Raw genomic sequence first — 72,089 nt, 5'->3', positions numbered from 1 at the left:
GTTCCTATTCACCTATCTTCAATTTCACTGATTCTTTTTTCTTCAGCTGTCCAGTACACTAATAATTCCATCAAATACATTATTTCTGTTACAGTGCTTTTTATTTTAGCATTTCCTTTTGATTATTTCTTAGAATTTTTATCTCATTGCTTATATTACTCTTTTGTTCTTGTATGCTGCCAACTTATTTCATTACAGCTATTATATTTATAGTAATTTTTAGCTTTCTATCTGAAAACTTCAAAATCTGTGTCATATATGAGTCTGTTCTTTTTCTCTTCAAACTTATTTTCTTACATTTTTTCATGCCTTGTAATTTTTTGTTGAAACCTGGTCATGTTGTAACGGGTTACAGGACCTGAAGTAAATGGGCGTTAAGATGAATATTTATGTTAATCGCTCTAGGAGTCAGACTATGTTTAATATTTACCATAGCTGTTTTTGCCAGAGGCTTTGATTTCCTTAGTTTTCTTTTTCTTTTTGTTTCCCCTATTGACTGAGATTTTCTAATTACTCCTTCTCAGAGAGAGTCTGTGTTTTACAGCTCTTTCTGCTATAATCTACTTTTACCGTACTAGAGTCCTATTGATGTGCTGGTAACAATGTAGCAGATGGAAATGTTCTGTCTTTGCTTAAGAAGTCTCAATTTTTTCTTAAGCTGGGGCCACAGGGATATGAACTCCATGAATGTTTCTCCAGTAGTATTGTTTCTTTTCCCCACTTGTTCCCCTACTCTGTTCCCAGATTGTGACATTGCCAGTCAATTTACCTGAAGCCCTGACCTATACACCACACCATATTTTTACCCTTAGGTGAGACAGGAATACTTGAGGCAGTTGCTCTGGGAAGGAATTCCCTTTCCCTACCTGTTACATGGTTTCCAATTTTTTTTTTTAGGAGATAGTAGGCATATTTCACAATGGTTATTCTTTCCCACCCCATGCCAGAGCCTAAGATGATCTTTCTAGGATCTTTATTGTGAGAACCTAATACAGATTCTGGAAGTAAAAGTCATACATTTCTAGGTTACCTTCCAAGGCTGTGACTTTCTGTGGAATTTTTGCTCTCCTGTTAGTCAACAGTCAGACTCCAGCAATTCATTAAGTAATACTATTTAAGCGTTCATACTAGATAATGGCTCCAATATTCTAATCCAGTTGTACAGATCTCAGTTGTTCTATTTCTTCAAATACACCTGTCTCTCCGTATTTTGGAATGGTGTTACTCATACTGTTCTGAACAATAACTTGGGAACAAAATTACTTTATATTTTAAAAATTATTGTCAAGTTAATAGGCAATTTACAAATTAAAGAAACAGTATCATCTCTCAATAAAAACAGATTATGAATTTGAGAAACACAAGCTGCACAGAGACTAAATGAAGAGTTAGCTTACACAAAAAAGGAACTACTTGGAAGAATTGCATATTCTATACTAATAGAGATTCTATTGCCTTCCAAAAGCCAATAATTTACCTAATATGTGAAACTGAATATGTTATTGTTTATGTTCATCTCATGTGAAATAAACAATTTGCTTTTGTCATGCTTTGCTCTCTATCTTTCCCCCTCTGATCTTTTTACAAGAAGAAAATAATTGGATGAGATAAATTTGGTTCTAGGTAAATAAATGCACTAAGATAATTTTTCATATATTTATCTGTACCCACGTATATCAGTGCATGTATATATGGTATGCTATCATCTTAAAATTGTAAACACTTATGGTTTTCAATAAGCCATTATTTCATTGCCTCTTGTTTAAACCCAATAAGTCTCCCAGGGCAGACTTTTTTATATTACAGTTTTGCAGATAAGAATATTGAAGTGCTGATATTAAACAATCTGCTCAGAGTCATCCTGCTAGCATTAAACTTAGGCATATAGACTTTGAGGAAAAATAATACAATGTGAACTGTGATCCTCTATTCTGTTTCCTCTGGATGTCTGTGAATGTATACATGCTTAAAGAACATCTCTAGACTGTTTATCATGATGACTTTCAAATAATAGTCATGTTCTTCTGCATTTTACTAGCTTACTACTCCAATAACAACATTACTTTAAAAATCCATATTTACTTTTCAGGTTACTCTCACATATATTATATTATTTAATTCACAAAACTTATATTATACAATAATACAGGAAAGTTGGTGGCAAAAGTAAGTTCCAATACAGAGAAGAGTAAACTGAGGCATTGATAATTGAGCAAAAATGCCTATGTTCACACAGGTAATTAGTAGCAAGTTTATTTTGACAGCCCAGATTATCATATTGCCTTACATTGATACACCATTGCAACTTACAAATCACTTACATACAATCTACCTTGACAAACTCAATGATTTTTTGAGTTTAATGAGAGGTGTTTTGTCATTCTTGCATTACAGATGAAGAAATCTAGAGCCAAATAATTGCTAAATACCACAAAGCTCTTAAATTGTGGAATTATGTGTACAATCCAGAATTTACCAACTCCCAACAATTGCTCTGTCCCGTAGACCACATTAACATTTATGGAAGATTTTCAGATATTTAGATTTATATTTCAGACACTCTTCTGTTTGGCATATCAATTAAAGCAAAGGTCATTTCTGAGTTTTGGACAAAAACATCGCAATATAGTTAAATCTTTTTTGATAAGTTTGATGAAAATGTGTAATTAAAACAGTTCTATAGCAGTTGTGATATTCTGTGTTAGTCTTGATTATAAATTTAAATAAAAATAAGTTACCAACTCTATTTTTTTATTCTCTTTTTCCTGACTATCCAAATGTATTGAAATGAGATTATATATTCTTAGGAGCTTCATTCACACAATACCAAAACTAATAGCTAATTCACTGGAGTTGAGGTGAGAGCCAATATGTCACTGGGAAATAAAAATTATCTGATTGAATTAACCAAATTTTTGACTACATTTTCAGAGACACAATGTGTCATTTTTATTATAAGTAAACTAGGGTTCAGAATAATTATTTTGTATACTTTTTTCAAATACTCAAACATTCATTGTAGGGAAGCTGGGACAGTAATTACAAAGCTGAAATTTCCCTTGATCACAGACTCAGTTTTCTTTGTAGGAAATTATGGACTTGCAAGCTTTAATACATTGACTGTCAAAGCTGTAGTAATTAAGAAAGCAACTGTATCCTTTAAATTTTTTGAGAAGTCAAAATTTGCAGCAGAAACCATGATATATTATTATCATTTTGTTTAATAAGACACCACATTATCTGATGCTCTGAAAAATGAAATTCATTTTCTGTTCTCAAATTCCTGAATATCTAACAAAGTAATTTCAAGTAGAGATGGTTTAACTAGAACTAGATTTTGAAAACTTCGTCTTACTTCTTTTGAACTGCATTTTACCATGAAGCAAAGGGTATGGAATTAGAAAGAAAGAGAATGAGTATTAAAGATACTACAAGAATGAAGTTAAAGTCCAAATGATCAGTAATCAATTTAGCTTACTTGCTTAGTCAATTGTGTGGGAAAAGCACTATTATAAAGAAGTTTAAAAACATGAACAGAGGCATGGATTGTACATGTGTGTTTATATATATATATATATATATATATATATATATGTATGTGTGCGTGTGTGTGTGTATATATATATATATATATATATATATATATAACCAAAAAGGTCAAATACACCATATTAACAAATTGAAGAATAAAAACCATATGATCGGGGAGGGGCAAGATGGCGGAAGAGTAAGACGCGGAGATCACCTTCCTCCCCACAGATACATGAGAAATACATCTACACGTGGAACTGCTCCTACAGAACACCCACTGAACGCTGGCAGAAGACGTCAGACCTCCCAAAAGGCAAGAAAATCCCCACGTACTTGGGTAGGGCAAAAGAAAAAAGAAATAACAGAGACAAAAGAATAGGGACGGGACCTGCACCAGTGGGAGGGAGCTGTGAAGGAGGAAAGGTTTCCACACACTAGGAAGCCCCTTCGTGGGCAGAGACTGCGGGTAGCAGAGGGGGGAAGCTTCGGAGCCACGGAGGAGAACGCAGCCACATTGGTGCGGAGGGCAAAGCGGAGATTCCCGCACAGAGGAGCGGTGCCGACCAGCACTCACCAGCCTGAGAGGCTTGTCTGCTCAGCCGCCGGGGCGGGCGGGGCCTGGGAGCTGGGGCTCGGGCTTCGGTGCTAGCCGGGAGGGAGTCCGGGAAAAAGACTGCAGCTGCCAAAGAGGCAAGAGAATTTTTCTTGCCTCTTTGTTTCGCGGCGCGCAAGGAGAGGGGATTCAGAGCGCCGCCTAAACGAGCTCCAGAGACGGGCGCGAGCCGCGGCTATCAGCGCGGATCCCACAGCAACAGGGACGCAGAGGGAAAAACGGAGAGATTCCCGCACAGAGGCTCGGCGCCGAGCAGCACTCACCAGCCCGAGAGGCTTGTCTGCTCACCCGCCGGGGCGGGCGGGGGCTGGGAGCTGAGGCGCGGGCTTCGGGCGGATCCCAGGGAGAGGACTGGGGTTGGCTGCGTGAACACAGCCTGAAGGGTCTAGCGCACCACAACTAGCCGGGAGGGTGCACGAGAAAAAGTCTGCAGCTGCCGAAGAAGCAGGAGACTTTTTCTTGCCTCTTTGTTTCGCGGCGTGCAAGGAGAGGGGATTCAGAGCGCCACTTAAACGAACTCCAGAGACGGGCGCGAGCCGCGGCTATCAGCTCGGACCCCAGAGACGGGCATGAGACGCTGAGGCTGCTGCTGCCGCCACCAAAAAGCCTGTGGGCGAGCACAGGTCATTCTCCACACCGCCCCTCCCGGGAGCCTGTGCAGCCCGCCACGGCCAGGCTCCTGTAATCTGGGGACAACTTCCGCGGGAGAGCGCACGGCGCGCCTCGGGCTGCTGCAACGTCACGCCGGCTTCTGCCGCCGCAGGCTCGCCCCGCCTCCTCCGTACCGCTCCCTCCCCCCGCCTGAGTGAGCCAGAGCCCCCGAATCAGCTGCTCCTTTAACCCCGTCCTGTCTGAGCAAAGAACAGACGCCCTCAGGTGACCTACACGCAGAGGCGGGTCCAAATCCAAAGCTGAACCCCGGGAGCTGTACGAACAAAGAAGAGAAAGGGAAATCTCTCCCAGCAGCCTCAGAAGCAGCGGATTAAAGCTCCACAAACAACTTGATGTGCCTGCATCTGTTGAATACCTGAATAGACAACGAATCATCCCAAATTTAGGAGATGGACTTTGGGAGCAGGATATATTAACTTTTCCCCTTTTCCTTTTTTTTGTGAGTGTAGATGTGTATGCTTCTGGGTGAGATTTTGTCTGTATAGCTTTGCTCTCACCGTTAGTCCTAGGGTTAGGTCCGTCCGTTTTTTTTTTTTTTTTTTGGCTTAAAAATTTTTTTTTCCCTAATAAATGTTTTCTTAATAATTTTTTCCTTATTTTCTATTTTTAAAAAAAATTTTAATAAGTTTTTTCACATTTTTTATTTAAAAAAATTTTTTTTTCTTAATAAATTTTTTCTAAATAATTTTTTTCTTATTTTTAGTATAAAAAATTAATAAATCTATTTTTAAAAATTAAAAAAAAATTTTTTTTCTTAATAAATTTACTCTTAATAATTTTTTTTCTTATTTTTTATTATAATTGCTTTATTTTATTTTATTTTATCCTCTTTTTTTCTTTCTTTCCATTTTTTCTCCCTTTTATTCTGAGCCGTGTGGATGAAAGGCTCTTGGTGCTCCAGCCAGGCATCAGGGCTGTGCCTCTGAGGTGGGAGAGCCAACTTCAGGACACTGGTCCACAAGAGACCTCCCAGCTCCACGTAATACTAAACGGCGAAAATCTCTCACAGATCTCCATCTCAACAGCAAGACCCAGCTTCACTCAACGACCAGCAAGCTACAGTGCTGGACACCCTATGCCAAACAACTAGCAAGAGAGGAACACAGCCCCATCCATTAACAGAGAGGCTGCCTAAAATCATAATAAGGCCACAGACACCCCAAAACACACCACCAGACGTGGACGAACCCACCAGAAAGACAACATCCAGCCTCATCCACCAGAACACAGGCACTAGTTCCCTCCACCAGGAAACCTACACAACCCACTGAACCAACCTTAGCCACTGGGGACAGATACCAAAAACAACGGGAACTACGAACCTGCAGCCTGTGAAAAGGAGACCCCAAACACAGTAAGATAAGCAAAATGAGAAGACAGAAAAACACACAGCAGATGAAGGAGCAGGGTCAAAACACACCAGACCTAACAAATGAAGAGGAAATAGGTAGTCTACCTGAAAAAGAATTCAGAATAATGATAGTAAGGATGATCCAAAGTCTTGGAAATAGAATAGACAAAATGCAAGAAACATTTAACAAGGACGTAGAAGAACTAAAGAGGAACCAAGAAACGATGACAAGCACAATAAATGAAATTAAAAATACTCTAGATGGGATCAATAGCAGAATAACTGAGGCAGAAGAACGGATAAGTGACCTGGAAGATAAAATGGTGGAAATAACTACTGCAGACCAGAATAAAGAAAAAAGAATGAAAAGAACTGAGGACAGTCTCAGAGACCTCTGGGACAACATTAAACGCACCAACATTCGAATTATAGGGGTCCCAGAAGAAGAAGAGAAAAAGAAAGGGACTGAGAAAATATTTGAAGAGATTATAGTTGAAAACTTCCCTAATATGGGAAAGGAAATAGTTAATCAAGTCCTGGAAGCACAGAGAGTCCCATACAGGATAAATCCAAGGAGAAACACACCAAGACACATATTAATCAAACTATCAAAAATTAAATATAAAGAAAACATATTAAAAGCAGCAAGGGAAAAACAACAGATAACACACAAGGGCATCCCCATAAGGTTAACAGCTGATCTTTCAGCAGAAACGCTGCAAGCCAGAAGGGAGTGGCAGGATATACTTAAAGTGATGAAGGAGAAAAACCTACAACCAAGATTACTCTACTCAGCAAGGATCTCATTCAGATTTGATGGAGAAATTAAAACCTTTACAGACAAGCAAAAGCTGAGAGAGTTCAGCACCACCAAACCAGCTTTACAACAAATGCTAAAGGAACTCCTCTAGGCAAGAAACACAAGAGAAGGAAAACACCTACAATAACAAACACAAAACATTTAAGAAAATGGGAATAGGAACATACATATCGATAATTACCTTAAATGTAAATGGATTAAATGCTCCCACCAAAAGACACAGACTGGCTGAATGGATACAAAAACAAGACCCATATATATGCTGTCTACAAGAGACCCACTTCAGACCTAGAGACACATACAGACTGAAAGTGAGGGGATGGAAAAAGATATTCCATGCAAATGGAAATCAAAAGAAAGCTGGAGTAGCAATTCTCATATCAGACAAAATAGACTTTAAAATAAAGACAATTACAAGAGACAAAGACGGACACTATATAATGATCAAGGGATCGATCCAAGAGGAAGGTATAACAATTGTAAATATTTATGCACCCAACATAGGAGCACCTCAATACATAAGGCAAATACTAACAGCCATAAAAGGGGAAATCGACAGTAACACAATCATAGTAGGGGACTTTAACACCCCACTTTCACCAATGGACAGATCATCCAAAATGAAAATAAATAAGGAAACACAAGCTTTAAATGATACATTAAACAAGATGGACTTAATTGATATTTATAGGACATTCCACCCAAAAACAACAGAATACACATTTTTCTCAAGTGCTCATGGAACATTCTCCAGGATAGATCATATCTTGGGTCACAAATCAAGCCTTGGTAAATTTAAAAAAATTGAAATCGTATCAAGTATCTTTTCCGACCACAACGCTATGAGACTAGATATCAATTACAGGAAAAGATCTGTAAAAAATACAAACACATGGGGGCTACACAATACACTACTTAATAACGAAGTGATCACTGAAGAAATCAAAGGGGAAATCAAAAAATACCTAGAAACAAATGACAATGGAGACACGACGATCCAAAACCTATGGGATGCAGCAAAAGCAGTGCTAAGAGGGAAGTTTATAGCAATACAAGCCTACATCAAGAAACAGGAAACATCTCGAATAAACAACCTAACCTTGCACCTAAAGCAATTAGAGAAAGAAGAACAAAAAAACCCCAAAGCTAGCAGAAGGAAAGAAATCATAAAGATCAGATCAGAAATAAATGAAAAAGAAATGAAGGAAACAATAGCAAAAATCAATGAAACTAAAAGCTGGTTCTTTGAGAAGATAAACAAAATTGATAAACCATTAGCCAGACTCATCAAGAGAAAAAAGGAGAAGACTCAAATCAATAGAATTAGAAATGAAAAAAGAGAAGTAACCACTGACACTGCAGAAATACAAACGATCATAAGAGATTACTACAAGCAACTCTATGCTAATAAAATGGACAACCTGGAAGAAATGGACAGATTCTTAGAAATGCACAACCTGCCGAGACTGAACCAGGAAGAAATAGAAAATATGAACAGACCAATCACAAGCACTGAAATTGAAACTGTGATTAAAAATCTTCCAACACACAAAAGCCCAGGACCAGATGGCTTCACAGGCGAATTCTATCAAACATTTAGAGAAGAGCTAACACCTATCCTTCTCAAACTCTTCCAAAATATTGCAGAGGGAGGAACACTCCCCAACTCATTCTACGAGGCCACCATCACCCTGATACCAAAACCAGGCAAAGATGTCACAAAGAAAGAAAACTACAGGCCAATATCACTGATGAACATAGATGCAAAAATCCTCAACAAAATACTAGCAAACAGAATCCAACAGCACATTAAAAGGATCATACACCATGATCAAGTGGGGTTTATTCCAGGAATGCAAGGATTCTTCAATATACGCAAATCAATCAACGTGATACATCATATTAACAAATTGAAGGAGAAAAACCATATGATCATCTCAATAGATGCAGAGAAAGCTTTCGACAAAATTCAACACCCATTTATGATAAAAGTCCTGCAGAAAGTAGGCATATAGGGAACTTTCCTCAACATAATAAAGGCCGTATATGACAAACCCACAGCCAACATTGTCCTCAATGCTGAAAAACTGAAACCATTTCCACTAAGATCAGGAACAAGACAAGGTTGCCCACTCTCACCACTATTATTCAACATAGTTTTGGAAGTGTTAGCCACAGCAATCAGAGACGAAAAAGAAATAAAAGGAATCCAAATCGGAAAAGAAGAAGTAAAGCTGTCACTGTTTGCAGATGACATGATACTATACATAGAGAATCCTAAAGATGCTACCAGAAAACTACTAGAGCTAATCAATGAATTTGGTAAAGTAGCAGGATACAAAATTAATGCACAGTAATCTCTTGCATTCCTGTATACTAATGATGAAAAATCTGAAAGTGAAATTAAGAAAACACTCCCGTTTACCATTGCAACAAAAAGAATAAAATACCTAGGAATAAACCTACCTAAGGAGACAAAAGACCTGTATGCAGAAAATTATAGGACACTGATGAAAGAAATTAAAGATGATACAAATAGATGGAGAGACATACCATGTTCTTGGATTGGAAGAATAAACATTGTGAAAATGACTCTGCTACCCAAAGCAATCTACAGATTCAATGCAATCCCTATCAAACTACCACTGGCATTTTTCACAGAACTAGAACAAAAAATTTCACAATTTGTATGGAAACACAAAAGACCCCGAATAGCCAAAGCAATCTTGAGAACGAAAAATGGAGCTGGAGGAATCAGGCTCCCTGACTTCAGACTATATTACAAAGCTACAGTAATCAAGACAGTTTGGTACTGGCACAAAAACAGAAATATAGATCAATGGAACAGGATAGAAAGCCCAGAGATAAGCCCACGCACATATGGTCACCTTATCTTTGATAAAGGAGGCAAGCATATACAGTGGAGAAAAGACAGCCTCTTCAATAAGTGGTGCTGGGAAAATTGGACAGGTACATGTAAAAGTATGAAATTAGAACACTCCCTAACACCATACACAAAAATAAACTCAAAATGGATTAAAGACCTAAGTGTAAGGCCAGACACTATCAAACTCTTAGAGGAAAACATAGGCAGAACACTGTATGACATAAGTCACAGCAAGATCCTTTTTGACCCAGGTCCTAGAGAAATGGAAATAAAAACACAAATAAACAAATGGGACCTAATGAAACTTAAAAGCTTTTGCACAGCAAAGGAAACCATAAACAAGACCAAAAGACAACCCTCAGAATGGGAGAAAATATTTGCAAATGAAGCAACGGACAAAGGATTAATCTCCAAGATTTACAAGCAGCTCATGCAGCTCAATAACAAAAAAACAAACAACCCAATCCAAAAATGGGCAGAAGACCTAAATAGACATTTCTCCAAAGAAGAGATACAGATTGCCAACAGACACATGAAAGAATGCTCAACATCTTTAATCATTAGAGAAATGCAAATCAAAACTACAATGAGGTATCATCTCACACCGGTCAGAATGGCCATCATCAAAAAATCTAGAAACAATAAATGCTGGAGAGGGTGTGGAGAAAAGGGAACACTCTTGCACTGTTGGTGGGAATGTAAATTGATACAGCCACTATGGAGAACAGTATGGAGGTTCCTTAAAAAACTAAAAATAGAACTACCATATGACCCAGCAATCCCACTACTGGGCATATACCCTGAGAAAACCATAATTCAGAAAGAGTCATGTACCAAAATATTCATTGCAGCTCTGTTTACAATAGCCAGGACATGGAAGCAACCTAGGTGTCCATCATCGGATGAATGGATAAAGAAGATATGGCACATATATACAATGGAATATTACTCAGCCATAAAAAGAAATGAAATGGAGGTGTTTGTAATGAGGTGGATGGAGTTAGAGTCTGTCATACAGAGTGAAGTAAGTCAGAAAGAGAAAAACAAATACAGTATGCTAACACATATATATGGAATCTAAGGGAAAAAAAAAAAAAGAGGTCATGAAGAACGTAGTGGCAAGATGGGAATAAAGACACAGACCTACTAGAGAATGGACTTGAGGATATGGGGAGGGGGAGGGGTGAGATGTGACAGGGTGAGAGAGTGTCATGGACATATATACACTACCAAATGTAAAATAGATAACTAGTGGGAAGCAGCCGCATAGCACAGGGAGATCAGCTCGGTGCTTTGTGACCACCTAGAGGGGTGGGATAGGGAGGGTGGGAGGGAGGGAGATGCAAGAGGGAAGAGATATGGCAACATATGTATATGTGTAACTGATTCACTTTGTTGTAAAGCAGAAGCTAGCACACCATTGTAAAGCAATTATACTTCAATAAAGATGTTTAAAAAAATAAAAAAAAAAACCATATGATCATCTCAATAGATGCAAAAAAGCTTTCAACAAAATTCAACACCCATTTATAATAAAAACTCTCTAGACAGTGGGAATAGAGGAAAACTACCTCGACATAATAAAGGCCATATATGACAAACCCACAGCAAACATTATTCACAATGGTGAAAAATTGAAAGCATTTCCTCTAAAATCAGGAACAAGTCAAGTGTGCCCACTCTCGCCACTATTATTCAACATTATTTTGGAAGTCCTAGCCACAGCAATCAGAGAAGAAAAAGAAATTAAAGGAATCTAAATTGGCAAAGAAGAAGTAAAACAGTCACTGTTTGCAGATGACATGATTCTATACATAGAAAATCCTAATGATACCACCAGAAAACTACTAGACTAACCAACGAATTTAGGAAAGTCACAGGATACAAAATTAAGAGAAAACCCTTGCCTTCCTATATACTAACAATGAAAGATCAGAAAAAGAAATTAAGGAAACAATCCCATTTACCATTCCAACAAAAAGAATAAAAAACCTAGGAATAAACCTACCTAAGAAGGCATAAGACCTGTATGCAGAAAACTATAAGATACTGATGAAAGAAACCAAAGAAGACACAAACAGTTGGGGAGATATACAATGTTCTTGGATAAAAGGATCAATATTGTCAAAATGACTATACTACAAAAGGCAACCTACAGATTCAATGTAATTCTTATCAAATTACCAATGGCATTTTTCACAGAACTAGAACAAAAAATTTACAATTTGTATGGAAACACAAAAAAACTCAAATAGGAAAAGGAATCTTGTAGAAAAAAAAAAAAATTTGGAGCTGGAGGAATAAGGCTTCCTGAATTCAGACTATACTACACAGCTCCAGTAATAAAGACAGTATAGTATAGGCACAAAAACAAAAATATAGATCAATGGAACAGGATAGAAAACCCAGAGATAAGCCCATACACCTATGGTCATTTAATCTATGACAAAGGAAGCCGGAATATACACTGGAGCAAAGACAGCGTCTTCAATAAGTGGTGCTGGGAAAAATGGACAGATACATGTAAAATAATGAAATTAGAACACTTCTTAACACCATACACAAAAATAAACTCAAAATGGATTAAAGACATAAATGTAAGGCCAGACACTATAAAACATTTAGAGGACAACATAGGAAGAACACTCTGACATAAATTGCAGCAAGATCTTTTTTGACCCACCTCCTAGAGTAATGAGAATAAAAAAAAAACCAAAAAAACAAATTGGACCTAATTAAACTTAAAAGCTTTTGCACAGAAAAGGAAATGATAAACAAGACAAAACGGTAACCCTCAGAATGGGGAAAATATTTATAAACGAAGCAACTTACAAAGGATTAAACTCCAAAATATACAAGCAGCTCATGCAGCTCAATACCACAAAAACAAACAACCGAATTAAAAAATGGGCAGAAGACCTAAATAGACATTTCTCCAAAGAAGACATACAGATGGCAAAGAGGCACATGAAAAGATGCTCAACATCACTAATTAGTAGAGAAATGCAAATCAAAACTACGAGATATCCCTTCACACTGGTCAGAATGGCCATCATCAAAAAATCTACAAACAATAAATACTGGAGAGGGTGTGGAGAAAAGGGAACACTCTTGCACTGTTGGTGAAAATGCAAATTGATACAGCCACTATGGATAGCAGTATGGAGGTTACTTTAAAAAGTAAAAATAGAACTACCATGTGACCCAGCAATCCCACTATAAGGCATATACCCTGAGAAAACCGTAATTCAAAAAGACACATGTAGCCCAATGTTCATAGCAACACTATTTAAAATAGCCAGGACATGGAAACAACCAAAATGTCCATCAACTCAGGAATGGATATAGAAGATGTGGTATATATATATACAATGGAATATTATTCAGTCATAAAAAGGAACAAAATTGGTTCATTTGTAGAGATGTGGATGGACCTAGCACCTGTCATACAGAGTGAAGTAAGCCAGAAAGAGAAAAAACAATATGGTATATTATCACATATATATGGAATCTAGAAAAATGATACAAATGAACCTATTTGCAGGGCAGAAATAGAGGACAGACATTTGATCACGGGGTGAAGGGGAGGGTAGGACGAATTGGGAGATTAGGATTGACATATTTAAGCTACCATGCATAAAATAGATAGCTAGTGGGAATATGCTATAAAGCACAGGAAGCTCAGCTCAGTGCTCTGTGATGACCTAGATGAGTGGGATGAGGGTGGGTGGGAATGAGGTCCAAGAGGGAGGGGATATAGGTATACATATAGCTGATTCGCTACATTGTACAGCAGAAACTAACACAACATTGTAAAGCAATTATAGTCTGATTAAAAAAAAAAAAAAAGAAGAGAGAGATTTGGAGCTGCACCCTGTCTCTTGGAACTCCAGGGTACTTCTCTAGGGAAAAGAAGCAAGCATCTCTCAGCAGCTTGAATGGTTCTGTGGCACTGAGAATATGTGCAAAATTCTGAGACTTTTCTTTCAAGAGGAAGGGAGAGAACTGGAGCTGCACCCAGCATCCTGGCATTCCAGTACACTCCACTAGAGAAAAGTGACAAGAAGCCTTAGGCAGCCAGCTCATTTATGTGGGACTGAGAAAAAGTGCACAGTATTAAAACTTTTCCTTCAGGTGTAAGTTAGAGATCCATTTTCAACCAGTCTCCTATAATTTGAGTGCACTCTCTTGGGTGAAAATGTAGGCAGCTCTCAGTATCCTGCATATCTCTTCAAGACTGAGAGAAGGTTAACAATACTGTGACATCTCTTTCAGAATTTATGAAGAGAAGTGGAGCTTGCAACAAGCCTCCTGGCATTCCAGTGTATTTCCATAAGGAAAAGAAGAGGGAGCTTATGAATGAGCTGGCATGGCTTGGAGAAACTGGGAGAAAGCACAGAAATTTAAACTTCTTTGCCAGGAGGAAAAGTGGGGGTGGAGCATGCACAGTCCCATAAAACATTTGAGAGACTCCCAGAATCTCTAGCCAGGCTGATTGGTGAAGGATTTTTATTGCCAAAACCAGTGTATAAAGGATAGAAGAGGTGGCTGCTTCTTCAGATGTGCAGAAAACCAACAAAGCTACTAGAAAAAAAGAGAACCAGAGAAATACGAGACTACCAAAGGAACAAAGTAAATCTCCAGTGACTGACCCTACAAAAAATGAAGATCAATAAATTGCTTGACCAAGATTTCAAAATTATTGACTTAAAGACACTAAGTGAGATACAAGAAAACAAAAGTAGATGACAAAATTAAATCAGGAAAATAATACATGAATATGATGGGAATATTAACAAAGAAAATGAAACCATAGAAAAGAAATTAATAATATTGGAGTTGAAGAATACAATAACTGAACTAAAAGTTTCAATAGAGTATCAACAGCATACTTGAACAAGCAGAAGAAAGAATAAGCTGACTTAGACAGGTGATTTAAAATTGCCCAATCAGAGGAGCAAAAAGAAAGAAAAGAAGAAAAAAAATGAAGAAAGCCTAGAGGTCTTATGAAACATAATTAAACCATTATATGCATCTAAGGGGATCCCAACAGGAAAAGGGAGAAAGAAAGTGCCAAGAAACTTATTTTAAAAAATAGTTGAAACTTCCCAAATTGAGGGAGATAAATGGACATACTGATTCATGAATTCCAAAACCTCAAATAAGGGGAACACAAAGAAGTCTACACTGAGAAACATTAAAATCAAACAGCATCTTGAAAGGAGTAAGAAAACAAATGATTTGTCATGTACAAGGGAGCACCCAAAAGGCTATTAGTGGATTTCTCATCAGAAACATTGCAGGCCAGAAGTAAGCAGAATGATATATTGAAAGTGCTGAAAGAAAGAAATCTTAAACTGAGAATATCTTACCTGGTAGAGTTGTGCAGAACTGAAAGAAAGGTAAAGATTTTACCAGACAAACAAAAGCTGAGGGAGTTCATTACTACTATGTTAGACTTACAACAAAAGCTAAAGGGAGTTTTTCAAGCCTAAGCAAAAAGATGCTGTATATTAACATGAACGCTTGTGAAAATATAAAATTCACTGGTAAAGAAGAATATATGTATTAAAAGTATTATAACAATGATATTTGTTAATGAACACATTAGAAGATGTGAATGGTGACATCAAAAATATAAAACGTCAGAGGAAGAGAAAAATGTAGATACACTGCATGAGATGGAAGTTGTTACCAGCTGAAAGTAGGCTGTAATACCTGTAAGACATTGTCTTATGGTAGCTGCAAAAAAAAAAAAAAAAAAAAAAAATCTATAGCAGATATGTAAAAGATGAAGAAGAAGGAAATAAAGTAGAAAATCATCGAATGAGAAAGGAAGGTAGCAAGTTAAGAAAAAATGGAAACATTTAGAAAAAATCTAAAAATAATTAACAAAATGTCTATTGTAAGCTCTTATACATCAATAATCACTTCATACAAATGGATTAAATTCTTCAGTCAAAACCATAAAGGGGCTGAATGAATAATAATAAAAGATTTGTCTACATGATGCCTACAAGAGACTCACTTCAGCTGTCAGGACATATAAAATAAGAGTGAAAGCATGGAGGGACTTCCCTCGTGGTGCAGTGGATAAGAATCCACCTGCCAATGCAGGGGACATGGGTTAGATCCCTGGTCCAGGAAGATTCCACATGCCGCGAAGCAACTAAACCGGTACACCACAACTATTGAGCCTGTGCTCTAGAGCCTGCGTGCCACAACTACTGAAGCCCATGTGCCTAGAGTCCATGCTCCACAACAAGAGAAGCCACCACAAGGAGAAGCCCATGCACCACAACGAAGAGTAACACATGTTTGCCACAACTAGAGAAAGCCCATGCATAGCAATGAAGACCCAATGCAACCAAAAGTAAATAAAATTAAATCTTAAAAAAGAAGAGAGAAAGCATGGAAAAATATAGTCCATGCAAATGGAAACCAAAAGAAGCCAATGGTAGCTATATTTACATCAGATGAAAAATACTTTACCTTAAAAAATACTTAATACTTTAAGTAAAAAGAGAGATAAAAATGTTATTATATGATGATGAAGTATTGACTTAATCAAGAGGACATAACAATTATAAATATGTATGCACCTAACATGGGAGGACCTAAGTATATAAAGGAAATATTAACTGATTAGAAGGGGGAAATAGCAATGCAATAATAGTAGGAAACTTTAATATTTTACTTTCACTAATAGATAGATCATCCAGACAGAAAATCAACAACGAAATATTGACCTTGAATTAAACATCAAATAAAATAAACTTAACAAACATATATAGAACATTCCATCCAACAGTAGCAAAATGCACATTGTTTTCAGGCACATATGAAACATTCTCCAAGATAGAGCATAGGTACAGCCACTAAACAAGTCTTAACAAATTTAAGAACATTGAAATCATATCAAGCATCTGTTCTCATCACAATTTGTATAAAACTAGGGTTCAACAACAAGAGGGAAGTTTATAATAAGAAATTACATTATGAAAAACGAAAAATCTCAAAAAATCTAACTTTATACTTCAAAGAACTAAAATAAAAACAAGAAAGGAAGCCCAAAGTTATGAAAAAAAAGTAACAGAGCAGAAAAAAATGAAATAGTGATTAGAAAGAAAATATGGAAAGATTAACAAATTCATGTTTCCATTTTTTGGGAAAGCAAATGAAATTGGTAAATGTTTAGCTAGACTAAGAAAACAAGAAAAATGGCTCAAATAAATAAAATTATAAACGAATGGGGAACATTATAAGTATTACCAAAGAAATACGAAGCATCTTAAGATATGACTATATACAATTATTTGCCAAATAAAATAAATGAAGAAAACCCACCAATATTTAATTATAAAGAAATTAAAAATCTGTAAAATTAAAAGTAGATTGAGTTAGTAATCAAAAACAAAGGAAAGTTCAGGAAAAGACAGCTTTACTTTTGAATTATACCCATCTTTTAAATAAGAATTCTTGCCAATCCTTCTCAAATTCTTCCCAAAAAACTGAAGAGAAAAAAACACAAAGATATTTTATGAAGCCAGTACTACCCTAATACCCAAACCAGATGAAAACACTAAAATAAAATGAAATTAAAGGCCACTGCCTTTGATGAACACCAATGCAAATATTATCACCAAAATATTAACAAACTGAATTCAACAGTACATTAAAATGATCACACAGCATAATTAAGTGGAGTTTATCCTTAGGATTTGAAGTTATTTCAACATACACAAATCAATAAAAGTCGATGCACCATATAAACAAAATGAAGGATAGAAAACATATGATTATCTCTATAGATATAGAAAAAAAGCATTTGACAAAAATTCAATATACTTTTATGATAAAAGCTCTCAACAAATTAGGTATAAATGAAATGTACCTCAATATACTAAAAGCCAATTATGACAAGGACACAGCTAATGCCATACTTTTTTTTTTTAAAGATAGCCTTTATTTATTTATTTATTTGGTCACATCATGAGGCATGCAGGATCTTAGTTCCCTGACCAGGGATGCCCCCTGCATTGGAAGCACAGAGTCTTAACCACTGGACCACCAGGGAAGTCCTAATGTCGTACTTAATGGTGAAAATCTGAAAAATTTTTATCTAAGATCAGGAAAATGACAAAGGTATCCATAATAACCATTTTTTATTAACATACCACTGATAGTCTTAGCCAGAGAATTAGGCAAGAAAAAAATCAAAGGCATCCAAATTGGAAAAAGTAGAATATAATTGTGTTTGTTTGCAGATGGCATCATCTTATATATAGAAAATTTTAAAGATTCCACCAAAAAATATTAGAACTAGTAAGTGAACACAGTAAAGTTGCAGGTAAAAAAAATAATATTCAAATTCAGTTATGTTTCTATACACTAACTATCAACTATATGAGACATTAATAAAATAATACCATTTACAATAGCATCAAAATAATAAAATTCTTGCAAATAAATCTAACCAAGGAGGTAAAAGACCTATGCAATGAAAACCATACAACAGTGATGCAAAAAATTGAAGACAATGCAAATAAATAAAAATACATCCATGTTCATGTACTGAAGACAAAATATTACTAAAATATCCATACTACCCAACGTGATCTACAAAGTCAATTCAATTCCTATCAAATTCTGATGGCACTTTTCACAGACAAAAAAGTCTAATATCCATATGACAGCACAAAAGACCCCAAAGAGCCAAAGCAGTTGAGCAAGAACAAAGATGGATGTATCACATTTCCTGATTCCAAACTATATTACAAATCCTCGTAATCAAAGAAGTATGGTATTGACATAAAACAGACACATGGTCCAATGGAACAGAATAGAGGTCCAGAAATAAATTCACACATATATAGTCAATAAATTTTCAACAAAGGCACTAAGAACACACAATGGGCTAAAGATAGTGTCTTCAATAAATGGTTTTTGTAAAACTGTAAATACACATGCAAAATAATGAAATTGATCTCCTATCGTACACAATACCCAACTGAAAATGAATTTAAGATTTAAATATAAGATCTGAAACTGTATAACTCCTAGAAGAAAACATAGGAAAGTGCTCCTTGACAGTGGTCTTGGCAATTATATTTTTGGATTTGATATCAAAAGCAAAGGAAACAAAAGCAAAAATACACAAGTGGAACTACATCAAACTGAAATCAAACTACATCATATCAAAAGAAACAATTACTAAAATAAAAAGGTAACCTATGGGCTTGGAAAAATATCTGTGAACCATGTATCCAATAAGTGGTTAATATAAAAATATATAAGGAACTCATACAATTCAATAGCAAAACAAAACAAAACAAAAATAACAAATAATAATTTTAAATGGGCAAAGTGTATGTGTAGATATTGTTTGAAATTGCATACAAGTGGATGTTTCTTTGAAACAGAAAATAAAATTGATGGCCTCTAGCCAGGTAAACTAAGAAAAAATGATATAGGACACAAATTACTAATTTCAGAAATGAAAGAGAGGGCTCACTACAGATCCCATAAAAATTAAAAGGAAATAAAGGAATACTATTAGCAACTGTGCCCACATAGTTGATAATCTAGAACTAATATGAACTAATTCTTTGAAAAATAAAATCAGCAAAATTCACACAAGAAGAAATAAGATGGTCTGAATGCAATAATATATTTTAAAGAAATTTAATCAATAACCTTTCAAAACAGAAAGCACCAGGCCCATCTGAGTTCACTGATGAATTTGACCAAACAATTAAAGAAGAAATTATACTAGTTCTCTGCAATCTCTTTCACAGGATAGTAGCAGAAAAAATACATTCCAACTCATTCTACATGTCAAATTTTTTCTCTAATATAAAAATCAGGTAAAGACATTAAAAGAAATAAAAATTACAGACCAATATCTTTCATGAACATAAGTGAAAAATATCCTCAAAAATACTAGGAAATCAATCCCCTTTTTAATAAAAAATGTATAAAATTAATTATATGATATGACCAATTGAGATTTACTTCAGGTATGTGAGGCTGGTTCAACATTTTAAGATCAATTAATATAATACATCACATCAACAGACCAAAAAAAAAACAAAATAAAAACAGCTTGTGATCATCTCAACAGATGCAGAAAAGCATTTGACAGAGTCTAGCATTCATTCATGAGAAAAATTCTCAATAAACTAGTTATATAGGGGAACTTTCTCATCACAATAACAGCTATCTAAAACCCATACAGTTAACACTATAGTTAAAGATGAGACACTTGAAGATTTCCCTCAAAGATTTAAGTACAAGGCAAGTATATCCTTCCTCACCACTCATTTTCAACATCATACTGGAAGTCCTTCCTAAAGCAGTAAGACAAGAAAAGGAAATAAATAGAACACAAATTGGGAAGAAAACATAAAACTGTATTTGTTTGCAGATGACATGACATGACAGTTTATGCAGAAAATCTAAACTAATCATCAACAACAACAAACTTCTGGAACTAAAAAACAATTATAACAAGGTTGTAGGATTCAAGGATAATATTAAAAAGTCGAGTGCTTTACTATATACAAACAACAATAAAGTAGAATTTGGAGTTAAAAACAAAATATCATTTACATTAGCATCCAAAAAAATGAAATACTTCAGTATAGATCTAACAAAATATACAAAATTTGTATGTGAGAAAAAATATGAAACACCAATGAATAAAATTAAAGATTAACTAATTGGAGAGATATTCCATGCTAGTGAAGAGGAAGACTCAATATTGTCAAAATGTCAGTTCTTTCCAAAATGATCTACAGATTTAGTGAAATCCCAATCAAAATCCCAGCAAGTTATTTTATGGATTTTGAAAAATTAACTCTAAAGTTTGTATGGAGAGGCAAAAGACCCAGAATATTTAACACAATATTTAAAGAGAAGAACAAAGTTAGAAGATGGAAACTACCCAACTTCAAGATTTACTATAAATCCTCAGTATTAAAGACAGCATAATGATGGCTAAAGAATAAACAAATAGATCAATGGGACAGAATAGAGTCCAGAAATAGACCATCATAAATATAGTCAACTTCACTGATATTTAACAAAAGAGAAAGGTAATACAATGAGGCAAAGATAATCTCTTCAACAAATAGTGCTGGAACAACTGGACACACATATACAAAAATTTAATCTAGACAAAAATTTTACACCTGGCACAAAAATTAACTAAAAATACATCACAGATATAAATATAAAAACAGGAGTAAACCTAAATGGTCCTGGCTATCGTGATGACTTTTAAGATACAACACCAAAGGGACAACCCACAAAAGAAATAATTAATAAGCTAGACTTCATTAAAAACAAACAAACAAAACAACAACAAAAACACTTCTACTCTGTGAAAAACAATGTCAGGAGAATGAGAAGATAATCCATATATTGGGAGAAAATATTTGCAAAATCTACATCTGATAAAGGACTGTTACCCAAAATACAGAAAAAAACCCTCTTAAAACAATTCCATTAAAAATGGTCCAAGACCTTTACAGACACCTTACCAAAAAAATACATATGACAAATAAACACATGAAAATATGATCCACATCATTTGTTATCAGGGAAATGGAAATTAAAGCAACATGATTTATGACTGCACACCTGTTAGAATGGACTTAATTGAGAACACTGTTGGTATCAAATGCTGGAAAGAATGTGGAACAGCAGGAACTCTCATACATTTCTGTTGGAAGTGCAGAATGGTATAGCAATTTTGAAGGACAGTTTGGTGAAATTTTATAAAACTAAATATACTCTTACATAATATCCAGCAGTTGTACTCCTTGGTATTTACCCAAAAAGAACAGAAAACTCTTTCTACCTCATAGAATGAGACCAACGTTACCCTGATTCCAAAGCCAGACCATTACAGGAAAGGAAAACTACTGAAGAATATCCCATATGAACATGGATGTAAAATTCGTAAAACATATACTAGCAAACTGAATTAAACAGAACATTAATAAAAAACATAATCCATGATCAAATACAATTTATTCCATGGATGCAAGGTTTGTTCAAGTTGTGCAAATCAATCAATATGAAACACTACTTTAGCATAACAAATAAGAAAAATCACATGGTTGTATCAATGGATATAGAAGAAGCATTTGACAAAATTCAACACATTTTATGATTAAAAACTCAACAAATCAGGATGGAGGAAATCAACCTGAACAAAATTAAACCCATATTTGACAAGCCTACAGCTTAAATCATATCCAATAGTGAAAACCTGAAAGATTTTCCTCTAAGATTAGGAACAAGAACATGATGTCCACTCTACCCATTTTTATTCAACTTAGTAATGGAAGTCCTATCCAGAGCAATTAGTCAAGAAACAGAAATAAAATGCATCCAAATCAGAAAGGAAGAAGTTAAGTTACATCTAGTTATATATAACATGCTCTAATATGTTAAAAACTCTTAAAAATCTACAAAAAACTCTACTAGAAGTAACAAACCAACCCAGTAACTGCAGTATTTAAAAGGAACATACAAAAGCTAGTTTCATTTCTATACACTAACAATAAAACAACTGAAAAGGAAATTTAAAAAATATTCTCATTTGGGCATCAAAAGGAATTAACTATTTAGGAATACATTTAACAGAGAATGTAAAAAACTTATAAACTAAAACCAGTAAAATACTGATGAAAGTAATGAAACCAGGCACAAATAAATGGAAAGACATTTTGTGCCCATAATTGGTAGAATTAATAATGTAAAAATATCCACAGTACCCAAAGTGATCTACACATTCACTGCAATCTCTATCAAAGTTTAAAGAAATTTGTTACAGAAACAAAAATAAAAATCCTAATTTTTTTAATGTAAGATAAAAGATTCAGGATAACCAAAAGAATGTTGAGCAAGAAAAAAGAAGAGATGGATGTATGACACTTCCTGATTTCAAAATATATAGCTTCAATAAAAAAATAGTATGGTATTGGCCTAAAAATAGACATATAGGCCAGTGGGACGGAATATAGAGCCAAGAAATAGAGCCATCATCAACTGAATTCAACAAGGGTGCCAAGAATTCACAACAGGGAAAGGATAGTCTCTTCAATAAATGGTAATGTGTAAACCAAAAATCCACAACAAAAGAATGAAATTGGATCTTTATCTTACAGCATATATAAAATTTAACTTTACATAGATTAAAGATTTAAATGTAATACTTGAAGCTGTAAAAATCCTAGAAGAACACAAAGGAGAAAATTTCTTTATATTGGTCTTGGCAAATTTCTTGTCTATGACATCAAGAGCACAGGTAACAGAAGCAAACATTTACTAGTGGGACTATATCACACTAAAATACTTCTGCACAGAAAAATAAATAATCAACAGAAAGAAAAGGCAAACTATAGAATGGGAAATTATAATTATAAACCATATATGTGATAAAGAATTATTTTTTAAAAATATAAGTAACTCCTACATCTCAATAACAAAAACCAAAAACAAAACAGAAACAAGCACAACCCACAATAACCTGATTAAAAATGGACACAGGACTTTAACACACATTTATCCAAATAAGACACACAAAAGACCAACAGGTATATAAAAAGATGCTCAATATTGCTAGTCATCAGGGAAATGCAAATCAAAAATTGAAATCAGGTTCTCAGATATCTGCACTCCCATGTACATTGTAGCACTATTCATATTAGCTAAGATATGGACATATCATGTAATGATGCAGGATTTGAAATCAGATCAGCAGATCTGTCTAGGGGTGAATGAATAAAGAAAATGTAGTATATACATAAAATGGATTATTATGCAGCCCAAAAAAGGAAGAAAATCCTATCATTTTCAACAACATGGATAAGCCTGAAGAACTTTATGCTAAATGGAATGTCCTTCACAGAAAGACAAATAATGAATGATTTATTAAATATGAGGCATAAAAATAGGCAAATGTCTGGAACTAGACAATATAATTATGGTTACCAGGGTATGGAGTGAGGGGTATATGGGGGATTGTTGTTCAATGAGTATAAAAATATATTTATACAAGATGATCAGGTTTCAGGAATCTATTGATTTGCTGGTCTAATTATTAATTCTGAAAAATTACTGAATTCATTCATTAGTTATAAAAGTTTATTTTATTGATTCTATAGGGCTTTCTACATAATAGGATATGTCATCTGCAAACAGAGATTATTTTACTTCTTCCTTTCCAATTTGGATGCCTTTTATTTCTGTGACTTGCCTAATTTCTGTAGCTAGGACTTCCAGTCCATGTTGAATAGAAGTGGTGAGAATGGGCATTGTCCTTGCCTTGTTCAAAATAGTAAATAAAAAGCTTTTACTTTTTCACTGTTGATCATGATGTTTTCTGTGGGCTTTTCATATACAGCCTTTATAGTGTTGATGCCATTTTATTCTATACTTAATTTATTGATAGTTTTTTTTTATCATGAAATTGTGTTGAATTTGGTCAATGCTTTTTCAGTGTCTATTAAATTGATCATGTGATGTTTGTTATTTATTCTGTTAATGTGGTGTATCACATTGATTTTCCTATGTTGAAGCCTACTTGCTTAGCCAAGGATCAGTCCCATTTTTTTATGGTGTATCATCCTTTTAATGTGGTTCTGAATTCTGTTTCCTAATATTTGCAAGGATTTTTGCATTCATATTCATCAGGGATATTGGCCTGTAGTTTTCTTTTATGTAATTTCTTTGTCTGACTTTGATGTCAGAGCAATGCCTCAGATGAGTTTAGAAGTGTTTCTTATTCTGTCTTTTACATGAGTTTAAACAAAATTGATATTAATTCTTTTCTGAAAGTTTGATAGAATTTGTCTGTGCAGTCATCTGGTCCTGGTCCTGGTTCTTTTAGGGAGGTTTTTCATTACTGATTTAGTATCTCTCTCTCTTTTCGTGTGTTTGTTAAGTGATTCCTATTTCTTCTTGATTCAGTCTCAAGAGGTTTTATAATTCTGGGAATTTATCTATGTCTTTGAAGTTGGCCAATTTGTTGCCATATAATTGTTTATAATATTCTCATAAATTTTTAAAAAATTCTGTGGCATCTGTTGTAATGTCTTTTCTTTAATTTTTATTAGTCATAGCTTTTTTCTTTCTTAGTCTATCTAAGAATTTGTTAATTTTGATTTTGTTTTCAAAAAGCATCTACATTCAATTTTTTCTACTCATATTCTATTTTCTGATTTATATGTTTTCCTTCCTTCTACAAACCTTGGGCTTTGTTTTTCTTTTTCTGGTTCCTTGAGGTGCAAATTTAGGTTGTCCTCAAGTCTGTTCTCTATGTCTGCATCTTTATTCCTACCCTGCCACTAGGTTCATCAGTACCTCTTTTTTAGATTCTATATATATGCATTAGCATATGGTATTTGAAGTGAGAGAGGAGCATTGACATATATACACTACCAAATGAAAAATAGGTAACTAGTGGGAAGCTGCTGCATAGCACGGGGAGACCAGCTCAATGCTTTGTGATGACCTAGAGGGGTGAGATAGGGACGGTGGGAGGAAGGGTCAAGAGGGAGTGGATATGGGGATATATGTATACACATAGGTGATTCACTTTGTTGTCAGGTAGAAACTAACACAACATTGTAAAGCAATTATACTCCAATAAAATGAAAAAAAAATAAAGTTAGGTTATTTTAAAGTTTTCTTATTTTAATGCAGGTGTTTATTACTATAAAATTTCCCCTTTTGCTGTATTCTACAAGTTTTTGTGTGTTATAGTTTTATTTTTCACTTTCTCAAATATTTTCTAAATTCTTTTTTATTTCTTCTTTGACCCAGCGGTTAAGATTTTGTTGTTTAATTTTAATGTATTTATGAGTTTCCCAATTTTGTTATTGATTTCTAGTTTTTTTCCATTGTGTTTGGAAAAGATACTTGGAATTATTTGTTTTCATTAATTTGTTAAGGCTTGTTAGCTAGCATGTAATCTAGCTTAGTGAATGATTCATAATCTCTTGAAAAAAATATGTATTCTACTGCCAGCTGGTAGAATGTTCTGTGTATGTTTGTTAATTCCATTTGCTCTATAGTGTTGTTCAAGTCTGTTGTTTCCTTATTGATTCTGTATTTGGATGATCTAGCCATTACTGAATGTAAAATACAGAAGTCTTCCACTATTATTGCATTGCTATTTACTTTTTCCTTCAAATTTTCAGTGTTTGCTCTACATATTTAGGGGCTTTGATGTTGGGAGCATATCTATTTGTAATTATTGTATCTTCCTCTAGAATTGATCCTTTTATCATCATGTAATGACCTTCTTTGTCCCTTGTGAGTTTTTGACTTAAAGTCTATTTTGTCTGATAGAAGTACAACCATGTCAGCTCAGTTTTATTTGCATTTTTCATATAATTACTTGATCTAGCCCTTCATTTTCAGGATATATTTGCTCTTAATTCTAATGTGAATCTCTGTAGACAGCATATATTTGGGTCATTTTAAAATCAATTCAACCACTTTTTCTTTCAATTGGTGAATTTAATCCATTTACATTTAATGTCATCAATGATAGATAAGGAGTTACTATTGCCATTTTGTTCATTTTTTTCTGTTTGCTTTATATTTCTCTTGTTCCTCTGTTCTTTTTCTCTGTTTCTTTGTGGTTTTATGTGTTTTTTAGTGATAGGCACTGATTGTTTTCTCTTTATCTTTTGTGTATCTACTTATGGTTACCATGAGGCTTTCACTGAACCTCTTATAGTTATAATAGTCTATTTTTAGCTGATGGAAATTAAACTTTAATCATATATAAAAGCTCTACACTTTTGCTCCCCCGACACACACACTTTATGTTATTGAGGTCAGTGTTTACTTCTTTTTATATTTGTATCCATTAAGAAATATTTGTCATTATAGTTATTCTCAAAAATTATGCCCTTTAACTTTTATAATCAGGCTAAAACTAATTTATGTATCACCAGTACTGAATGTTCTGTGTTTATTTATATATTTTCTTTAACCAGTAAGATTTGGGTTTTTTTATATGCCATTTGTGTTTCTGCTTACAGTCTGTTTATTTCAACTTGAAGAATGCCCTTTAACACTTCCTGTAAGGCAGGTCTAGTGGTGATGTTTCCCCTCAGGTTTTGTTTATCTTTGAAAATCTTGATATCTCCTTCATTTTTGAAGTACAGTTTTGCTGGCTATAATATTCTTGGTTGGCAGTTCTTTTTCATTCAGTACTTTGAATATATCACTCCACCCCCTTCTAGTCTGCAAGGTTCCTCCTGAGAAATCGGCACATAGTGATATGGAGGCCACTTTATATGTGAAAAATCACTTTTCTGTCGCTATTTTCAAAATTCTTTCTTTGGGTTTGTCATTTGACAATTTACTTGTAATGTATGTTGTTGGAAATTTTTAAAACCTCAACCTATCTGGGGACTTGGGGGCTTCATGAATCTGGATGTTCATTTTCTTGACCAAATTTGAGAAGTTTTATGTATTATTTCTTTAAATAAAATTTATATCCCTTTATAACTCTCTTTTGCTTCTGCTACGCCTGTAATGCATATATTGTTTCTTTTGATGGTACCCCATTAGTCCCAGAAGCATTATATATATTTGCTCTTCTCACTGAATAATTTCAAGTGACTTGTCTTTGAGCTTATTAATTCTATCTTCTATTTAATCAAATCTGTTATTGAAGTTATTTTTGAAATTTTCAGTTTAGCCTTTCTTCAATTCGAGGATTTTGATTTGGTTCTATTTTACTGTTTCTATTTTTTTGTTGATCCTCTCAGTTTGTTCATGTATTGTTTACCTGATTTTGTTTAGTTGGCCATGTGTGTTCTCTTATATCTGTGTTTATTAAAGATAATTATTTTGAAATCTTTGTCAGACAGTTTATTGATTTCCAGTTTTAAGCATCAGTTACTAGAGGTTTATTGGTTTCCTTTTTTTTGTATCATGTTTTCCTAAATCTTTTTTATTCTTATATCTTTGTATTGATGTCTACACTTTTAAAGATGTGCTCACCTCTTCTAATCTCTACAGGCTGACTTCTGAAAGGCAAGATCTTTACCAGTTAGCCAGTTCTGGGATTATGGAAGGGCCAGCTGGTGGCATTTGTGAGAGAGAGGGGACTGCTCCTGGTGCCCATGGTGAACAGACTTGCTACTAGAATCTGGGGGATTCATGTTCAGATAAGAACTTTGGAGTCTATGGTTGAGTGTAGCCAGCTGGTGAGACTCTATGGTTGTGTCAGGCTTATGGTGAATTTATTTTCGTTTATTTTTATTTTGCCAAAACATTTACTAGGAAAAAATAGTCTTCTAAAGAAAGTGTCCTGGTACAACAGTATATCCACATACAAAAGAATAAAAGTGAACCTCCACATTATACCATATACAAAAATTAACTAAAAATGGATTAATGACTTAAACATAATAGCGGAACACATAGAACTATGAGAAGAAAATATATGTGTAATATTCATGACCCTTGATTTGGCAGTGGAAGCTTACATATGACACTAAAATCATGAGCCAAATAGGCAAACTGGATTTGAAATTTTAAAAGTTTTGTACATCAAAAGACATTATCAAGAAAGTAAAATGACAACCTAAACAATATAAGCACATATCTTCAAATCTATAAAGAATCTAGTATAATAATATTTAAAGAATTCTGACAACAACAATAAGACAACTTATTTTAAAAAATGAGGAAAGATTTGAATAGACATTTCTCCACAGAAGATATACAAATGAACCACTAGCACATAAAAGTTGCTCAACATCATTAGTCTTTAGTGATGTGTAAATCAAAACCACAATGGGATACCACTTCACACACCTTAAGATGGTTATAATAAAGTGGAAGAAGTAAGTGTTGGCAAACATGCTGAGAAATTTTAACCCTTATACATTACATTGCTTATGGGAATATAAAATACTTAGGTAGCTTTGGGAAAGAGTTTGGTTGATCCTCAAAAATTAAGAATCATTATATGACTCAGAAACTCCACTCCTAGGTTTTTAACCCAAAGAATTAAAAATAGGTACTCAAGGGGGATCTTCAAGATGGCAGAGGAGTAAAAGGTGGAGATAACCTTCCTCCCCACAAATACATCAAAAATACATCTACATGTGGAACAACTCCTACAGAACAGCTACTGAATGATGGCAGAAGACCTCAGACTTCCCAAAAGTCAAGAAAATCCCCATGTATCTGGGTAGGGCAAAAGAAAAAACAGAGAAAAAAGAATAGGGATGGATTTTGCACCTCTGGGAGGGAGCTGTGAAGGAGGAAAAGTTTCCACACACTAGGAAGCCCCATCACTGGCAGAGACTGGGGGTGGCTGGGGGGAAGTTTTGGAGCCAGGGAGGAGAATGCAGCAACAGGGATGCAGAGGGCAAAGTGGAGAGATCCTCGCACAGAGGATTGGTGCCAACCAGCACTTCCCAGCCTGAGAGGTTTGTCTGCTCACCCACCAGAGCAGGTGGGGGCTGGGAGCTGAGGCTTAGGTTTCAGAGGACAGATCCAAGGGAGAGGACTGAGGTTGGCTGCATGAACACAGCCTGAAGGGGGCTAGTGTGCCACAGCTAGCTGGGAGGGAGTCCAGGAAAAGTCTGGACCTGCCTAAGAAGCAAAAGACAATTGTTTTGGGGTGTGCAAAGAGAGGGGATTCCTTCCCTGTCTGCCCAAAGAAGGCAGAGCACTGCCTAAATGAGCTACAGAGACAGGTATGAGCCACGGCAATCAGCTCAGACCACAGAGACGGACATGAAATGCTAACACTGCTGCTGCAGCCACCAAGAGTCCTGTGTGCAAGCACAGGTCCACTATCCACAACCCCCTGGGAGACTGTGCAGTACGCCACAGCCAGCGTCCCATGATCCAGGGACAAGTTCACCAGGAGAACACATTGTGTGCCTCAGGCTGTTGCAACATCACCCTGGCCTCTGCCAATGCAGGCTCACCCTGCGTTCCAATTATAACTACCATCCCCCTCCCTTGCCCTGGCCTGAGTGAGCAAGAGAGCCATAATCAGCCGCTGCTTTAAACTCCTGCTGTCTGGGTGGAAAATAAATGCTTGAGGGTGACCTACACACAGAGGTGGGGCCAGAACAAAAGCTGAACCCCAGGAGTTGTGCGAACAAAGAAGAGAAAGAGAAATATCTCTGTGCAGCCTCAGGAGCAGAAGATTAAATCCTCACAATCAACTTGATGTACCCTGCATATGAGGAATACCTGAACAGACAAAGAATCATCCCCAAAATTGAGGGGGTGGACTTTGGGAACAACTGTAGATTTGGGGTTTGCTGTCTGCAACTGATTTGTTTCTGATTTTTATGTTTATCTTAGTAGAGTCTTTAGCACTTGTTATCATTGGTGGATTTGTTCATTGGTTTGGTTGCTCTCTTCTTTTCATTATTATTATTTTTATTTTTTTTAATTTTTATTTTAATAATTTTTTTTATTTATTACTTTTTAATTTTTTTTTCTTTCTTTTTACTCCCTTTTCTTCTGAACCGTGTGGCTGACATGGTGATGGTGCTCTGTCCTGGTGTCAGGGCTGAGCCCCTGAGGAGGGAGAGCCAAGTTCAGGACACTGGACCACCACAGATCTCCTGGTTCCACATAATCTCAAGACCCAGCACCACGCAACAACCAGCAAGCTGCAGTGCTGGATGACCCGTTCCAAACAGCTAGCAAGACAGGAACACAATACCACCAATTAGAAGAGAGGCTGCCTAAAATCATAATAAGTTCACAGACACCCCAAAACACACCACCGGATGTGGCCCTGCCCACTAGAAAGACAGGATCCAGCCCCACCGACCAGAACACAGGCACCAGTATCCTCCACCACGAAGCCTATAAAAGACACTGAACAAACCTCACACACTGGGGGAAGACAACAAAAATAATGGGAACTGTGAACCTGCAGCCTGTTCAAAGGAGACCCCAAACACAGTAATTTAAACAATATGAGAAGACAAATAAATATGCAGCAGATGAAGGAGCAAGGTAAAAACCCACCAGACCAAACAAATGAAGAGAAAATAGGCAGTCTACCTGAAAAAGGATTCAGAGTATAGAGAGTAAAGATTATCAAAAATCTAGAAAATAGAATGGAGAAAATACAAGAAACCTTTAGCCAGGACCTAGCAGAACTAAAGAGCAAACAAACAATGATGAACAACACAATAAATGACACTAAAAATACTCTAGAAGGAGTCAATAGCAGAATAACTGAGGCAGAAAAACAGATAACAGGCCTGGAAGATAAAAAGTGGAAATAACTATCACAGAGCAGAATAAAGAAAAAGAATGAAAAGAATTGAGGACAGTCTCAGAGACCACTGGGGCAACATGAAACGTACCAACATTTGAATAACAGGGGTCCCAGAAGAAGAAGAGGAAAACAAAGGATCTGAGAAAATATTTGAAGAGATTATAGATGAAAACTTTCCTAATATGGGAAAGGAAAAAGTTAATCAAGTCCAGGAAGTGCAGAGAGTCCCATACAGGATAAATCCAAGGAGAAACACTAGAAGACACATATTAATCAAACTATCAAAAATTAAATAAAAGAAAAAATATTAAAAGCAGCAAGAGAACAGCCACAAATAACATACAAGGGAATCCCCATAAGGTTAATGGCTGATCTTTCAGGAGACACTCTGCAAGCCGGAAAGGAATGACAGGACATAATAAAAATGATGAAAGGGAAAAACATACAACAAAGATTACTCTATCCAGCAAGGATCTCATTCAGATTTGGTGCAGAAATTAAAATCTTTACAGACAAGCAAAACGTAAGAGAATTCAGCACTGCCAAACCAGCTTTAAAAAAAACACTAAAGGAGATTCTCTAGACAGGTAACACAAGAGAAGGAAAAGACCTGCAAAAACAAACCCAAAACAATTAAGAAAATGGTAATAGGAACATACATATTGATAATTACCTTAAATATTGATGGAGTAAATGCTCCCACCAAAAGACATAAACTGGATGAATGGATACAGAAACGAGACCTGTATATACGTTGTTTAAAATAGACCCACTTCAGAACTAGGGACACCTACAGACTGAAAGTGAGGGGATGGAAAAAGATACTCCATGCAAATGGAAATGAGAAGAAAGCTGGAGTAGAAATTCTCATATCAGATAAATAGACTTTAAAATAAAAACTATTAGAAGAGACAAAAAAGGACACTGCATAATGATGAAGGGATCAATCCAAGAAGAAGATATAACAATTGTAAATATTTATGCACCCAACATTGGAGCACCTCATAACATAAGGCAAATGCTAACAGCCATAAAATGGGAAATCGACAGTAACACAATAATAGTAGCGGACATTAACACCCCACTTTCACCAATGGACAGATCATCCAAAATGAAAATAAATAAGGAAACACAAGCTTTAAATGACACATTAAACAAGATGGACTTAATTGATATTTATAGGACATTCCATCCAAAAACAGCAGAATACACTTTCTTCTCAAGAGCTCATGGAACATTCTCCAGGATGGATCATACCTTGGCTCCCAAATGAAGCCACGGTAAATTTAAGAAAACTGAAATCGTATCAAGTATCCTTTCTGACCACAAGGCTGTGAGACTAGATATCAATTTCAGGGAAAAATCTGTAAAAACTACAAATATATGTAGGCTAAACAATACACTACTAAATAACAAAGAGATCACTGAAGAAATCAAAGAGGAAATCAAAAAATACCTAGAAACAATGACAATGAAAACACAATGATCCAAAACTGATGGGATGCAGCAAAATCAGTTCTAAGAAGGAAGTTCTTAGCAATACAAACCTATCTCAAGAACAAGAAAAATCTGAAACAATGTAACGTTACAACTAAAACAATTAGAGAAAGAAGAGTGAAAAAACCCCAAAGTTAGTAGAAGGAAAGAAATCGTAAAGATCAGATCAGAAATAAATGAAAAAGAAATGAAGGAAAAGATTGCAAAGATAAGTAAAACTAAAAGCTGGTGCTTTGAGAAGATAAACAAAATTGATAAACCACTAGGCAGACTCACCACGAAAAAAAGGGAGAAAACTCAAATGAACAGAAATAGAAATGAAAAAGAAGTAAGAATGGACACTGCAGAAATACAAAGAATCATGAGAGATTACCACACGCGACTATATGCAAAAAAAATGGACAACCTGGTTGAAATGGACAAATTCTTAGAAAAGCACAACCTTCTGAGACTGAACCAGGAAGAAATAGAAAATATAAACAAACCAATAACAAGCACTGAAATTGAGACTGTTATTAAAAATCTGACAACAAACAAAAACCCAGGATCAGATGGCTTCACAGGCGAATTCTATCAAACATTTAGAGAAGAGCTAACACCCATCTTTCTCAAACTCTTCCAAAATATAGAAGAGGGAAGAACACTCCCAAACTCATTTTATGAGGCCACCATCACCCTGATACTAAAAGCAGACAAAGATGTCACAAAGAAAGAAAACTACAGGCCAATATCCCTGATGAACATAGATGCAAAAAACCTCAACAAAATTCTAGAAAAGAGAATCTAACAGCACATTAAAAGGATCATACTCCATGATCAAGTGGAGTTTACCCCAGGAATACAAGGATTCTTCAATATACGCAAATCAATCAATGTGATAAACCATATTAACAAATTGAAAGAGAAAAACCATATGACCATCTCAATAGATGCAGAAAAAGCTTTCAAAAAAATTCAACATCCATTTTTGATAAAAACCCTCCAGAAAGTAGGCATAGAGGGAATCTACCTCAACATAATAAAGGCCATATATGACAAACCCACAGCCAACATCATTCTCAATGGTGAAAAACTGAAACCATTTCCAGTAAGATCAGGAACAAGACAAGGCTGTCCACTCTCACCACTATTATTCAACATAGTTTTGGAAGATTTAGCTACAGCAATCAGAGAAGTAAAAGAAATAAATGAATCCAAATCAGAAAAGAAGTAAAGCTGTCACTGTTTGCAGATGACATGATACTATACATAGAGAATCCTAAAGATGTTAACCAGAAAACTACTAGAGCTAATCAATGAATCTGGTAAAGTAGCAGGGTACAAAATTAATGCACAGAAATCTCTTGCATTCCTATACACTAACGATGAAAATCTGAAAGAGAAATTAAGGAAACACTCCCATTGACGGTTGCAACACAAAGAATAAAATACTTAGGAATAAACCTACCTAAGTAGACAAAAGAACTATATGCATAAAACTATAAGACACTGATGAAAGAAATTAAAGATGATGCAAACAGATGGAGAGATATACCATGTTCTTGGATTGGAAGAATCAACATTGTGAAAATGACTATACTACCCAATGCAATCTACAGATTCAATGCAACCCCTATGAAACTACCAATGGAATTTCTCACAGAACTAGAACAAAAAATTTCACAATTTGTATGGAAACACTAAGGATCCAGAAAAGCCCAAGCAATTGTGAGAAAGAAAAGCAGAGCTGGAGGAATCAGTCTTCCTGACTTGAGACTATACTACAAAGCTACAGTCATCAAAACAGTATGGTACTGGCACAAAAGTAGAAATTTAGATCAATGGAACAGGATAGAAAGCCCAGAGATAAACCCACGCACATATAGTCACCTTATCTTTGACAAAGGAGGCAAGAATATACAATGGAGAAAAGATAGCCTCTTCAATATGTGGGGTTGGGAAAACTGGGCAGCTATATGTAAAAGAATGACATTAGAACACTCCCTAACACTGTATACAAAAATAAACTCAAAATGGATTAAAGACCCAAATGTAAGGCCAGACACTATAAAACTCTTAGAGGAAAACATAGGCAGTACACTCTATGACATAAATCACAGGAAGATTCTTTTTCACCAACCTCCTAGAGGAAAGGAAAGAAAAACAAAAATAAACAAATGAGACCTAATGAAACTTAAAAGCTATTGCACAGCAAAGGAAACTGTAAACAAGATGAAAGACAACCCTCAAAATGGGAGAAAATATTTGCAAATGAAACAACGGACAAAAGATTAATCTCCAAAATATACAAGCAGCTCATGCTGCTCAATATCAAAAAAACAGACAACTCAATCTAAAAATGGGCTGAAGACCTAATTAGATGTTTCTCCAAAAAAGATGTACAGATTGCCAACAAACATTTGAAAGGATGCTCAACATCACTAATCATTAGAGAAATTCAAATCAAAAGTACAGTGAGGTATCACCTCACACCAGTCAGAATGGCCATCATCAAAAAATCTACAAACAATAAATTCCAGAGAAGGTGTGGAGAAAAGGGAACCCTCTTGCACTGTTGGTAGAAATGTAAATTGATACAGCCACAATGGAGGACAGTATGTAAGTTCGTTTAAAAACTAAAAGTAGAAATACCATATGACCCAGCAATCTCACTACTGGGCATATATCCTAAGAAAACCATAATTCAAAAATTGTCATGTTCCACAATGTTCATTGCAGTGCTCTTTACAATAGCCAGGACATGGAAGCAATCTAAGTCTCCATCGACAGATGGATGGATAAAAAGTTGTGGCACATATATACAGTGGAATATTACTCAGTCATAAAAAGAAACGAAATTGAGTTATTTGTAGTGAGGTGGATGGACCTAGAGTTTGTCATATAGAGTGAAGTAATTCAGAAAGAGAAAAACAAATGCTGTATGCTAACACATATATATGGAATAAAAAAAAAAAAAAAGGTTCTGAAGAACCTAGGGGCAGGAGAGGAATAAAGATCCAGACGTAGGGAATGGACTTGAGGGCACAGGGATGGGGAAAACTAAGCTGGGACAAAGTGAGAGAGTAGCATTGCCATATATACATTACCAAATATAAAATAGATAGCAAGTGGGAAGCAGCTGCAGAGCACAGGGAGATCAGCTTGGTGCTTTGTGACCCCATAGAGGGGTGAGATACAGAGGGTGGGAGGGAGATGCAAGAGGAAGGGAATATGGGGATGTATGTATACATAGTGTTGATTCATTTTGTTATACAGCAGAAACTAACACAACATTGTAAAGTAATTATATGCCAATAAATATGTTAAAAAATAAATAACATAATTTTAAAAAATCAAAAAAAATTAAGATAAGAATAAGTACTCAAACCTCAAACAAATACAGCATTCTTTTCAATATTCCAGATGAGGAAACTGTATAAATATTCATCAACCACTGAATGAATAAATGAAATAATTTGTGATATATATATGAATATTTGTAATGGATTATCATTCAACCACAAAGTGAAATGAAGTAATGATACATGCTGCAATTGAAATCAATCACTAAAATATGTGTTAATTAAAAAGAAAACAAAAAAAAAAACCAAAAAAACAAAAATCCCTGACATACAAGGTCACATTATATGATTTCATTCATGTGAAATGTCTAGAATAGGTGAATCCATAGAGTCAGAATGCAGATTGATTGTTTGCCTACTTTGTGGTACAGATAGGTGGAAGGAAAATGAGGAGAAACTATTTTGTGAGTAAGGAATTTTAGTTCAGAGTGTTGGAAATGTTTTGGAAATAGATAAATGTGGTAGCTGTAAAAGATTGTAAATGTATTAAAAGGTAATGAACTGTTTACTCTGAAATTATTATTTGTATTTTACGTTAATATTCCTTCAATAAATTATTTAAAGATAAAACTTCATAGAAAAAAGGAGCCTAAGAGACATATAAATAAAATGTAATGTGGAATCTTGGATGGGAGTGTGAAACTAAAATTTGTCATTATGTAAAACTAAGGAAATCTGAATAAAATATGTGCTTTATTAAATAATGTTTTAAAACCACTGGCAGTTAGTTGATATTAATATGAAAAAGACATTAGTTCTCTGAAGAAATGTAGGTTCACAAGAAATATATTTAAAGTAAATTCCCATGTCACAAAAGAAAATGTCATTGCTTAAAATGGAAATGGAGGCTGAACAACTTTTTGTGGCCATAATAATAAATATAATAATTATTCATATATTATAGTATCAATATCATTTTTATACATTTTTCTCCAGCATCTTGGACACTGCCCAGCACATGGTAGATATTTAATAGATATTTCTTTAATGAATGAATGCTGTGACTGTGGTTATTTCTCTATATCTAAAAAAATGATAAAAAAGGAGCCAAAATAATATTTCTGCCTTTTAAAGTAATGTGAGTTGATCACACATCTGGTTTATTTAACTGCTTAGCGATCAAGCAGTAAGATGAGAAAAAGGAAAACAGCAATTTCCTCTGAAAAACAACTGATCTGGTGACCCTGTCTATTCATATTTTAAGCTTGTTAAATATTCAGTCTGTGAAATTTAATACACAGGGAAAAATGCCAAATGCAGCCTAGGCTTTACCTAGAATGCTGAAAAGAAACCCTCTTTTGCAGAATAGTATATATAATAAGATTCCATGATTCCATTCCTTCTATAAGGCAAGTAGAATTTCTAGAAGCTTTTAGTAGTTTCCTCGGGGGTGTGGGACTATAATGGGGTAAATTTTATTTTAATGTTACACTCCTTTAAAGTGTGTGACTTTTTTTACCATTGACATTAATTACATTATGGCTTTCAATATATATGCATCATAGAGACTACTTAAGTCTTGCTGTAAAATGTGGCTGCTATGCCTTGCTCTCCATAGACCTTATATAAGCTGTATCTTTGAACAAAGCTATTGAAGATTTTTTCTTCTTTGCAGCTATGCTAAACTCTTCGGTCATTTAGAGCTCAGAGTTTCACCACATACCCAATTACAGCTTAAAGTGCCTTAATTTTTTCTCTGATTTCAAAATTTATTGAATTTTATTTTTATCATCCTCTACACATACTTTGATTTTGATTTTAAAACAACCATTATTTTAACTGAAAGTGAAAATAATCAAACAGGGCAAAACATTTTTTTATGCATAAACTCTGCATGTAAGCACACTCTATCTATAAAAAAGTACCTTTCCATATTTATGATACATGCCTCATTTTGAGATTACTCAAATATACATAGTAATATATTTTATTCAGCTTTTAGACATGGAAAGGTCAGCCTTCTGCTAATATGCTCTTTAAGAGGACCGTGGAAATAAAAGAAATAAAGTACTAATTACCAACAATTCTCTCACAAATAGATACTGCCTCCAGCCTCTTCTTTACTCCTCCACACTCTGGCTACCTTTTAGGCTACAGTGACTTATCTTTCTAAAATAAAATTCTCTCTCTTTTTTTTTTTTCTTTTACATCTTTATTGGAGTATAATTACTTTTCAATGGTGTGTTAGTTTCTGCTTTATAACAAAGTGAATCAGCTATACATATACATATATCCCCATATCTCCTCCCTCTTGTGTCTCCCTCCCACCCTCCCTATACCACCCCTCTAGGTGGACACAAAGCACCTAGCTGATCTCCCTGTGCTATGTGGCTTCTTCCCACTAGCTATCTATTTTACATTTGGTAGTGTATATATATGTCTATGCCACTCTCTCACTTCGTCCCAGCTTACCCTTCCCCCTCCCTGTGTCCTCAAGTACATTCTCTACATCTGAGTCTTTATTCCTGTCCTGCCCTAGGTTCTTCAGAACCTTTTTTTTTAATATTCCATATATATGTGTTAGCATACAGCATTTGTTTTTCTCTTTCTGACTTACTTCACTCTGTATGACAGACTCTAGGTCCATCCACCTCACTACAAATAACTCAATTTCATTTATTTTTATGGCTGAGTAATATTCCATTGTATATATGTGCCACATCTTCTTTATCTATTCATCTAAGATACAATTCTGATACCCACATAATGGGCAACCATCTGTCCCACTTTGCTTGAGACTGAGAGCTTTCCCAGGACATGGAACTGTCAGTGCAAATATCCAGACTAGTCCCTGGCCAAACTGTACTGTTTTTCTTTCCCTATTTGATATTTTCTCACAATCCTTGGATGGCTCCCCAGTTTTTATGGGAAAAAAATCCAAATTATTTATCCCAGATACAAGACCTTCCAAGATATGGACGCTGTTTAGTTTTTCTGTTTCTACTAGTGTTTTTTTGTCTTGTTTTGTTTTGTTTTTCTGGCTGGTAAACTCTAGCTATGCTGTATTACTTCTGATAAAATGCTACAGCAAACATAATTTGTTTCATGATTCCTTCATATGTCTATAAAATTCCTCCCACCGAGGATGCCCTTCTCCTTTATTTCATCTGGAGAATTTATGCTAATTATTAAGGTTTATTTTATTATTTCTGTTAAGATTTCTCTAACTCTCAAAACACATTACTCCATTTATAGGGCTCCCATGGCATTTTCTTCGTATTTCTATTAAAATATAATATTGTTTTAATTACCTGCAAGGCTGTGTTCTATACGACATTGTGACATTAAAAAAAAAAAAAAAACCTCAAGGATCTTGTTATTTATTTCTGTAACCATATTATCTGACATAGAGTTGGTATTCAATGGCAAGTTAATAACTTAATGCAAATAAATTTTCACTTTTACCACATTCACAAATAACTATTACTGGAGTTGTTGCAATACATTTAAAAAGAATTTTAAGGTTAAAATTTTGCCTTCTAATAATGTACAACCTTGAATAAAATATAAACCCTCCAATGCTGAGTCAAGATGGTGACATAGGAAGATCCTGAACTCACCTCCTACTATGGACTCAACAAATTACAGCTACATGTGGAATAATTTTCCTCTGAAAAGAACCTGAGAACTAGATAATCATCACCTCTAGAACAAAAGATAAAAGGCATGCATCAAGATGGGTAGAAGAGGCAGAGATGTGGTCTCACCTGGTACGCCATCTCAGGAGCAGTATCCCATGACCAGAAGGGATCCCCAAATTATAGAGCTTCCCTTGAGAAGTGAACAAGTTGAGCCCCACATTAAGCACCACAACTCTTAGATCCAAACTCAGAAAGGTGAGCCCCTAAAACATCTGTTTTGAAAATCAATGGGGATTAAGTCCAAGAGAACAACAGAGTTGTAAAAAAATGGAGACCTTGCTGTTAAAGGGTTTGCACAAAGACCCATTTGCCCTGGTATCCAGTGAAAAGCAACAGTATGAAAATTGCCTAGATCATAAGTAATAGAGACCCACTTACTGATCTTAAAGCAGCTTCTAGAGAGATAGGAACCTACTGGGACTTTTTCTGGGGAACAAAGACCTGGCTGGTGAAATGCTTGCAATATTATTCCAACTTGCTGGTGGTGGACCTGGTGTGGATAATTTTTGGTGCCCTCCCTCTAGCCTGTTAGCACCAATGGTGTGCTCTGTTTACTCTGTGCTGCAACCTGGCCAGGCGAGTACCCTGAGCCCCTGTCCATCTTATGCAGCAGCCACACCACAACTGAGCTGGGTAATCACATTGTGCCCCACTCTCCCTGCACAAAAGTCATGCTTCAAGCAGGCTGGGAGAACATTCAGAGTCCCTACTCTCCTCATGTAGGAGCCAGATGAGTGCACTGCATCCTGCTGTCCCCACATGGCAGCTGTGTCACAACCCAGCCAGGCAAATGCACTGAGCCTCACCCATGGAGTACCACAGCAGCCATGCCACAACTGAGCCAGGCAGACACACTCTGTCCCACCCTTCCTACACAGTAGCCATGGCCCTGCTACAGCCAGTAGACACACACAGTGCACATGAGGGATACCCCTTGAGTAACTGGCTCTGATGGTCAGTCAGGGGAAATTGCAATTCTGAGCCTCATGGATCATCTCCTACAAAAGACAACTCTTTCACAACTGGAAGAGGCAGCTGCTTTGCCTAATATATGTAGACAAATATAGTCAGGCAAATTGAGGAGATAGAGGAATACGTTCCAAACAAAAGAACAACACAAATCTACCCAAAAGACCTTAATTAAACAAATAAAGTAGCCTAACTAACAAAAAGTTAAAAGTAATAGTCATAAAGATGCAAACCAAATTCAGGAGAAGAATGTACAAACACAGTGAGATTTCAGAGAAGAGATTGAAAATATAAGAAATCACCAAACAGAAGTTATAACCAAACTGACAAATACACTTAAAAGGTTGAACAGCAGCCTGGATGAAGTAGAAGAACAAATCAGTGAGCTGGAAGACAAAGTAATAAATATCACCCAGACGGAACATCAAAAGGTAAAAATAATTTTAAAAAGTAAAGATACCTTAAGAAATGTATAGGGCAATATCAAGTGGAATAACATTCCCATTATAGGGGTCCCATGAGGAGCTGAGGGAAAGAAAGACCCCAAAAATTTATTTGAAGAAATAATGACTGAAAACTTTCTTAATCTGGGGAAGAAGACAATCATCCAAGTCCAGGAATCTCAGAGTTCCAAATAAGATAAACTCAAGGGTAACCAAATCAAGACACAGTATAACTAAACGAGTAAAAGTTAAGGACAGAGCATCTTAAAAGGAGCAAGAATAAAACAACTTATTGCATATAAGGGAAACCCTATGAGATTATCAGCACACTTTTCAGGAGAAACTTTACAGGTAAGAAGGGAAAGGTATACATATTCAAAGTAATAAAAGAAACAAAATTCCAACCAAGAATGTTTTACCTAACAAGGTTATCATTTAGAATTGAAGAAGAGAGTAAGAGTTTTGTGGATAAGAAAAAGATAAATAAGTTCATCACCTGTAAACCAGACGTACAAGAAATGTTAAATGGATTTCGTTAAGGTGAAAAAGAAGGCACTAATAATAAGAAAATATGCAAAAGTAAAATTTCAGTGAAAAAAGGTAAATATATAGTAAAGGTAATGGATCAGTTGCTTACAAAGCAAGTATGAAGGTTAAAAGACAAAAGTAATGAAATGAACCAAAATTGCAATAATTTGTTAAGGTAAAATACAATTAAATAATGTAAAATGTGTCATCAAAATTCAAAACATGGGGGTAAATATAAAGCTTTGGGATGTGTGCAAAATTAAGTTGCTATCAAATTTTAAAAAGACTGCTATATACAAAGGCTATTTGAACCTCACTGTAACCAAAAAGAAAAAAAAAATTATACTAAACACACAAAAGAAGATGAGAAAGGAATCTAAATGTAACACTTTAAGAAAGCCAGCCAACCACAAGAGAAGATAGAAATAGAAGATGAAAGGAACAGAGAGGAACTACAAAAACAACCAAAAGACAATGAATAAAATGGCGCCAAGTACATGTCTATTAATAATTAACTTAAAAGTAAATGGACTAAATTTGCCAATCAAAAGACGTAGAGTGGTTGAATGAATAAGACAAGAAGACTCATTTATATGCTGATGAAAAGAAACTCACTTCAGAAGTAAGGACAAACACAGATTAAATGTGAAGGAATGAAAAAAAGAATTTTCATAAAAATGAATATGAAAAGAAAGCCAGTACACCAATACTGATATCAGAGAAATAGACTAAAATACTGTAAGAAAAGACAAAAAGGGCAATACGTAATTATAAAAGGATGAATCCAGGAAGAAGATACAACGTTTATAAATATACACACCCCACAGAGATACACCAAAATATATATAACAAATATAAAGGGAGAAATTGACAGCAATACAATAATAATAGGGGAATATAACAACCTCACTTACAATAATTGACAGAAAGTACAGACAGAAAATCAGTAAGCTAACAGCAGCCTTAAATGACACATTAAAGCATATGGATTTAATAAATATATACAGAACACTCCATCAGAAAGCAGCAGAATACACATTCTTCTCAAGAGCACACGAAACATTATCCAGGATAGATCTCATGTTAGGTCACAAGTCTCAGTAAATTCAAGAAGATTAAAATTATAACAAGCATCTTTTCCAACCACAAGAGTATGAAACTAGAGGTCAGTTACAAAAAGAAAATTGTTAATAACACAGAATCGTTAAGGTTAAACAACATGCTACCAAAGAATCAATGGGTTATTGAAGAAACCAAAGGAGAAATTAAAAAATACCTAGAGAAAACAAAAACAAAATTATGACATACCAAAATCTGTGGGATACAGTAGTATTTCTAAGAGGAATGGACATATCATCACATGCCTACAGTAAGAAACAAAATCATCTCAAATAACCAATATAACTTTATACTTAAGCAAGTAGAAAAAGAAGACAAAAGAAATCCCAAAGTTAGTAGAAAAAAATAAATGTGTGGAAATAAATGAAATAGACTCAAAAGAAAATAGAAAGAAATTAATAAAATGAAGAGCTGGTTCTTTGAGAATATATATTAAAAATTACAAGTCTTCAGCTAGACTAACCAAGAGAAAAAGAGAGAGAACACAAATATGTAAAATCAGAAATGAAAGAAGAGAAGTTACAACTGATACCACAGAAATACAATGGATTACAAGAGAATGCTACAAATAATTATGTGCAAAAAATTAGACAACTTAAAAGAAATGGGCACATTTCTAGAAACATACAAGACTGAATCATGAAGCATAGAAAACCTGAATAGACCAATGACTAGTAAGGAAATTAAATACTTAATAAAAAACCTTCCAACAACAGTACAGGACCAAATGGCTTAACTGATGAATTCTATGAAACACTCAGAGAAGATTTAATATCTATCCTTATCAAACTCTTCAAATTTTTTGAAGAAAAGGGAATGCTCCTGAACATATTTTACACGGACAGCATTACCCTGAAACTAAAACCAGAAAAGTACAGCACACACAAAAAATTACAGTCATATATTCTTGATAAACATACGTGCAAACATTTTAAACAAAATATTAGCAAGTTGAATTCAACAATATATTAAACGAATCCTACACCATGACCAAGAGGGATGTATTACAGGGATGTGATACAACACATTAACAAAATGAAGAATAATAATCTTATGATCATTTTAATAGATACAGAAAAAGAATTTGATAAAATTCAACATTCATTTTATATTTAAAAAACTCTCCTCGAAGCGGATATAGAGAAAACATTCCTCAACATAAGGCCATTATAGACTAACCCAGAGCTAACATCATACTCATACAGTGAAAAGCTGAGGCATTTCCTCTAAGATCAGGAACAAGATAAGGATACTTACTCACACCACTTTTATTTAACATAACATTGGAAAAGCTATAGCCACAGAAATTAGGCTAGAAAAATAAATAATAGTCATCCAAATCAGAAAGTAAGGAGTAAAACTGTCACTGTTTGAAGATGACAAGATACTATATAGAGAAAACCATAAGGACTCCACCAAAAACCTGATAGCACTAACAAATAATTTCATAAAGTTGTAATATATAAAATCGATATGCAGAAATATATTGTGTTTCTATACAGTAATAACAAACTAACAGAAGGCAAAATTAAGTGAACAATCCTATTTCCAATTGAACCAAAAACAATGAAATACTTATTTAGGAATAAATTTAACCAAGGAGGTGGAAGATCTGTCCTTCAAAAACTATAAGACACCAATCAAAAAAATTGAGGCTGATATGAATGAATGGAAAGATATTCTGTGCTCAAATTTTGGAAAAATTAATATTGTTAAAATGTCCATATTACCCACAATCATCTACAGATTCAATGTAATCTCTATCAAAATTCCATGGCTTATTTCAAGGAACTAGAACAAATAATTCTAAAATTTGTATGGAACCACAAAAGATTTCAAATCAAAATGTCGTTCTGAAAAAAACAAAAACAAAAACAAAAACAAAGCTAAATGTATATCACTACATGATTTCAAACTATACTACAAACTTACTCTAAACAAAACAGTATAGTACTGGCACAATAACAGACATATACATGAATGGAACAGAACTGAGAGCCAAGAAATAAACTCATATGTGTATGGACAATTAATTTATGTCAAAAGAGCAAGGAATATACAATGGAGAAAAGACAGTCTCTTCAATAAATGGTGATGGGAAAACTGGACAGCCACTTGCAGAAGAATTAACCTATATCTCTATCTTAAACCATACCAAAAAATTAACTCAAAATGTATTACACACTTAAGTGTAAGTCCTGAAACCATGAAGTTCATAGAATAAAACATAAGCTGTATATGTTAATCACAAACACCTAATTTATCCACGCCCCCACACCCACTTTGCCCTTTGGTAACCATAAATTTGTTTTCTAAGTCTTTGGGATTAACATATACACACTACTATATATAAAATAGATAATCAACAAAGACCTACTGTATAGCACAGGGAACTTTACTCACTATTCTGTAATAATCTATATGGGAGAAGAATCTGAAAAAGAATAGATATATGTATATGTATAACTGAATCACTTTGCCATACACCTGAAATTAACGCAACATTGTAAATCAAATATAGTCCAATATAAAACAAATAAATTGATATATAAATAAATACATAAATAAAACAAAAGAGAAAAAAGATATTATATGTGGAACTATCTCAAAATAATATTAAAGTTAAATTAAAAAATGGTAAAAATAGTATACACAGTAGGCTACCACATTGTAAATAATAATAATAAAGTGTGCTGGCAAAGGACACTGGAAAATTTATATATGCACATATTTCTTTGTTAATGGGTAGGCTATGTGTGGAAGAAAATAAACTGGTAGTAGTGTTTTAGGGGGTGGGGTGCTGACTGGAGGCTTAGAGATATGATTGGAGAGAGGCTTGATTTATGTTTTAATATAATATTTTCTTTGTTTCCAAAATTTGTACCACATGCATTATATACCTGTATCGAAAAACAAATCAATCTAAATATTTTATGCAATTATATGAAAAAAGATAGGAGTTAATTTCTGCCAAATAATAACTGTTGTTAGATTGTGGGATTGTGTGTGATTTCTTTTTCATGTTTTGGTTTCCATATTTTTGCTGTGATTATACTGCTCTTACACTGACAAAGATAAAATTATAAACAAAGACATAAACAGGGGTCTGGGCAAGATGGCGGAAGAGTAAGATGCGGAGATCACCTTCCTTCCCACAGATACAGTAGAAATACAACTACACGTGGAACTGCTCCTACAGAACACCCAATGAACGCTGGCAGAAGACGTCAGACCTCCCAAAAGGTAAGAAAATCCCCATGTACTTGGGTAGGGCAAAAGAAAAAAGAAATAACAGAGACAAAAGAATAGGGACAGGACATGCACCAGTGGGAGGGAGCTGTGAAGGAGGAAAGGTTTCCACACACTAGGAAGCCCCTTCGCAGGCAGAGACTGCGGGTGGCAGAGGGGGAAGCGTCAGAGCCACGGAGGAGAGCGCAGCCACAGGGGTGTGGAGAGCAAAGCGGAGAGATTCCCACACAGAGGCTCGGCGCCGAGCAGCACTCACCAGCCCGAGAGGCTTGTCTGCTCACCCGCCGGGGTGGGCGGGGGCTGGGAGCTGACACTCGGGCTTCGGTTGGATTGCAGGGAGAGGACTGGGGTTGGCAGCGTGAACACAGCCTGAAGGGGCTAGCCCACCACAGCTAGCCGGGAGGGAGCCCGAGAAAATATTTGCAGCTGCCGAAGAGGCAAGAGACTTTTTCTTGCCTGTTTGTTTCGCGGCGCGCAAGGAGAGGGGATTCAGAACGCTGCCTAAACGAACTCCAGAGACAGGCGCAAGCCGCGGCTATCAGCGCAGACCCCAGAGGCGGGCGCGAGCCGCGGTTATAAGCACGGACCCCAGAGACGGGCATGAGACACTAAGGCTGCTGCTGCCGCCACCAAAAAGCCTGTGTGCGAGCACAGGTCACTCTCCACACCGCCCCTCCCGGGAGCCAGTGCAGCCCGCCACGGGCAGGCTCCCGTGATCCGGGGACAACTTCCCCGGGAGAACGCACGGTGCGCCTCAGGCTGCTGCAACGTCACGCCGGCTTCTGCCGCCGCAGGCTCGCCCCGCCTTCTTCGTACCGCTCCCTCCCACCGGCCTGACTGAGCCAGAGCCCCCGCATCAACTGCTCCTTTAACCCCGTTCTGTCTGGGTGGGGAACAGATGCCCTCAGGTGACCTACATGCAGAGGCAGGTCCAAATCCAAAGCTGAACCCCGGGAGCTGTACGAACAAAGAAGAGAAAGGGAAATCTCTCCCAGCAGCCTCAGAAGCAGCGGATTAAAGCTCCACAAACAACTTGATGTGCCTGCATCTGTTGAATACCTGAACAGACAACGAATCATCCCAAATTTAGGAGGTGGACTTTGGGAGCAGGATATATTAATTTTTCCCCTTTTCCTTTTTTTGTGAGTGTATATGTGTATGCTTCTGGGTGAGATTTTGTCTGTATAGCTTTGCTCTCACTGTTAGTCCTAGGGTTAGGTCCGTCCTTTTTTTTTTTTTTTTTTTACTTAAAAAATTTTGTTTTCCCTAATAAATGTTTTCTTAATATTTTTTTCCTTATTTTCTATTCTTAGAAATACACTGCAGAAATACAAACGATCATGAGAGATTACTACAAGCAACTTTATGCCAATAAAATGGACAACCTGGAAGAAATGGACAAATTCTTAGAAAGGTATAACCTTCCAAGACTGAACCAGGACGAAGCAGAAAATATGAACAGACCAATCACAAGTAATGAAATTGAAACTGTGATTAAAAATCTTCCAACAAACAAAAGTCCAGGACCAGATGGCTTCACAGGTGAATTCTATCAAACATTTAGAGAAGAGCTAACACCTATCCTTCTCAAATTCTTCCAAAAAATTGCAGAGGAAGGAACACTCCCAAACTCATTCTATGAGGCCACCATCACCCTGATACCAAAACCAGACAAAGACACTACAAAAAAAGAAAATTACAGACCAATATCACTGATGAATATAGATGCAAAAATCCTCAACAAAATACTAGCAAACAGAATCCAACAACACATTAAAAGGATCATACACCACGATCAAGTGGGATTTATCCCAGGGATGCAAGGATTCTTCAATATACGCAAATCAATCAATGTGATACACCATATTAACAAATTGAAGAATAAAAACCATATGATCATCTCAATAGATGCAGAAAAAGCTTTTGACAAAATTCAACACCCATTTATGATAAAAACTCTCCAGAAAGTGGGCATAGAGGGAACCTACCTCAACATAATAAAGGCCATATATGACAAACCCACAGCAAACATCATTCTCAACGGTGAAAAACTGAAAACATTTCCTCTAAGATCAGGAATGAGACAAGGATGTCCACTCTCACCACTATTATTCAACATAGTTCTGGAAGTCCTAGCCACGGCAATCAGAGAAGAAAAAGAAATAAAAGGAATACAAATTGGAAAAGAAGAAGTAAAACTGTCACTGTGTGCAGATGACATGATACTATACATAGAGAATCCTAAAACTGCCACCAGAAAACTGCTAGAGCTAATTAATGAATATGGTAAAGTTGCAGGATACAAAATTAATGCACAGAAATCTCTTGCATTCCTATACACTAATGCTGAAAAATCTGAAAGAGAAATTATGGAAACACTCCCATTTACCATTGCAACAAAAAGAATAAAATACCTAGGAATAAACCTACCTAGGGAGACAAAAGACCTGTATGCAGAAAACTATAAGACCCTGATGAAAGAAATTAAAGATGATACCAACAGATGGAGAGATATACCATGTTCTTGGATTGGAAGAATCAACATTGTGAAAATGACTATACTACCCAAAGCAATCTACAGATTCAATGCAATTCCTATCAAATTAACAATGGCATTTTTTACGGAGCTAGAACAAATCATCTTAAAATTTGTATGGAGACACAAAAGACCCCGAATAGCCAAAGCAGTCTTGAGGGAAAAAAACGGAGCTGGAGGAATCAGACTCCCTGACTTCAGACTATACTACAAAGCTACAGTAATCAAGACAATATGGTACTGGCACAAAAACAGAAACATAGATCAATGGAACAAGATAGAAAGCCCAGAGATAAACCCACACACCTATGGTCAACTAATCTATGACAAAGGAGGCAAAGATATACAATGGAGAAAAGACAGTCTCTTCAATAAGTGGTGCTGGGAAAACTGGACAGCTACATGTAAAAGAATGAAATTAGAACACTCCCTAACACCATACGCAAAAATAAACTCAAAATGGATTAGAGACCTAAATGTAAGACTGGACACTATAAATCTCTTAGAGGAAAACATAGGAAGAACACTCTTTGACATAAATCACAGCAAGATCTTTTTTGATCCACCTCCTAGAGTAATGGAAATAAAAACAAAAATAAACAAATGGGACCTAATGAAACTTAAAAGCTTTTGCACAGCAAAGGAAACCATAAACATGACGAAAAGACAACCCTCAGAATGGGAGAAAATATTTGCAAACGAATCAACGGACAAAGGATTAATCTCCAAAATATATAAACAGCTCATTCAGCTCAATATTAAAGAAACAAACACCCCAATCCAAAAATGGGCAGAAGACCTAAATAGACATTTCTCCAAAGAAGATATACAGATGGCCACGAAGCACATGAAAAGCTGCTCAACATCACTAATTATTAGAGAAATGCAAATCAAAACTACAATGAGGTATCACTTCACACTGGTTAGAATGGGCATCGTCAGAAAATCTACAAACAACAAATGCTGGAGAGGGTGTGGAGAAAAGGGAACCCTCTTGCACTGTTGGTGGGAATGTAAATTGATACGGCCACTATGGAGAACAATATGGAGGTTACTTAAAAAAATAAAAATAGAATTACCATATGACCCAGCAATCCCACTACTGGGCATATACCTAGAGAAAACCGTAATTCAAAAAGACACATGCACCCGAATGTTCATTGCAGCACTATTTACAATAGCCAGGTCATGGAAGCAACCTAAATGCCCATCAACAGACGAATGGATAAAGAAGTTGTGGTACATATATACAATGGAATATTACTCAGCCATAAAAAGGAACGAAATTGAGTCATTTGTTGAGACGTGGATGGATCTAGAGACTGTCATACAGAGTGAAGTAAGTCAGAAAGAGAAAAACAAATATCGTATATTAACGCATGTATGTGGAACCTAGAAAAGTGGTACAGATGAGCCGGTTTGCAGGGCAGAAGTTGAGACACAGATGTAGAGAACAGACATATGGACACCAAGGGGGGAAAACAGTGGTGGGGTGGGGATGGTGGTGTGCTGAATTGGGCGATTGGGATTGACATGTATACACTGATGTGTATAAAATTGATGACTAATAAGAACCTGCAGTATAAACAAACAAACAAAACAACTAATACTAAACTTTCATTGGGTTATTTGTATGGAAATATGTTAATATAAATGTTTCAGACATTACATGAAATTTCTAAAACTCTTATATGTTCTGGTATAATGTTATAAGTCATAATCCTAGTTATTACTTTAAAATGTATATCTCAGAAATAACTAATTTTCTTGTCAACTGCATTATTATGAACTTTCATCAAATCTTTAACTGTGGTCATTTTTAAGTCTTTTGTCATTTACAGACAGTTCTGGGTGTACTCTGATGCTTTTGTAAATATGTTCCTATAAAAGTGTTTCATCTTCAGTAAATTCATGGAAAAGACTCTGACAAGTACAGGTTTCTGGTACCTGACTGTACTGCTGAACTGAATGAATAAGCATTTTCAGAACTCTAATGAAAAACTGATGAGCTCATAAAAGTGCTAACAAAAGACCAAGATGAAAAAAAAAATTAATTACATGGGACTGAGTGAACTGATGAGGATGAGTATAATTTTTGTGACTTTCTGTTTGAATTTATAGAAAAGAAAAAATCCCACAAGGACTCAGAGGCAAAGAATATACAAATCAATTTTCACTGCAAAGTAAAGGAGCTGTTACAGTGGAGGATTACTGGACTGAATGTCAATATTATGACATAGTATGAGTGTGTTTCATGTTTGGTAATTGCAATCATTGTTGCTTTTGTTGTGGTCATCCATGTACAATGCTTGGTGTCAGTGTATTTATCTCTTGTAAAAATAAAATACAGTGTGTGTGAAAAAAAAAATTAAAAAAAATTTTTAGTAAGTTTTTTCATATTTTTTATTTTAAAAAATTAAAAAAAATTTTTCTTAATAAATTTTTTCTTAATAATTTTTTCTTATTTTTTATTATAATAACTTTATTTTATTTTATTTTATTTTTTCCTCTTTCTTTCTTTCTTTCTATTTTTTCTCCCTTTTATTCTGAGCCGTGTGGATGAAAGGCTCTTGGAGCTCCACCCCGGCATCAGGGCTGTGCCTCTGAGGTGGGAGAGCCAACTTCAGGACACTGGTCCACAAGAGACCTCCCATGTCCACGTAATACCAAATGGTGAATATCTCTCAGAGATCACCATCTCAACATCAAGACCCAGCTTCACTCAATGACCAGCAAGCTACAGTGCTGGACACCCTATGCCAAACAACTAGCAAGAGAGGAACACAGCCCCATCCATTAACAGAGAGGCTGCCTAAAATCATAATAAGGCCACAGAACCCCAAAATACACCACCAGACGTGGACGTGCCCACCAGAAAGACAAGATCCAACCTCATCCACCAGAACACAGGCACTAGTCCCCTCCACCAGGAAGCCTACACAACCCACTGAACCAACCTTAGTCACTGGGGACAGAAACCAAAAACAACGGGAACTACGAACCTGCAGCCTGTGAAAAGGAGACCCCAAACACAGTAAGATAAGCAAAATGAGAAGAAAAAAAAAAACACACAGCAGGTGAAGGAGCAGGGTAGAAACACACCAGACCTAACAAATGAAGAGGAAATAGGCAGTCTACCTGAAAAAGAATTCAGAATAATGATAGTAAAGATGATCCAAAATCTTGGAAATAGAATAGACAAAATGCAAGAAACATTTAACAAGGACGTAGAAGAACTAAAGAGGAACCAAGCAACGATGAAAAACCCAATAAATGAAATTAAAAATACTCTAGACGGGATCAATAGCAGAATAACTGAGGCAGAAGAACGGATAAGTGACCTGGAAGATAAAATAGTGGAAATAACTACTGCAGAGCAGAATAAAGAAAAAAGAATGAAAAGAACTGAGGACAGTCTCAGAGACCTCTGGGAAAACAATAAATGCACCAACATTCGAATCATAGGGGTCCCAGAAAAAGAAGAGAAAAAGAAAGGGACTGAGAAAATATTTGAAGAGATTATAGTTGAAAACTTCCCTAATATGGGAAAGGAAATAGTTAATCAAGTCCTGGAACTACAGAGAGTCCCATACAGGATAAATCCAAGGAGAAACACACCAAGACACATATTAATCAAACTATCAAAAATTAAATATAAAGAAAACATATTAAAAGCAGCAAGGGAAAAACAACAAATAACACACAAGGGAATCCCCATAAGGTTAACAGCTGATCTTTCAGCAGAAACTCTGCAAGCCAGAAGGGAGTGGCAGGATATACTTAAAGTGATGAAGGAGATAAACCTACAACGAAGGTTACTCTATCCAGCAAGGATCTCATTCAGATTTGATGGAGAAATTAAAACCTTTACAGACAAGCAAAAGCTGAGAGAGTTCAGCACCACCAAACCAGCTTTACAACAAATGCTAAAGGAACTTCTCTAGGCAAGAAACACAAGAGAAGGAAAACACCTACAATAACAAACCCAAAACATTTAAGAAAATGGGAATAGGAAAATACATATCGATAATTACCTTCAATGTAAATGGATTAAATGCTCTCACCAAAAAACACAGACTGGCTGAATGGATACAAAAACAAGACCCATATATATGCTGTCTACAAGAGACCCACTTCAGACCTAGAGACACATACAGACTGAAAGTGAGGGGATAGAAAAAGATATTCCATGCAAATGGAAATCAAAAGAAAGCTGGAGTAGCAATTCTCATATCAGACAAAATGGACTTTAAAATAAAGACTATTACAAGAGACAAAGAAGGACACTATATAATGATCAAGGGATCGATCCAAGAGTAAGGTATAACAATTGTAAATATTTATGTACCCAACATAGGAGCACCTCAATACATAAGGCAAATACTAACAGCCATAAAAGGGGAAATTGACAGTAACACAATCATAGTAGGGGACTTTAACAACCCACTTTCACCAATGGACAGATCATTAAAAATGAAAATAAATAAGGAAACACAAGCTTTAAATGATACATTAAACAAGATGCACTTAATTGATATTTATAGGACATTCCACCCAAAAACAAGAGAATACACATATTTCTCAAATGCTCATGGAACATTCTCCAGGATAGATCATATCTTGGGTCACAAATCAAGCCTTGGTAAATTTAAAAAAATTGAAATCATATCAAGTATCTTTTCTGACCACAACGCGATGAGACTAGATATCAATTACAGGAAAAGATCTGTAAAAAATACAAACACATGGAGGCTACACAATACACTACTTAATAACGAAGTGATCACTGAAGAAATCAAAGGGGAAATCAAAAAATACCTAGAAACAAATGACAATGGAGACACGACGACCCAAAACCTATGGGATGCAGCAAAAGCAGTGCTAAGGGGGAAGTTTATAGCAATACAAGCCTACATCAAGAAACAGGAAACATCTCGAATAAACAACCTAACCTTGCACCTAAAGCAATTAGAGAAAGAAGAACAAAAAAACCCAAAGCTAGCAGAAGGAAAGAAATCATAAAGATCAGATCAGAAATAAATGAAAAAGAAATGAAGGAAACAATAGCAAAAATCAATGAAACTAAAAGCTGGTTCTTTGAGAAGATAAACAAAATTGACAAGCCATTAGCCAGACTCATCAAGAGAAAAAGGGAGAAGACTCAAATCAATAGAATTAGAAATGAAAAAGGAGAAGTAACCACTGACACTGCAGAAATACAAACAATCATGAGAGATTACTGCAAGCAACTCTATGCCAATAAAATGGACAACCTGGAAGAAATGGACAGATTCTTAGAAATGCACAACGTGCCAAGACTGAACCAGGAAGAAATAGAAAATATGAACAGACCAATCACAAGCACTGAAATTGAAACTGTGATTAAAAATCTTCCAACACACAAAAGCCCAGGACCAGATGGCTTCACAGGCGAATTCTATCAAACATTTAGAGAAAAGCTAACACCTATCCTTCTCAAACTCTTCCAAAATATTGCAGAGGGAGGAACACTCCCCAACTCATTCTACAAGGCCACCATCACCCTGATACCAAAACCAGACAAAGATGTCACAAAGAAAGAAAACTACAGGCCAATATCACTGATGAACATAGATGCAAAAATCCTCCACAAAATACTAGCAAACAGAATCCAACAGCACATTTAAAGGATCATACACCATGATCAAGTGGGGTTTATTCCAGGAATGCAAGGATTCTTCAATATATGCAAATCAATCAACGTGATACATCATATTAACAAATTGAAGGAGAAAAGCCATTTGATCATCTCAATAGATGCAGAGAAAGCTTTCGACAAAATTCAACACCCATTTATGATAAAAGCCCTGCAGAAAGTAGGTATAGAGGGAACTTTCCTCAACATAATAAAGGCCATATATGACAAACCCACAGCCAACATTGTCCTCAATGGTGAAAAACTGAAACCTTTTCCACTAAGATCAGGAACAAGACAAGGTTGCCCACTCTCACCACTATTATTCAACATAGTTTTGGAAGTGTTAGCCACAGCAATCAGAGAAGAAAAAGAAATAAAAGGAATCCAAATCGGAAAAGAAGAAGTAAAGCTGTCTCTGTTTGCAGATGACATGATACTATACATAAAGAATCCTAAAGATGCTACCAGAAAACTACTAGAGCTAATCAATGAATTTGGTCAAGTAGCAGGATACAAAATTAATGCATAGAAATCTCTTGCATTCCTATATACTAATGATGAAAAATCTGAAAGTGAAATTAAGAAAACACTCCCGTTTACCATTGCAACAAAAAGAATAAAATATCTAGGAATAAACCTACCTAAGGAGAGAAAAGACTTGTATGCAGAAAATTATAGGACACTGATGTAAGAAATTAAAGATGATACAAATAGATGGAGAGACATACCATGTTCTTGGATTGGAAGAATCAACATTGTGAAAATGACTCTACTACCCAAAGCAATCTACAGATTCAATGCAATCCCTATCAAACTACCACTGGCATTTTTCACAGAACTAGAACAAAAAATTTCACAATTTGTATGGAAACACAAAAGACCCCGAATAGCCAAAGCAATCTTGAGAACGAAAAATGGATCTGGAGGAATCAGGCTCCCTGACCTCAGACTATATTACATAGCTACAGTAATCTAGACAGTTTGGTACTGGCACAAAAACAGAGATATAGATCAATGGAACAGGATAGAAAGCCCAGAGATAAGCCCATGCACATATGGTCACCTTATCTTTGATAAAGGAGGCAAGCATATACAGTGGAGAAAAGACAGCCTCTTCAATAAGTGGTGCTGGGAAAATTGGACAGGTACATGTAAAAGTATGAAATTAGAACACTCCCTGACACCATACACAAAAATAAACTCAAATGGATTAAAGACCTAAGTGTAAGGCCAGACACTATCAAACTCTTAGAGGAAAACATAGGCAGAACACTCTATGACATAAATCACAGCAAGATCTTTTTGACCCAGCTCCTAGAGAAATGGAAATAAAAACACAAATAAACAAATGGGACCTAATGTAATTTAAAAGCTTTTGCACAGCAAAGGTAACCATAAACAAGACCAAAAGACAACCCTCAGAATGGGAGAAAATATTTGCAAATGAAGCAACTGACAAAGGATTAATCTCCAAGATTTACAAGCAGCTCATGCAGCTCAATAACAAAAAAACAAACAGCCCAATCCAAAAATGGGCCGAAGACCTAAATAGACATTTCTCCAAAGAAGATATACAGATTGCCAACAGACACATGAAAGAATGCTCAACATCATTAATCATTAGAGAAATGCAAATCAAAACTACAATGAGGTATCATCTCACACCAGTCAGAATGGCCATCATCAAAAAATCTAGAAACAATCAATGCTGGAGAGGGTGTGGAGAAAAGGGAACACTCTTGCACTGTTGGTGGGAATGTAAATTGATACAGCCACTATGGAGAACAGTATGGAGGTTCCTTATAAAACTAAAAATAGAACTACCATATGACCCAGCAATCCCACTATTGGGCATATACCCTGAGAAAACCATAATTCAAAAAGAGTCATGTACCAAATATTCATTGCAGCTCTGTTTACAATAGCCAGGACATGGAAGCAACCTAGGTGTCCATCATCGGATGAATGGATAAAGAAGATGTGGCACATATATACAATGGAATATTACTCAGCCATAAAAAGAAATGAAATGGAGGTATTTGTAATGAGGTGGATGGAGTTAGAGTCTGTCATACAGAGTGAAGTAAGTCAGAAAGAGAAAAACAAATACAGTGTGCTAACACATATATATGGAATCTAAGGAAAAAAAATAGTCATGAAGAACCTAGTGGCACGACGGGAATAAAGACACAGACCTACTAGAGAATGGACTTGAGGATATGGGGAGGGCGAGGGGTGAGATGTGACAGGCTGAGAGAGTGTCATGGACATATATACACTACCAAATGTAAAATAGATAGCTAGTGAGAAGCAGCCGCATAGCACAGGGAGATCAGCTCGGTGCTTTGTGACCACCTAGAGGGGTGGGATAGGGAGGGTGGGAGTGAGGGAGATGCAAGAGGGAAGAGATATGGGAACATATGTATATGTATAACTGATTCACTTTGTTATAAAGCAGAAACTAACACACCATTGTAAAACAATTATACTTCAATAAAGATATTTAAAAAAGAAAGACATAAACAAACAAACAAACAAAAAACCCATAAACCATAACTCCATTGATATCAGTCTTAGTGATGTTTTTGAGGATCTGACTCCAAAGGCAAGTGCAACAAAAGCAAAAATTCAAAAATGGCACTACATCAGAGTAAAAGGCTACTGCACAGTGAAGGAAACCATCATCAATACAATAAAATAAAAACACCCTTCTGAATGGGAGAAGATATTTTCAAATCACATCCAATAAAGTGGGTTTTTAAATTTTTTTTTCTATTTAATTAATTAATTTTTGTCTGTGTTGGTTCTTCATTGCTGCACACTGGCCTTCTCTAGTTGCTCTGAGTGGGGCTACTCTTCGTTGCAATGTGCAGGCTTCTCATTGCGGTGGCTTCTCTTGTTGTGGAGCACAGGCTCTAGGAACGTGGGCTTCAGTAGTTGCAGCACACAGGCTCAGTAGTTGTGGCTTGCAGGCTCTAGAGTGCAGGCTCAGTAATTGTGGCACATGGGCTTAGTTGCTCTGTGGCATGTGGGATCTTCCCGCACTAGGGCACGAACCCATGTTCCCTGCATTGGCAGGCAGATTCTTAACCACTCTGCCACCAGGGAAGCCCCAATAAAGTGTTGATATGCAAAAGATATAAAGAACTAAGATATTTTCCCAAAGAAGACATACAGATTGCCAACAAGCACATTAAATATGTTCAACATCACTCATTATCAGGAAAATGCAAATCAAAACCACATTGAGATATTACCTCAAACCTGTTCACATGACTGTTATCAAAATGATAAGAAGTAGGAAGTGTTAGAGAGGTTGTGGAGAAAAGAGAACTTTTGTACTTTGTTGGTAGGATTGTAAATTGGTCCATCTACAATGGAAAACAATATGGAGATTCCTCAAAAATTAAGAATAGAATATCTTTATGATCCAGCCACTCCACTTCTGTGTATTTATTCAAAGAATACAAAATCACTAAATTAAAAAGATATATTGACCCCTGTGTTCATTACAGCATTGTTTGCAATATCCAAGATATGGAAACAACCTAAGAGTCTATCCGTGGATAAATGGTTAAAGAAGATGCATTTTATACGTACAATGGAAGACTATTCAGGTATAAAATAATGAATTTTTGCCACTTGAGAAAACATGGATGAAGCTTGAGCACAACATGCTAAGTGAAATAAGTCAGAAGAAAAAACCTAAATAGCATACGATTTCACTAATTGGTGGAATTTAAACAAAACAAAACAAAAACAAAAATGAACAAACAAAACAAAAGTTAAACAAACTCATAGGTACAGAGAAGAGATAGGAGGTTACCAAAGGGTAAGGTGGGTGGGAGGTTGGCAAAATGGATAAAAGGGATCAATTGTGTGGTTATGAATGGTAACTAGCCTTTGGGGGCATCACTTTCTACATATACAGATGTCAAAATATTTAATGTTGTACACCTGAAATATAAAATGATAATTAAAAAAAATAGTATTCTCCAAAAGAGGTTTCTGGTTGCAGGGAATTCACCAATATGTTTTATATGGCTGTCATCCCTTTTTAAAACTTTTCGTTTTATAACATTGCTGATTAACATGCTGTTGTAATAACTCATACAGAGGAAGCTATTGTATCTGTTGCATTTTTATATTCATGTGGAGGTTTTATGTGGACATATGTTTTCATTTCTCTTGGATAAATGTTCTTGAGTACAGTTGCTAGTCATATGAGAATTCCATGCTTAGTTTTATAGGAAACTTTCCACTTGTTTTCCAAAGTGGTGCATTCCAAAGTAAATGTACAGTTTTATATCCTCAGTAGCAATCTGAGTGATCCAATGTCTTCACATTCATGACAGCATTTTATCTTGACACTATATTTTTAAATGCAATCAAATTTGAAGGTTTGTAGTGATATGTCATTGTAGTTTTAATTTGTGTTTTCTTCTTGGTTATTGATATAGAGCTTTTTAAAAATGTGTTTAACATCTTTATATCCCTTTCAGTGAATTGACTTTTCATGGATTTTGTCCATTTCCTAATTGGATTGTCTTTCCTTTTGCTACTGAGGTTTTTAAATTATTATTATTATATATTTATTTCTATTAAAGTATACCTTATTTACAATGTTGTGTTAGTTTCAGGTTTACAGAAAAGTGATTTAGATATATATAGTAGTGTGTACATGTTACTCCCAAATTCCTAACATAACCCCCCAACACTTCCCCTTTGGTAACCATAAATTAGTGATGTCATATGATATTTGTCTTTCTCTGTCTGACTTACTTCACTTAGTATGATAATCTCTAGGTCCATCCATGTTGCTGCAAATGGCATCTTTTTGTTCTTTTTTATGGCTGAGTAATATTCCATTGTCTATATATACCACATCTTCTTTATCTATTCATCTATCGATAGACATTTAAGTTGCTTCCATGTCTTAGCTATTGTAAATAGTGCTGCAGTGATCATTGGGGTGCATGTATCTTTTAGAGTTATGTTTTTTTCCAGATATATGCCCAGGAGTGGGATTTCAGGATCATATGGTAGCTCTATTTTTAGTTTTTTAAGGAAGCTCCATACTGTTCACCATAGTGGCTTTACCAATTTACATTCCCATGAACAGTGTAGGAGGGTTCCCTTTTATCTACACCCTCTCTGACATTTATTATTTGTAGACATTTTAGTGATGGCCATTCTGACTCATGTGAGGTGATAACTCATTCTAATTTTGATTTTCATTCTTCTAATAATTAACAATGTTGAGCATCTTTTCATGTGCCTGATAGCCATCTGGATTTGAGTTTTGAGAGTCCTTTATATGTTCTAGATCCTAGTCCTTTGGTGACTATGTGGTTTTCAAATATTTCCTCCCAGACTATAGCTTATCATGTTCATTTTCTTAACAGCATCTTTCAAAGAGCAAAATTTTTATATTGATGAATTCCAATTTATTATTATTTTTTCTTTTATGGGCCAAAACTCCATATGAGAATACTTTATCAAGGCCTAGATTCTGAAGATTTTTCTCTGAGGTTTTATTTTAAAAATTTCAAAGTTTTACATTTTATATTTTAGTCTGTGATGCATTTTGAGTTAATATTCATATAAAGTGTGATATTTAAGTTGAGGGTCATTTTTTTAACCTATAAATGTCTGGTTGTTCCAGTACCATTTATTGAAAAGCTTATTTTTCCTCTATTGAATTCATTCTGCACTTTTGATAAAAAATGAGGTGGGCAGGCATTTTGATGTGTTCTAAGTGAAAATAAACAGGATATGGAATACTGCTGGTAGGCCTTGCAGCAGACGTAAATGAAGGCAGTTTGACACTCATCAATTCTTGAGGAGCCTCACAGCAGGACCAGTGTAGAATCTGCTGCCTCCAGAGAAAATTTAATAATGGGAAAGTCTCAGGAGTGATGTCACCAAGATGGTGACACTGGTTGTTCTTGATCATAGGAGATAGGTTTCTCCTCACAAGAAGAAAAACTAACAACTATTTATGGACAAGATAGCACTGAGACCAAGAGAGACTGCATTAGAAAAGTAAGAGGAATGGCTCCATGCTGACTGCATTGCCCTTCCACCAGGCTGGCACAGCACCATGCTGAGAAGTCTCTCCTGAACCTATTGTTTCTCCAGTGAGAAAAGAGAGCCCAGTGGTGACATCCAGCACTACAGCATTTCAGGTCACTTAGTGGAAAACCTTAATATGGTTATACCCCATGGAGGTTATAGGGAAATCTGTGGGGCTCAACCACTGTGAATCTGATTGTGATGGAGAAGGGGAAAGGGTATTCCAACAACAAGCACATGGATCTTGGCAGACTAAGTTCCTACTTGCAGAGTCCAAGTATTACTCCCAACCAGTGGCTTTGCTTAACTGCGGAACCAAGTCAGAGATGCAGTCTGAACAAGGAACTCAGTGGGATGCAAGTCCACCTAACTCAGGTCCCCAAGTAAAGACTTTTGCTAGCCTTGGATCCTGGTATGCCCACAACTAAGCAGAAAATCTGAGTCATAGTTTTACTCACGTCAGATCACAGCTCCCGGCCTGTCACCAGCAGAAAGCCTGTTTGGGATAATGTGGGAGTTTCTTGAAGTGAGCTCTCCCAGTCCTGACCAGGCAGAAGCCTGAGTCATAGCCTTACCCACTGTGGAGCAAGGGCCCCAGTTCCATCTGTGAGGAAGAGCTAGTGAGAACACCTGGAAACTGCATAATCCAGGAACTCTTGAGCCACGAGGTGGGAGCACAGAGATGATTGCTCTCAGAGAAAAGCCAATGGCCCTGTGTGACCCAGGAACTTGGGGCATGAGTTGGCTTGAGTCAAGGCCACAAACAATGGACATTAGTGTACTTGGAGCTGCTTCTACAACTATGCCCAGAAAGGAAAACAAAGTAGAAACATAGTAGAGCAGGGAAACTTAGTAGAGCACACAGGAAGCTGCATAACACATCAAACTGCTTTGTTTATAGTGACAATTGAATAGAGAATACAGCTGGTGTATTTCCCTGTTTGCAAAGCAAAATCAGTGGCCTCACCTGACCAAGAAATTCAGTGTACACTCTTTCCTGATTTGGGCCCCTAAACAGAAGCGGTACAGGCACTGCAGCTCATTTTGTTGCCTACGAGTGCAGAGAAGCTAATATATAGTGCCAGCTTTGCTGAATATAGTACCCAGTCCCAAATGAGTAGTAAGCCTGACCAGAGAATCTAGAAAACCACGAAGACCATTCCTCAGCCTCACTTGTGCAGGGAACCAAGCCAGCAGTCCTAGCAAGGTATTCTCATCCAGAGGCATAACCTCCCAACCTCCAACCTCAAATTTTAAACAGTTGCCTAGCCCCAAAATAGAACCTAATAGGAAGCTCCACCTGGCCAAAGGCAACCAGCAGACACATCCAGAAACCCAAACTGAGTTGACTGGTGAAAAACTCTCTGTCAAAGCAAACCTACAAAGTCTGGAAGAAGAGACCACATACTCAAATGCAGATACTAATGTAAGGGATAAAGAATCATGAAAATCCAAGTACAGATGACATCACAAAAGGAAAGTAACAAAACTCTAATAACTGAACCTAAAGAATAATAAAAAAAAGAGATAAAGAGAAAAATCTATATTTAAAGCAATAATGGCTGAAAACTTCCATAAACTGGGATGAGAAATTGACATTTGGATCCAAGAGGTCCAAAGAACTCCAGATAGGTTGAAAACAGAGAGGGCTACATCAAGACACATTATAATTAAATTGTCAAAAGTCAAAGACAATTTTCAAAGGAACAAAACAAAACAAAACAAAAAAGAGAAAAGAAAAAGAACAAAAGAGAGGTTACATACAAGAAAACCCCAACAAAACTATAGATGGACTTCTCAACAGAATTTTTTCAGGCTAAAAGTGAATGGACTGACACCCAAATTATTGAAAGAATATAACGTGTCATCCAAGAATACTCTGCCTGGTGAAACTGACTTAGGAAATAAAAAAGGGCTAGAGACTTTTCTGAACAAACAAATGTTGAGGGAATCCATCACCAGTAGGCCTGCCTTAAAAAAGAAAAAATGCTAAAGCAAGTTCTTTGTGTGAAAAAAATGCTAAATAACATCATAAAATCTTTAAAATGCAGTGTAAAGCTCACTGGTAATGGTAAATATATAGTCAAAGTCAGATTCTGTAATATGGTAATAGCAATATATAATTCACTTAAAACTCTAGTTTAAGAGTAAAAAAAAATAGTAAAAATAACCATAACTACAATAATCTGTCATTAGTCACACAATATGTAAATTATAAATCAATAACCTAAAACATGAGGGAAATGAGTAGAAAAAGTGTAAGTCTTGGGAATTATATTGAGTTAAATTGTTATTAGTTTAAAATAGAGTGTTATAATTTTAAGATGTTTTATGTAAGTCTCATGGTAATCACAAGGTAAAAACCTGTTGTAACTACACAAAAGAAATTGATAAAAAGGCAATGAAGACTAATATCACAAAACATCAAAACACAGAAAAAGCATGTTAAGGAATAAGAAAGAATGGATTTACAAAACAACCAGAAAACAATTAACAAAATGGCAATAGTAAGTCTATACATATTAATAATTATTTTAAACATAAAAGTATTAAATTCTGCAATCAGAAGATAAAGAATGGTTGAATTGATAAAAAAAATAATAAGATCCAACAATATGCTGCCTACAAGACTCTCACTTTAGCCTTAATGACACATAGACTGACAGTGAAGAGATGGAAAAATATATTTCAAGCAAATATCAATAGTAACCCCAAAGAAGCAGAGGTAGGATGGTTTTATCAGAAAAAGTAGGCTTTAAACTAAAAGTGTCAAAAAGAGACAAAGTCATTATATAATGAAAAAGGGGTCAATCCATCAAGAAGACATAAGAATTGTAAATATTTATGTGCCCAACATAGGAACAACTAAAGATATAAAGAAAATTTGAACACAGCTAAAAGGAGAAACAAACAGCAATACAATAATAATTGGGGACTAAAATACCCCCAGTCTAAACAATGGTTAGATTATCCAGATAGGGAATCAATAAACTAAGATTAGATTTGAACAAATCTATAGACCAAATATACCTAACAAACATATACAGAAAATTGTATCTTACAACAGCAGAATACCCATTCTTCTCAAGCGAAAATGGACATTTTTCTAGTGCAGACCATACATTAGGCCACGTAAGAAGTGTTAGCAAATTCAAGAAGACTGAAATTATACCAAGGGTTTTCTCTGACCACAAAGGTATGAAACTAGAAATCAAAACAAGAAGAAAACTGGAAAATTCATGAATACATAAAAATTAAATTACACTCTCCTGTACAACCAATAGATCAAATAAGAAATTAAAAGGGATAAGTTCATTTGTGTCATACTTTAGATTCCACATATAAGTGATATAATACAAAACAGAAACAGACTCACAGACATAGAGATCAAACTGTGGTTGCCAAGGGGAAGTGGGGTAGGAGAGGGATGGATTGGGAGTTTGGGATTAACAAATGCAAACTATTATATGTAAAATGGACAAACAACAAGGTCCTACTGTGTAGCACAGGGAACTATATTCAATATCCTGTGAAAACCATAATGGAAAAGAATATTGACAAGAAAATATATGTATATGTATATGTATATGAATCACTTTGCTGTACAGCAGAAATTAACACAACATTGTAAATTAACTATACTTCAATGAAATAAATTTAAAAAATAAATTAAAAGGGAAATTTAAAAAGTATTTGAGACTAACAAAAATGGAAACAAAACATACCAAAACTTATGGGATTAATCAAAAGCAATTCTAAGAGGGAAGTTAATTGAATAAATGCTTACATGAGAGAAGGAAAAATCCCAAATAAACAGCCTAATGCTACACCTTAAGGAATTCAAATAAGGAGAACAACCTGATCCCAAAGTTATCAGAAGGAAGGAAAAAATAAAGGTTAAAGCAGAAATAAATGAAATAGAGAACAGAAAACAATATAAAAGATTATTGAAGCTAAGAGTTGATTCTTTGAAAGACAAACAATATTTACAAACATTTATTTAGATGAACCAAGGGCAAAAAGGAAAAGTTCCAAATCAAAATTAGAAATTAACAGGAGACATTACAACTGATACCACAGAAATACAAAGAATCATAAGAGGCTACTATGAACAACTGTATGCCAACAAAATGCACACCTAGAATAAATCAAAAATTTCTTAGAGACATATAAACAACCAAGACTAAATCAGAAAGAAATAGAAAGTCAGAATAGAACAATTTCTAATAATGAGATTGAATCAGTAATCAAAATTTTCCCAAAGAAAGCACAGAACCAGAAGTCTTCACTGGTAAAGTTTACCAAATGTTTAGAGTTGATGCCAATTCTTCTCAAACTCTTCCAAAAAATAAAAGATGAGGGAACCTTAAAGGACACTACCAGAAAACAAATCTACACACCAATACCCCTGATAAATGTAGATGCAAAAATTCTCAATAAAATACTAGCAAACTAAATTCAGCAGCACCTTAAGAGAATCATTCACCATGATTAAGTGAGATCAAGTGGGATGCAAGCATGGTTCAACATATGCACATCAATCATTGTGATGTGTTGTCACTTTAATAGGATGAAAAAATTCATAAGATCATCTCAGTTGATACAGAAAAAGCATTTGACGAAATTTAAACATCTGTTTATGATAAAAATCTAAACAAATTAGGTATAGAAGAAATGTATCTCAACACAATGAAAGCCATACATAATAAATCAACTGTTAATATACTTGGTGAAATTTTGAAAGTTTTTCCTCTTAGATCATTAAGAAGACAAGGGTATCTACTTTCACTACTGCTATTCAACATAGTAGTGGAAGTCCTTGCCAGAGAAGTCAGGCAATAAAAAGAAATAAAATTAGGAAAAAAAAGAAGTAAAATTTTCTTTGTTTGCAGATAACATGACTCTATATGTAGAATCCTAAATACTACATCAAGGAACTATGAGATTTAATCAACAATTCAGTAAAGTTACAGAATACAAAATCAACATACAAAATCAGTTGTGTTTTCACATACAAACAATAAACTATCCAAATTTTTAAAAATCCCATTGACAGTAGCATTAAAAACAATAAAAATAATTATGAATACATTTAACCAAGGTGGTAAAAGATCTCTACTCTGAAAACTGAAAGTCATTGATGAAAGAAACTGAAGAAGACACAAGCAAATGGAAAGTTATCCTGTGTTTCTGGATTAGAATTAATATTGTTAAAATAGCCATACTACGAAAAGGCATTTATAGATTCAGTGCAATTCCAGTCAAGATTCCAATGGCAATTTTTACAGAAGTAGAAAAAAAAATCTTACAATTTACAAGGAATTACAAAAGACCTTGACTAGCCAATGCAGTCCTGAGGAAGAACAAAGTGTGAGGTATCACACTTCCTAATTTCAAGCTATACTATAAAGCCATCATAATCAAAATAGTATAATTCTGGCATAAAAACAAACAAAAAGACCAATGGAACAGAACTGAGAGCCCAGAAATAAGCCCAAGCATATACAGTAAACTAATATTTGACAAGGGAGCCAAGAATACTTAACGGAAGAAAGACAGTCTCTTCAATAAATGGTCTAGGAAAATTGGATATTCACATGTTAAAAAATGAAACAAGATCCTTACCTTACATCACTCAAAAAATTAACTCAAAATGGATTAAAGACTTAAATGTAAGACCTAAAAATAGGAAACTTCTTGAAGGAAACATAAGCAAAAATCTTGACAATGATTTTTTTGGATATGACACCTAAAACCTAAGTATCAAAATCAAAAATAAACAAGTGGGATGACATAAAACTAAAAACTTCTGCAGAAGCAAAAAAAAAAAAAAAAAAACAATCAACAAAGTGAAAAAACAATTGAAAGAATGGGAAAGAATGTTTGAAAACAATATATTTGATAGGGATTGATATCTAAAATGTATAAAGAACTCATATAACTCAACAGCAAAAAAAAAAAAAAATCAATTAAAAATAGGCAAAAGCCCTGAAAAGACCTTTCTTCCAAGAATATATATGAACAGCTAATAGATACATGGAAAGATGCTCAACATAACTAATCATTAGGAAAATTCATAACAAAATCACAATGAGATATCACCTCACACTGTCAGAACGACCCCTATCAAAAAGACAATAGATAACAAATGCTGGCATTGATCTAAAGAAAAGAGAACCCTTCTACACTGTTGCTGAGTTTGTAAACTGGTACAGTCACTACGAAAAATAGTATAGATGTTCATCAAAAAATTAAAAATAGAAATGTCATATGATCCAGCAATTACACTTCTTGGATATATTCAAAATGAAATAAAAACACTAACTCAAAAAAGTATCTGTGCCCCCATGTTCATAGCAGCATTATTTACAATAGCCAAGACATGGAAACAACCTAGGAGTTCACTGATAAATGAATAGATAAAGAAGCTGTGGTATATATATGTATATATACGAAGAAACATTATTCAGCCATTTCTAATGAGGAAATCCCACCATTTGTGACAACATGGATGGACCTTGAGGGCATTATGATAAGTGAAAAAAGTCAGACAGAGAAAGACAAATACTGTATGATCTCATTTACATGAGGAAACTAAAAGCAAATGAACAAACAGACTAATAGAAAAAGTGATTAAATTTGTGGTTACCAGAGATGGGGGAGTGGGGAATAGGAGAAAAGTGGACAAAAGTTACAATTTTCCAGTTACAAGATACATAAGTACCAGGGATGTAATGCACAGCATGATGACTATAGCTAACAATGTTGTATGATATATATATAAATGGTTAAGAGTAAATCCTAAGAGTTCTCCTTATAAGGAAAAATATGGTTTTCCTTCTTTTTGTTTACTTTCTTTTTTTACTGTAACTATGTGAAAGGATTGATGATAACTAAACTTATAACAGTAATTATTTACCAATATATGTAAGTCAAAACATTATGCTGTACTGTATATCTTAAACTTCTACAGTGCTGTATGTCAAATATGTACCAATAAAACCAGAAAAAAATCAGTTGGGCATATTTATGTGAGTCAATATCTGGGATCTCTATTATTCAATTGATTAATGTGTTTATTCCTCTGCTCTGCCACACTCTTGATCACTGTCATTATATAGTAAGGTTTAATATTTACTTGATTATATATTATGATATAATAATTCCTCCCACCTTACTTTTTTGCAAAAGATTGTTTTAGCTGTTCTTGGTTCTGTGTTTTTCCACTTAATTTTTAAACGATTGTCTTCTGTATGTCTACCAGAAAAAAATGCTGATATTTTGACAGGAATTACACTAAACCTGTAGATTACTTTGTGGTGAATTGACATCTTCACTATTTTGAGTCTTCTAATTATATGCCTGGTTTGTCTCTTTACTTATTGAGGTCTTTATTTTAAATTTATTTCAACAGAATTTGTAATTTTTAATGTACAGACCCTGTACATGTTTTGTTAATTGTGTACCTAAGTATTTCTTTATCTCTGTGGCTATCTTGGAATAATTATAAATGATATCATGGTTTTAATTTCAATTTCTACATGATCGTCACTAATATATAGAAGTATAATTGATTTTTCTATTGATCTTGTGTCCTCTGACCTTAATAAACTTACTTCTTAATCATAGGAATTTTATTTGTAGATTTCTCAGAAATTTTTTATGTAGTCAATCATGTTATCTAAAATCTGTGTTCCTTTTCAAGGAGATCAGCTTGGTGCTTTGTGATCACCTAGAGGGGTGGGATAGGGAGAGTGGGAGGGAGGGAGATGCAAGAGGGAAGAGATATGGGGATATATGTATAGCTGATTCACTTTGTTATAAAGCAGAAACTAACACACCATTGTAAAACAATTATACTCCAATAAAGATGTTAAATAAAATAAAATAAAATCTGTGTGCCTTTTATTTTTTCTTGCTCTCTTGTTGTTGCTATGCCTTCCCCTAATATACTAAAAATAGTGGTAAAAGGAGATATAATTAACCTGCTCCCAATCTTAGGAAAAGTGTTCAGACCTTCACCACTAATTATGATGTCAGCTAAAGTTTTTTTTTTTGTAGATGATCTTTGTTAATTTGACGGTGTCCTCATATATTCCTAAAATCTTGTGAATCTGTACCATGAATGATTGAAGAAACGCACTTCAAGTGTGCTGTAGGAAAATTCTGAGTCAAAGAATGGAAAAAGATATGCAAACATTAACAAAAACTAAAGTGGCTCTATAAATGTCAGGCAAAGCAGATTCCAGAGCAAAGAAAATTACTAGAGGCAAAGAGAGATAATACATAATTAAAAAATGATTAACCAACCAGGAATACATAATGATCTTAATTGTGTACACACAAAAGTGTCTTGAGATACATGAAGCAAAACTGATAACACTGAAAGGAGATGTAAATAGATCTAATTACATTTGAGGACTTCAACACTCCACTCACTGCAAGATAGAACTACTGCACTGATAGAACTACCAGACAGAAAGTAATCAATAACATAGAAGAATTAAATGATGCAATCAAACAAAAGGGTCAACATTTATAGACCATTCCACACAAAATCAGCAGAATACACATTTTTATATGTGTACTCATGGAACATTCAACAAGATCAAGCATACCTTAAGCCATAAAACAAATCTCAAAAACTGTAAAGAATTGAAATTGTACAGTGTGTGTTCTCTTACCATGAAGGAATCAAACAACAAGTCAATAACAGAAAGACAACAGTAAAATCTCCAAACACTTGGAAACTAAACAATTTATTTTGAAATAATCCACACATCAAGAGTAAGTCTCAAAAAATTTTAAATACATACAAATGAAAGAAAATGAAAATAAAATGTATCAAAAGCTATGCTAAGAGGAAAATTCATAGTACCAACTGCTTATATTAAAAGGAGTGGAAAAATCTCAAGTCAGTTATCTACCTCTATATAATTAGAGAAACTAGAAAAAGAAGAGAAATGTAAACAAAAGCAAAAATAAAGAAGGAAACAATAATATAAGAGCAGAAATTAATGAAACTGATAACAGGAAAGTAACAATAAGAAAAGCAAAATCAATTAAACAAAAGCCAGTATTTTAAATAATCAATAAAATTGATAAACCACTAGAAAGACTGATAAGATTAAAAGAGAGAGGGAAAAGTCACTGGAATGTAACAGGAACTATCATTGAGGATCCTACAACCATTAAATAAATATTAAAGATTTACTACAAACAACATTTTATTCATAAATGTAACAACATAGAAGAAATGAACCAATTCCTTAAAAATACGAACTGCCAAACTCATCACGATGAAATAATCTGAATCATCCTAAAACTATCGAAGAAATTGAATTCATAGATAAAATATCTCCCCCAAAAGAAATGTTTAGGCCCAAATGATTTTATTGGAGAATTCTATCAACTATTTCAGGAATAATACACACTAAATTTATACAGTTACTTGAAGAAAATAGAAAAAAAAAGAGGAATATTTCCCAACTCATTTTATGAGGCTAATATCACCTTGATGTGAAAACAAGACAAATACAAAATGAGCAAAAAAGCAAAGCAAAATATAGACCAATATCTCTCACAAAGTGAGATGCAAAAATTATAAACAAAATATTTGGAAATTGATTGCAATGATGCATAAAAAGAATTATACACCATGACCAAGTAGGATTTATTCCAGGTATTGAAGGCTTGTTCAACATTTGAAAATCAATCAATGTAATAGAGCAAATCCACAGGCTAAAGAAAGATCATATGACAATGTCAATTAAGGAGAAAGCACATCTGACTGAATACAATATACGTTCATGACAAAATACAGCAGAGCTTTTTAGAATAAAATTTGTAAAAACTTTCTTGTGTGGTTTCTTCTCTAAAGTTTGGCGGAAAACAAAAAAAACCCACTACTGTCCTCTATATGATAACTTTTTGTTGTCTACCATTCTCTATTGCATGACATCTGTCCTACTTTCTTATTTTGCCAGTTTTCCCATGAAAACACTTGGGCTTATAACCCTTGCTGAATTCTAGCCTACTGGAGCTTCCATATTTTTCTTGAGATTGTCTGGATCAGTAGGTTCCTATACTCCTTCATATAGCTATCAGCAATTATTTTTATTTTTTATCATTGTTAAAATGTGCATGACATAAAATTTACCATTCCAGTCATTTAAAGTGTACAAATCAGCTTTTGTTTTTCTTGGTAAGTCTTTATCTGTCCTTCATTTCTGAAGGACAGCTCTGCCAAATATAGTGTCCTTGGTTGACAGCTTTCTTCTTTCAGTATTTTGAATATATCATCCCACTCTCCCCTGCTGAGAAATCCTCTGATAGCCTTATGGGTGGGGGGAGGTCCCTTGTATGTGAAGAGTTTTGTATTTTCTTTTTTTTACTCTTGCTGCTTTTAAAACATCTTTTTATGTCTCTGATTTTAGGCAGTTTTACTCTAATGTGTCTTTGAGCATATATTTTAAGTTGAGTTTCTTTGGGGACCTAACAGCTTCATGAACATTTGGATATCCAAATGTCTCCACAGATTTTGGAAGTTCTCAGCTATTATTTCTTTATATAAGCTTTATACCCCTTTCTTCTCCTTCTGGAATTTCAATTATGCATAAGTTGTTTTGTCTGCTGGCATCTCATAATTCACTCAGACTATCTCCATTCTTTTCCATTCTTGTGTGTTTTTTTTTTTTTAATTCTCCTCTGACTGGATAATTTCAAGGTTCCTATCTTCTAAACTCAGATTATTTCTTCTGCTTGATTCAGTCTGCTGTAGATGTTCTCTATTGAATTTTTTATTTCATTCATTATATTCTTCAACTCCAGAATTTGTTTGGTTCTTTTTTATGACTTCCATCTCTCTGCTAAACTTCTCAATTTGTTTTTGTATTATTTTCCTGATTTTATTGAATTGACTTTCTGTATTTCTTGTAGCTCACTGAGCATACTTAAAACAACTATTTTGGACTTTTAAAAAAAGATCTTTATTGGAGTATAATTGCTTTATAATGGTGTATTAGTTTCTACTGTCTAACAAAGTGAATCAGCTATACATATACATATATCCCCATATCTCCTCCTTCTTGCGTCTCCTTCCCTGGATTCTTTATTGGGTGAATCACAGATCACCATTTCTTTGAGGTTGGTTCCTGGAAACTTGTTGTGTTTCTTTGGTGGTACTATGTTTCCTTGATTTTTCATGTTTCTTGAAGTCTTATGTTGGCTGTCTTTGCATTCGAAGAAGTGGTCACATCCTCCAGTCTTTATTGACTGGCTTCAGGAAAAAAATACTTTCTGCCCTTTTAGGGGTTTTGAGGTTTTTCAGAAATTTTCTATTGATATGCCTGCTCCACAATACTTGTTCCATCTTGAGGGGTAACTCTTAAGATTGTATGCTTTCTCTTGATCCTGCAAAGCCAGACTAGGTGCTGACAGCCTCACATTTGCTTTCTCTAGGGCAATGCTTAATGCTCAAATTTGTGTAATCTTTTCCAATCCCACAGAGTTGGGCTGGCGTCCTGTATGTGGTCACTATATCCATCCAGCTGCAAAGGCTCACATTTGTAAACCTCAGGGACATGCACAGAGAGCTGACCATGGGGTGGGGGTGTGTGGGTGTGAGGCATGTGGAGCTTTGGGGTGCCCATGGCACAGTATTGAGGATCCCCAGGTGAAGCATTCCCAGTGGTTCCTAGGTGGGTTTCTTGACGGAGTTCTCAAATTGATTAGTATCCATGTCCCCTTGACACATTCGGTTCTAAGTCCTGGCTTCTGCTCTCCCAACCCCTTCTTGCCCCCAGGTGTGTAGCTCACCTAAGTATTCTGGGAAGAACAA

This window comes from Eubalaena glacialis, chromosome X (genome assembly GCF_028564815.1).
Source record: "Eubalaena glacialis isolate mEubGla1 chromosome X, mEubGla1.1.hap2.+ XY, whole genome shotgun sequence".
Classification (NCBI taxonomy): domain Eukaryota; kingdom Metazoa; phylum Chordata; class Mammalia; order Artiodactyla; family Balaenidae; genus Eubalaena; species Eubalaena glacialis.
The sequence above is the reverse complement of the archived record's forward strand: the minus strand, read 5'-3'. Positions refer to the sequence as shown.